The sequence below is a fragment of the Hyperolius riggenbachi genome, chromosome 8, assembly GCF_040937935.1.
Source record: "Hyperolius riggenbachi isolate aHypRig1 chromosome 8, aHypRig1.pri, whole genome shotgun sequence".
NCBI lineage: Eukaryota > Metazoa > Chordata > Amphibia > Anura > Hyperoliidae > Hyperolius > Hyperolius riggenbachi.
Window position 1 is genome coordinate 49,471,081 of NC_090653.1, and position 72,089 is coordinate 49,543,169.

The window sequence follows — 72,089 nt, forward strand, 5'->3', positions numbered from 1 at the left end:
CGTCTTCGTCTTCTTCTTCTTCATCGTCTTCGTCTTCTTCTTCTTCATCGTCTTCTTCTTCTTCTTCTTCATCGTCTTCTTCTTCTTCTTCTTCATCGTCTTCTTCTTCTTCTTCTTCATCGTCTTCTTCTTCTTCTTCTTCATCGTCTTCTTCTTCTTCTTCTTCATCGTCTTCTTCTTCTTCTATATCTTCTTTTTCAATATCGTCTTCTTCTTTTTCAATATCGTCTTCTTCTTTTTCAATATCGTCTTCTTCTTTTTCAATATCGTCTTCTTCTTTTTCACGTATTTCTCTTTTCAATTTTTTTTTTAAAGAAATGCAGCTATTTTTGAGCGTAACAAATAGCTGGTGGGCGCACGCATGTTGGAAGCGCCATTGTATGTGCTCCCTGGCAGTGGAAACACAAAGACAGCAGGAGGTAAATTCAGCAGCAGGAGGAGGAGGATGAGTGTGTGGCAGCAGGCAGTCAATGAGGTATATAAAAAACAGTAACTGCACGTACTCAACCACGCAGTAGACCTGTATACTGCACAGCAGGAATAACGGCACAACAAAACAATATACCTATAAGCAAAAATTATGTGCCATCACTCTGCAGGTAGGAAAATTAGAAAACCCTTTATTTGTGAATAATACGCAATAGGATAAACATAAAACCAATTAAAAGCACTGGAGCGCTCCACGTACAAACTGACAGGCACACCCCCACATACACACTTCCAACCACACAGGGGTACCGGTACCACAAAGGATGAGCTACCCTGCGGGAAGGGGGGAGCAATGCGGGGATGCAAGCCGTCTGTAGAGAGTCAACTTCCTGCTAGCAGAGACAATATGGCATAAATCAATGGCACTAACACAAGGCAAGTGTGTAGTCTCTTCACCCGCACCAGCGGGACTCACCACTCTTCCTCCCAGTGTAGACCAAAGAGTATACTGTGCGCACAGTGGAGGCTGTATATTTTCGCCGGGCCTCAATCCGCGAGGAGAGGCATCCGGCCACAGGTCCCCAAAGTTGCCAGCAAAATCCAATACTGTTTCTCAGCACGAGACACTCCGGAGGCTCCAGATTACAATTGCGGGTTAGAAACCCCGCCCACCTACGCGTTGCGTCCGCCTCCTACGGACTTCAACTGGATGTAGCTGGTCACATTGTGTCACTTCCTCCTTTATTTGCGTATCAACGCCGGTCCCTCCTCCTCCATCGCCTCCTCTTCCGACTGCAAGCCTCAGCATCACGGAAGCTGCACACAAAGACACAGCATGCACTATAGCGAGACAGGGACAGATCCTGCCCCACAACAGAGGCAAAAGGGGGGAACCAGATTCTTCCAACCACTAGATCAAAGTTCAGGATGTCCGGTACCAGATATTAATTATTTGGCCCATCAAAACAGATTGCTACTAGGCAAAATTTTCAAAGGTAAGGTGCAAAGTCCAGATCATTGTTCAGACCAGCAGGTTCAAGTGCATTTAGGGTGTAGATCCAGCGACTCTCCTTCTGTAACAGCATCCTCTCTCTGTCTCCTCCTCTTCCCTTATCGGGCAATTTGTAAATACCCCTAAATTTAAGGCCAAGAGGGTCACTCCTATGTACTGTCCCAAAATGCTCTGCTACAGTGCTCCTAAATTCCCCATTTTTCTGTTTACCACATCTGATATCACTTAGATGTTGTCCAATGCGTTTTTTTAACGCTTTCGTGGTCATGCCTACATAAATCTTTTTACACGGGCAAGTAAGTTGATATACCACCCACTCAGATCTGCAATTTATGAAGCTCCTGATTTCCCACTCTCTATCCCCTGTAGAATTAAAGAAGGTTTTTGTCACATCAACATGCGCACACACCGAGCATCCTCCACACCTAAACATACCGTTAGGGGCCCTACCTCCTAGCCAGGTGCGAGCAACTTTTGCAGTCACCTGAGAGTGAACCAGGGTGTCACGTAAATTTGGTGCCCGACGGGCCACCATCAAGGGTCTTTCACCCACTATTTTTGACACCTCTGGATCAGTTTGCAGGACCCCCCAATGCCTAGTGAGAATTTCCCGGATTTTTTGCCAATGACTGTTAAAGGGGCTAATAAATCGAATGACATCTGAGGTACCTCTCCTGTCCCCAACACCCTCCCCCAGAAGACTCTGGCGGGGGGTATGTGTGGCCCTATCAACACTGGAGCACAATGTGTCATGGCTGTATCCCCTATCACGAAAACGCTCATACAAGGCTCTGGCTTCTACCCCAAAATCTAGGTCCCGCGAACAATTGCAACGGATGCGCAAGAATTGACCGGTAGGTATACCATTTTTGAGGCTACGTGGATGATGGCTGGTGGCGTGGAGGAGGGTATTACCTGCTGTTGGCTTCCGGAAGGTCCTGGTAACCAGGCTTTCCCCCTCCATCCAAATCCACAGGTCCAAGAAGGAAATACCCGAGGGACTACATGTGTACGTAAGGTTGATGTTTCTCGCATTTTTGTTTAATGCATCAATAAACCATTCCAACCTTTCTTCACCTCCACTCCACACCACCAGCACATCATCCATATACCTGAGCCAAACCCGTACGTATTGTTCAAACATCTCCATGACATAAACATCCTGGCGCTCCCACAGGCCTAGATGTAAACAGGCATAGGCAGGCGCGCACGCCGCGCCCATCGACGTGCCGCGCACCTGTCTATAGTGGGAGCTGCCAAAAAGAAAACAATTGTGCTCCAATATAAATCGCATGGCCTGACAAATAAAGTCATTATGGGCAGAGAGATCTGGATAAGCGTCATGCAGAAAGAACTCCAGGGCAGCCAAACCCATCTCGTGGGGAATTGACGTGTAGAGGCTCTCCACGTCAATCCCCACTAAGATGTCATCCGCCTCAACCCTAACTCCCTCCAGATTTCTCAGAACATCCCGAGTGTCAAGAACAAATGAGGGCAGAGAGGACACTATACCCCGGATTTTGGCATCAATCCATTTTCCCAGACGTTCAGTGGGACCATTAATGGCGCTAACAATGAGACGCCCTGGTGGGTTATTCAAGTTCTTATGGACCTTGGGAATGAGGTACAAGAGGGGAACGGAGTAGGTAGTTACTCTCAAATATTCCTTTTCCTCAGAACTCAAAATCCCTCCTTCCCCTGCATCGTCCACCAACTGGTTAACACCCATCACGATCCTATCAAATGGATTGGATCTCAATTTTGTATAGGTGTTTACGTCCGATAATTGTCTGTCAGCTTCAGCAAAATACGCATCCTTTGTCCACAAGACCACATTTCCCCCCTTTTTGTCACTGGGTCGAATCACAATGTCCTCCGTCTCCCTTAACTCAGCCAAAGCTCTTCTCTCACCCCGGGACAGATTATCACGGCCTCTATGATTCCAATTGAGTGTTTTTAGGTCTTCTGATACCAATTTAAGAAAAATCCCTAGGGCTTTATTATTACTTGGGGATGGCATATAATGGGATTTCTTTCTAAGGGACGTAAAGGAGATCTCTCCAAAGTCCTCAGATACAAGTCTTTCCTCCTTGGTTTGATACGTTTCATCCTTTAATGCCTCCAGGTCCCTAAGTAATTTACGGTCTTGAATAGTAAAAGTGGAACTCAAAGAGGAATGTTTACCCTCACCGGATAAATCACTATGTACTTCTCTATCAGTCACAGCTACATCACTTTGGCCATACTTGAGTTTCAGCATGATCCTCCGGGCAAATAGATGGAGGTCTTTTTGGGTATCAAATTCATCACCACTAAATGCCGGTGAGAAGGACAGCCCTTTACCCAGGAGGGAAATGTGGTCAGGACCCAAAGGAAAATCCGACAAATTGATAACATTCAATGAGGGTTCATTTACCTGTAAGGGCAGAGGGGTAGGGTCTTGTGTGGCCGAGAAAAAAGCATTCCCATTATCATCTATGACTCCAGGAGCACACATGACAGGGTTTATTGATTCTTCCCAGGCAGTCAATGAGGCAGGCAGCTCGCCGTGACATAATAGCCCTGGTACCTAGCGGTGATACCAGGGCTGTAAATAAACACAACAGGAGGTCCCAGACAGCGGTCGTGCAGCCCACATTGTGTCCAATACACAACTGGGACAACACAGTTTTCAACCCGGGCACCTCAGAAAAATTAAACCTTTTTTTTTTTTTTTATGGTTTTTTGGTTTTTGGTTTTACAACCAATATAGCTATTGTTTGACGTAATAGCTGGTGGCAGAGTGGCAGCAGAAGAAGGTAATTCTGTGTACCCTGGCAGTGGGAAACACAGACAGACAGCAGCAGCAGGAGGAGGAATGGAGGAGTAGGCGAGCAGCTATTGTTTGACGTAATAGCTGGTGGCAGAGTGGCAGCAGAAGGTAAATCATCTGTGTACCCTGGCAGTGGGAAACACAGACAGACAGCAGCAGCAGGAGGAGGAATGGAGGAGTAGGCGAGCAGCTATTGTTTGACGTAATAGCTGGTGGCAGAGTGGCAGCAGAAGGTAAATCATCTGTGTACCCTGGCAGTGGGAAACACAGACAGACAGCAGCAGCAGGAGGAGGAATGGAGGAGTAGGCGAGCAGCTATTGTTTGACGTAATAGCTGGTGGCAGAGTGGCAGCAGAAGGTAAATCATCTGTGTACCCTGGCAGTGGGAAACACAGACAGACAGCAGCAGCAGCAGGAGGAGGTATGGAGGAGCAGTGTGAGTGTGGCAGCAGGTAGGCAGCGTGACATAATAGCCCTGGTACCTAGCGGTGATACCAGGGCTGTAAATAAACACAACAGGAGGTCCCAGACAGCGGTCGTGCAGCCCACATTGTGTCCAATACACAACTGGAACAACACAGTTTTCAACCCGGGCACCTCAGAAAAATTAAACCTTTTTTTTTTTTAATGGTTTGTTTGGTTTTGGTTTTGCAACCAATATAGCTATTGTTTGACGTAATAGCTGGTGGCAGAGTGGCAGCAGAAGAAGGTAATTCTGTGTACCCTGGCAGTGGGAAACACAGACAGACAGCAGAAGGGCAGTACACAGCAGCCCACTGTAGGTGTAAAATGTGTGGCTGCAGGCGACGTAATAGTCAAAGTGAACCAGGCTGGCTTAGTGAGCAGGAGCCAGGAGGTGGTAAAGGGTGGTAAGGCACATTAACGATGGTTCCGGCAGCCAGTTCATGTCCCCCTCTCGCCGACAACAGGGGCCAGGAACTCGCCTTCCACCCACGCCTGGTTCATCTTGAGAAACGTCAGTCTGTCCACAGACTTGTGAGACAGACGTGAGCGTTTCTCGGTGACCACGCCACCAGCTGCACTGAAGCAGCGCTCGGACAGCACGCTGGAAGGGGGGCAGGACAGCACTTCCAGGGCGTACTGCGCCAGCTCGCTCCAGATCTCCATGCGCTTGACCCAATACTCCATGGGATCAACAGGGGCATCGCTGTCAAGCCCGCTGTACGACCCCATGTAGTCAGCCACCATGCGGGTCAGGCGCTGGCTGTGACCGGAGGAGGATGCTGCTGCATGCATCTCCTCTCTAGTCACTGCTGCCGGAGCCTCTACAGTCCTGTAGAGCTCGTGGCTGAGAGACAGCAGGTCTGTGGGGCGCTTGCTGCTGCTGGATGCAGGCACCTGCTGCTGCCTCTGTGCTGGCTGCTGGACAGTGGGGGTGGAAGGCTGGGGGAAGGCTTCCTCCAAGCGCTCAACAAGGGCCTGCTGCAAGCTCCTTATTTGTTGCGCTGGGTCTCCTCCTGCAGGCGGCAGGAACTGGCTCAACTTCCCCTTGAGGCGTGGGTCCAACATCATGCTGATCCAGATGTCCTCCCTCTGCTTCATCTGGATCACCCTGGGGTCCCTGCGCAGGCACGTCAGCATGTGCGCTGCCATTGGGAAGAGGCGGGCCACGTCTGCTGGCACATCAACGCCAGTGCTGTCCTCATCCTCCTCCTCTGCCGCCTCATCCTCTCTCCACCCCCGCACCAACTCAGCTGCGCTGTGCTGATCCCCCTCATCAGCAGCCAGGTCAGGGACCTCCACCAAGTCCTCCTCCTCCTCCCCCTCAGAGGTGGACTGCGCAGCTGGTTGCCGCTCCTGCTGGTCCAAGGCTGCCGCTCCCTGTTCCAGCAAAGCATCGAGGGCCCTGTTCAGCAGAGAAACCAGGGGCACCCACTCGCAGACCATAGCATGGTCCCTGCTCACCATGTTTGTGGCCTGCAGGAAGGGAGCCAGCACTAAGCACACCTGCTGCATGTGCCTCCAGTCATCATCGGGGACGATGGATGGGATGTTGCTGGTCTTGTCCCTTCTCTGAGCTGCGGAAACAGTGGCCAGGGCAAGGTACTGTTTGACAGCGTGCCTCTGTTCAACCAGACGCTCCAACATCGCCAGGGTGGAGTTCCAGCGAGTCGGAACGTCAAGGATCAGCCGATGGCGTGGCAGATCCAGCTCCTTTTGCACGTCTTCCAGGCTCGCACAGGCTGCAGCCGAGCGCCGGAAGTGACGCACAACATTCCTTGCCGTTTCCAGCAGTTCGCCCATCCCCTGGTAGGTGCGCAGGAACTTCTGCACCACCAGGTTCAGCACGTGGGCAAGACAGGGGATGTGGGTCAGGTTTCCCCTGTCTATTGCGGCAACCAGATTGGCCCCATTGTCGGCCACCACCTCTCCGACTGAGGCCTCTGGGGGTCAGCCAAATCCTCTCCTGCTCCTGGAGTTTGGCCAACACATGGGTTGCCGTCAGCTTGGTCTTCCCAAGGCTGACCAAGTGCAGCAGCGCTTGGCAGTGGCGGGCCTTCACGCTGCTGCTGAGGCGGGGGGTTTGGCCAGGTGTGCCGGAGGATGGCAGAGGATCGGAGGAACCTGCTGCAGTTCCCCTGACCCTGCGGGGTGGCACCACCCACTGTGTTGCTGCTGCTGCTGTGCCCGCTGCTGCTCTCCCATCCTCACCCCCTTCCACCAAGCTGACCCAGTGGACAGTGAAGGACAGGTAGCGGCCTGTCCCGAAGCGGCTGCTCCAGGAGTCCATGGTGACGTGGACCCTTTCACCAACCGCGTGCTCCAGCCCTCGCTCCACATTGGCCATCACAAAGCGGTGCAGTGCAGGAATGGCCTTGCGGGCAAAGAAGTGTCTGCTGGGGAGCTGCCAGTCTGGGGCTGCGCAAGCAAGCAGCGCACGAATGTCGCTCCCCTCCTGCACGAGCGTGTACGGCAGGAGTTGGGAGCACATGGCCCGTGCCAGCAAGCCGTTCAGCTGCCGCACGCGACGGCTGCTGGGAGGCAGAGCCCTAACCACCCCCTGGAAGGACTCGCTCAAAAGGCTCTGGCGTGGCCTTTTGCTGACACGGGAATCAGCAGACACAGCAGAGGAGGCCACTGAGGACTGGCTGCCAGAACAGGCCTCAGTGTCGGCGGCAGGAGTTGCAGAGGGGGGAGGAGCAGTGCGTTTCCGCACTCCTGCTGGTGCTGCTGGAGGAGCAGGAGGGCGGGTGGCTGCTGTTGCTGCTGCTGCTGCTGAAGGCTGTGCAGTGATGGGTGTGGTGCCACTGCCAGCAGCAGATGCCTTCAGCCTCTGGAACTCCTCATGCTGGTGGAAATGTTTAGCCGCAAGGTGGTTGATGAGCGAGCTGGTGCTGAACTTTAAGGGGTCTGCACCTCTGCTCAACTTCCGCTGACAGTGGTTGCAAGTGGCGTACTTGCTGTACACAGTGGGCATGGTGAAAAACCGCCAGATTGGTGACAGAAACTTCCCCCTACGGCATGGAAGTGCTGCTGCCTGTCTCCCTGTGGTGGTTGGGGGGGGGGGCTTGGGTGCGGCTGGTGGTGGTACTGGCTGATGCTGCTGCTGCTGCTGCTGAGCCTGAGACACCAGCAGGCTGTGGGACGCTGCCAATGCTTGCAATGATGCGCCTCCTTGCAAGGCCCACAAGCGCATCCTCCTCCTCCTCCGAGCTGCTGAGGACGACATCCCCTGGAGGTGGTGGCACCCAGTCTCTGTCTGTCACCGGGTCATCATCATCCTCCCCCTCCTGAAACATGTCCTGCTGGGATGAGGACCCCCCAAACTCCTCTCCTGATGCATGGATGGGCTGCTTGACTGTCGCCACAGTCTTGCTGTCCAATCCCTCATCCCCCAAAGTGCCCATCAGCATCTCCTCCTCAAGATCGCCAACAACAGCAGACAATTTACTCATGATGCCTGGGGTCAAAAGACTGCTGAATGACAGGTCGGCGAGTGACGGTGAACTGGCCTCCTCCCCAGACCCTGCTGGGCGGCTGCTGCGAACAGGGGTGGTGGTGGTGGTGGTGGTGGTGAGGGTGGAGGCCTCGGATGCAGAGCTGATGGCGGGCTGCTCATCCTCCGTCATGAGTTGCACCACAGTGTCTGCATCCTTTTCCTCAATGGGACGTTTCCGACCCGGCTGGAGGAAAATGGGAGCAGGTGCTACACGCTGCTGCTGCTGTGTCTCTGCAGCGTGAGTTGCAGATGCTCCTGCTGGGCGGCGCCCAAGGCGTCCACGGCCAGTGGCTATGGGAGGAATGTTAGCCACTGACGCTGCTGCTGCTGCGGAACTGTGCATGGTGGCGCGCCCGCGGCCGCGGCTTGCCACAATGCTGCTCCCTCTCCTCCTGATTCCCTTGCTGCCCTTCCCCTTGCCCAAACCGCGCTGGCTGCCACTTCCAGACATCTTCAATGTTTTGGGCGTATAGACAAAAGTTTTTTAAAAGGGCGGGTGAAAAGTGGGGTACTTTAATGGAGTGGGTTGGTTGGTGAGGTGACTGAGTGAGTGTCCCCTAGTACAGTAAGTAAGTAGTAACAGTCAGGAAGTACAACTAGCAGTTACAATAATCAGTAGTAATCACAAGTAAATTTAGTGTGTGTACACTCAGACAGTGAGTGCACGCACGCAGGAGCTAGTAGCCTATGAACACAGTGACTGAGTGTCCTAGACTCCTAGTACAGTAAGAGTAAGTAGTAACAGTAAGTAGAACTAACTAATTACAATAATCAATCAGCGATCAGAAGGAAATGGAGTGTGGGTGTGTGTACACTCAGACAGTGAGTGCACGCACGCAGGAGCTAGTAGCCTATGAACACAGTGACTGAGTGTCCTAGACTCCTAGTACAGTAAGAGTAAGTAGTAACAGTAAGTAGAACTAACTAATTACAATAATCAATCAGCGATCAGAAGGAAATGGAGTGTGGGTGTGTGTACACTCAGACAGTGAGTGCACGCACGCAGGAGCTAGTAGCCTATGGACAGTGACTGAGTGTCCTAGACTCCTAGTACAGTAAGAGTAAGTAGTAACAGTAAGTACAACTAACTAATTACGATAATCAATCAGCGATCAGAAGGAAATAGAGTGTGTGTTGTGTGTGTACACTCAGACAGTGAGTGCAGTGCGCACACGCAGGAGCTAGTAGCCTATATGAACAGTGACAGTGAGTGTCCCTACGGGTACAGTAAGAGTAAGTAGTAAGTAAGTACAACTAACTAACAATAATCTATCAGTAATCAGAAGGAAATAGAGTGTGTGTACAGTGTACACACAGACAGTGAGTGAGTGCACACACGCAGGAGCTAGCTAGTAGCCTATAAACAGTGACAGTCAGTGAGTGTCCTACTCCTAGTACAGTATAACTACAATACTATTAGTAAAGGACAGCAGAAATACTGGTATAGATGAGAGAAATAAACAGAGGACAGCTGCCCACAGAGGCAAGGCCCCCCTGAGGCCTAAACCTGTAAGCTTGCAGCAGCTGCCTGTCTCTAATGTAACACACAAGCTACTAACTAAAATACAATGTCTAAATAACTAACAACAATATAGGTGTGTATAGGAGGTGTATGTGAGCAAAAACGCTAGGTAAATGACCACAATAGAGCTCTTGCTAAGCCAAAGCACAAAGGAGCAACTCTCTCTCTGTACAAGTCTCAGGCAAGCACGGAGAAACGGAACATGGCGGCCACTATTTATAGGGTAGGGGCTGGCCAGGGTCCCCCTCTGTGATTGGCTGCCGTCAGAGGGCCTGGGAGCCCTCTGATTGGCTCTAAGGACATCAATCTGGGCTATGACGCTATTCGAGCTCGGTACCGAGCTCGAATAGCGCCGGGTTGCTCGAATAGCTCGAATAGTGAATGGGCTATTCGAGTGTACTCGGATAGCCCATTCGAATAGCTCCAGCTATTCGGAGCTCGAATACCGAGCTCGAATAGCTGAAAAAGAGCTTGAATATTCGAGCTACTCGAATATTCGAGCTCTGCTGAGCACCACTGCGCTAGGTGTTTCTTAGTTACCTGCGTGCGTGCAGACTACTAGTGTCTACTACTATACTACTAGTCTACTAGTACCCGTTCACTTATATTTTTTTTTCACTTTTACTGTGTGATTTTATTATCGTCCGTAGTGTGTGTGATAAATAAGAGTTACAACACATACAGGCCACCACCAGCATCCGTTGTTGTGAGTGACCTGTGACTGTCTGTCGCCTGCCCGAGCCTATTGATTGATTGCGTCTGACCGTGTGTGAGCGATTGTAATTGTCACCGACTGTCTGCCACACGACTTATTTGTAGCGTAGTACGCTAGGTGTTTCTTAGTTACCTGCGTGCGTGCGTGCATACTTCTAGTGTCTACTACTACTACTAGTGTACTAGTACCCGTTCACTTATATTTTTTTTTTCACTTTTACTGTGTTATTTTATTATCATTCGTAGTGTGTGTAATAAATAAGAGTTACAACACATACAGGTCACCACCAGCATCCGTTGTGAGTGACCTGTGACTGTCTGTCGCCTGCCCGAGCCTATTGATTAATTGCGTCTGACCGTGTGTGAGCGATTGTAATTGTCACCGACTGTCTGCCGCACGACTTACTTGTAGCGTAGTATGCTAGGTGTTTCTTAGCTACTTGCGTGCGTACTACTACTGCCTACTACTACTACTAGTCACCACCAAGTCACCACCAACACAGACTTTATTAAAGTTTACACCCTTTCCCGCCCTCTTCCACTGATTTTTTTTACTGTATTTGTATAGTGCACAATGACTGGCAGAGGTAGAGGTAGAGGGCGAGGCACCACCAGGAGAGGAAGCGCCATTGCAGGAGCCACTGCCAGCAGCAGCAGGTCTGGGACTGGTCCACCGCCAGCCACTGACCAGAGGGAGGAGGGAGCAGAGGCGCAACAGCAGCGTGTTGCGCCCATCTTTGAGACGGGTCGTCGCCCACGGCCCATTGAGGAGAGTAAGGTGCAGGCTGTGGTGGAAATGATGGCGGGGCAGGAAGCCACCTTTTCCAGCCAGGCCTCCAGCACCAGCGAGACTAGTGCCACCAGCACCAGCACTCCTGTCCGCAGCAGGCCTCCACCAGCGCTTGAGGCCATGGTCACGGTGACCCCATCGACCAGCCTACCCTTAATGAGCACGCTCTTCTCCCCTGAGACTGTGACCATGTACAGGGATGTTTTGGAGAAGTATGAGTTGGAGATGATGGGCCATCCAAGGAGGAGGAGGAGGAGTTTGAGGTGCAGAAGTTTGTTGTTGGCGCTGAGGAGGAGGGGCGTGATGCAGGGGATGTTGGGGTAGAGGAGTTGGTTGAGTCGGGCTCACAGGATTTGTTTGGGGTTGATGATGATGACTTGATAGATCCTTCCTATGTGCCACCAATACCACCAGCACAGTTGGTTGAAGGCAGCTCGTCATCGGAGGAGGAGGCATCTCTGGCGCAGAGGCGCGGCAGCAGCAAGGCAGCCAGCACAGGGCGTGGAAGGCAGGAGCCACAGCCTGCTGCTTCAGTCGCTACCACCACCCGCAGCAAACCTCTAACTTCAACCAAAAAGGCACAATCCTCCAAGGGCACCCAAAAACCCCAGCCCTCAAGCTCAAAGAGCAGGTTGAAGTCCCCAGTCTGGCGGTACTTCACCAAGTGCCCAGTGGACCCAACCTGTGCAATTTGCAACAGTTGCAATCTCAGTCTCAGCAGAGGTCGCGATATCCACAAATTGAGTACCTCGTGCCTGCAGACCCACTTACAGAGCAGACATTTTGAGGACTTTAATGAGTTGGAGAAGCTTATGCAAAGTGGTGCAGGCAGTGGTCAGAGCCAGACAGCCACTGCACAGATTTTAGCAGCAGCAGCTGACCCTCCTGCCCATCCAGCAGCAGCAGCAGCAGCCCCTCCTGCCCATCCAGCAGCAGCAGCAGGAGCACAGCAGCAACTCACTCCCACCCCCCCCCCACCCTCCCGGGCAGCCAGTCCTCAGTGGCCTCATCAGCTCCGTCCACAGTGGCCTCCTCATCCTCCCGTGCAGGCAAACGCCGCCAGACCCTGCTCAGCGAAGCATTCCCCGGTGTGACCAAGGTGCTGCCTCCCGCCCACAGGCGCATCCGGTTGCTGAACGGGTTGCTTGCCCGGGCCATGTGCTCCCAGCTCCTGCCATATTCCTTTGTGCAGGAGGGGAGTGACATCAGAGCGCTGCTGCAGGTTGGGATCCCGGAGTGGCAAGTCCCCAGCCGCCACTATTTCTCCCGCAGGGCAATCCCAGCACTGCACCGCTCTGCCATGGAGAACATGGGCCGCGCGCTAGATCACGCTGTCAGTGCGCGGATCCACATAACCATGGATTCCTGGAGCAGCCGGTTTGGGACAGAGGGCTATCTGTCCTTTACGGCCCACTGGGTCAGCCTGGTGGAAAGTCCGAGCGAGGAAGCAGCAGGTCCATCCTCGGGCGCAGCAGCACCAGTCGCCCACTACGTTGTGCCACCGCGCAGGGTCAGGGGAGAAGCAGCAGCTCCCACCGCCAAGCGATCCCGTCTCTCCAGCAGCGTGAAGGCCCGTCACTGCCAAGCGCTGCTGGAGATGAAAAGCCTGGGGAAGAACTCCTTGACGGCATCCAACGTGTTCCGGTACCTCAGGGAGCAGGAGAGTACGTGGCTGACCCCCAGAGGCCTCACTGTGGGATTGGCGGTGTTCGACAATGCCGCCAACCTGCAGTCTGCCATCAGCAGTGGAGACTTGCTTCACGTCCCTTGCTTGGCCCATGTCCTGAACCTGGTGGTGCAAAAGTTCATGCGCACCTACCTGGGGATGGAGGAGCTGTTAGAAGCGGCGCGGAAAATTGTGCGCACTTTCCGCCGCTCAGCAGCTGCTGCAGCAAAACTGGCAGACATCCAGCAGCAGGAGGGCCTGCCACGACACCGCCTCATCATAGATGTGCCAACTCGCTGGAACTCCACCCTGGCGATGTTGGAGCAGCTGGTTGAGCAGAGGAGGGCTGTCAACCGGTACATCTATGATGCCACTGTCGCCGGCAGCAGAAGCAGCACCACACTCCAGCTCCTCACCAACGGGCAATGGGGGCAGATGCAGCAGGTCTGCTTGGTGTTGGCTCCCTTCCTGCAGGGAACCAACCTGGTGAGTGAACGGGCATACCTCTGCCAGTGGGTGCCCTTTGTTTGTCTGCTGGACAGGGCACTTGGCGATTTGGTGGATTTGGGAGAGGAGGCCCTGAAGCAGCTGGAACAGCAGCCGCCTGTGCAGTCCACTGCTCCGCAGGTATTTGAGTCCCTGGAGGAGGAGGAGGAGTTGGAGGTGCTGGACGTTGCTGCTGGGGGGGAACATCGGAGCGCAGCAGCAGTGGTGCGAGGGTGGAGAGAGGAGGAAAAGACGCTGACCCTGATGTCTCTGTTAGACGGTCCACCTTGTTCCCCATGGCAGCGCACATGCTGCGCTGCCTGCGCACAGACCCCAGGGTTAAGCGGATGCAAGCGAGGGAGGACGCCTGCATCAGCATGATCCTGGACCCACGGCTGAGGGGGAGGTGGGATCAGTTTCTGCCTGCCAGAGACCGTGAGCAGCGAGCAAGGGAGTTGCAGGAGATCCTTGTTCGGCGACTGGAGGAAGCCTTCCCCCCGCCTTCCACTCCCTCTGTCCCTGTCCAGCAGCCAGCAGCACAGCAGCAGGTGCCTGCGGCCAGCAGCAGCGTCAGGCGCCCAGGAGACCTGCTGTCATTGTTCTACATGAAGGTACAGCAGCCGAGAGAGGAGGTGCGAGCAGCAACCACCTTCGGTGAGAGTCACAGCCAGCGCATGATCCGGATGGTGGCCGACTACATGGGGTCCTTCAGTGGGCTTGACACCGGCAGCGAAGAGCCTGTGGACCCCATGGAGTACTGGGTGGAGCGCTTGCACATCTGGAGGGAGCTTGCGCAGTATCCTGGAGGTATTGTCTTGCCCCCCTTCCAGTGTGCTGTCTGAGAGGTGCTTCAGTGTGGCCGGTGGCGTGGTCACCGAGAAGCGCTCTCGTCTGTCCACGGAGGGCGTGGACAGACTGACATTTTTGAAGATAAACCAGGCCTGGATAGAAGGCACGTTGCTGGCACCTGTTGTCGGCGAAAGGAGGACATGAGGTGCCTACCTGGGAATTACAATACATTGCCTGCTGCCTGCCATATGTGACGACTCCTCCTCCTGCTGGCCTGCTGCATTGATTTACCTATGAATTTATGTATTTATTGTATTTCTACCGGACTCCTGCTGCTGCTGGCCTGCTGCATTGATTTACGGTTACCTATGAATTTATTTATGTATTTATTGTATTTCTACCGGACTCCTCCTGCTGCTGCTGGCCTGCTGCATTGATTTACCTATGAATTTATTTATGTATTTATTGTATTTCTACCGGACTCCTCCTGCTGCTGCTGGCCTGCTGCATTGATTTACCTATGAATTTATTTATGCATTTATTGTATTTCTACCGGACTCCTCCTGCTGCTGCTGGCCTGCTGCATTGATTTACCTATGAATCTATTTATGTATTTATTGTATTTCTACCGGACTCCTCCTGCTGCTGCTGGCCTGCTGCATTCATTTACCTATGAATTTATTTATGTGCAGTACACAAAGGACAGTCCGTGCACAGCTCCCTTGGAACACTTTTATTCTTCCAGTGATATTGATCAGCAGATGGATAGGCACATATACACAAACAGCTTCATGTTATTAGACACATGTGTAGATATATCTGACCTGTGCCGTGGACGGGTGCGGGAGGGTGACCAGGGGAAGATAGGACTGCGCGACAGCCGTTTCGCGCCGGTGTGGCGCCTGTTCACGTGCAAATGTCCTGGGCAAATGGCGGCGTGTACGGGCCTCCGTAATGCTACTCGGAAGCCCCGCCCACCTCGCACGCCATTGGCCCTCGGGTGCTGGATGGTGATTGTGCGGGGAACTAGAGGGGAGGAGACAGGCCTGTGACGTCTCCTGATTCAGTGTTTACTATGCCAATAAGGCACGCGTGTGCTTAAGTGACAGATCGCCGTAACTTGGCAAATTAATCAAACGTGCATGTTCGCCGTGACATCCTGTGATTGTGCTCTAAATCACACCATATTTTGTGCATATCTCTTTCATTGAACAAGTAAAACAAATAAGAACAGTGCATTCATTGTGCCTTTTTTCACAGTCTGCATAACGCTGGGTCAGGATAGCTGTCTGTGCTATGCCTCAATCTCCGCATTTCTGCTTTCTGACTCTAAAAACACTTTATTAGAATATATATCTAAAAAAAAAAACCCTCATATCCCTTCTTTAAAATCTCCATGAGGTTGGGAGGGAAGGTGGAGATAGGAGAGGCAAGTCTCAGGACATGAACCTTATACGACATATTACCCTTGCCCCATCCCCTTCACATATCCCCTTACTATTCCCATCCCCAATGAGCCGGATAATTCCAGCTTATACCCCTCCAATCATGTGGCTCCACAATGGAAGGTAGGGAGGGGGGGGGGAAGGAGAAAAAGGGGGCCACGAGGGGAAAATACCTTTAGTTGTGCCTGCCTAAAAAGGCAAGTACCCTTTTGTGCCCAACTATGTAAAGGAATCCTCTGGTGCCAACCAGGGGACATAGACACTGAGACCAGGAAGAGGGAGGGGGGGAGAGCCCGTACACGCCGCCATTTGCCCAGGACATTTGCACGTGAACAGGCGCCACACCGGCGCGAAACGGCTGTCGCGCAGTCCTATCTTCCCCTGGTCACCCTCCCGCACCCGTCCACGGCACAGGTCAGATGTATCTACACATGTGTCTAATAACATGAAGCTGTTTGTGTATATGTGCCTATCCATCTGCTGATCAATATCACTGGAAGAATAAAAATGTTCCAAGGGAGCTGTGCACGGACTGTCCTTTGTGTACAGCATATGAAATGTTGATCCCATTGTCTGTTTGCACGCTTCGGCACACAAAGAACCAGGTTGCAGCAAGGATTTAGAAGGGACAGGGTTGTTCACTGTCACAGGTGCAGCAGACCTACCCACCCCCCGCCTCAGAGTGCCGGGCAATCAGCATCTTTTGTGTACTGTATTGAAACTATAGCCCTGAGCACCAGTTGCATTGATGCATGCGGAAGGGGGAACACCGGATGTGGAATTACAGGAATCAGGGAGTGATAGTGATTCCTCCCTGGACTATCCACTTATCAGCCAAGGTGTATCGGAAGGTCGCGCTGGAGCAAGCACAATATTTGACCACAGCGTTAGTCCCGCACCAGCCAACCGGGAGGTAGTGACCAGGGTGCTGGAATTGAGGTTGGGAGGTCTTTGTGAGAAGGAGACCAAGTTGTTTTGGACTGCCACTACGCTCAATAAGTATAAGGAAGCAGGTTATATTGCCAGAGGCTTCAGATCTTATAGGGAGCCATCGGAATACCGGGAGGATAGGCAGTTTATGGAGAAGTGGGAGACGGCCCACCTGAACTACTGCAGGACCTTGCAGGAGATTGTAAGGGAGCGGACTGTAGTGGAACATAAGGTTTCAGGAGAGCTACAGGAGACCAGGGAGTTACTGCAGGAAACTACAACAGAGGAGAATTTCGACACAATCATTACCAAGATAGAGAAAAAGATTTTACCCATACAGAACGAACTGAAGGCAAGAAAATTGAAAAAATTCCATCGAGACCAAGACGACTTCAGGAAAGGGAAAATATTCCATTGGGGTCAGGGAGGCACTCCAAACAGGGGGGCTCCCCCCAAAAGGGGGAAAGGGTATTGGACAACGGACTCTGGGTCAGATACGGAGGACGAGAAAGGGGCGAAGCATCCCAAATCCAAACAGTTCAGAAAGAAAAAACAAAAAGGCAACCCAGACCCTAAACCAAAGCAACCAACCCCCAAATCATGTGCCTCGACCCCTTTAGGAAACGAGTCAGCCGAGGAGGCAGAGGGCGGAACAAGCCTGGAAAGGACAGTGACCTGGGACTCCCCGGTAGAGCTCAGCAACACCCGAGGGAGCAACAGCACGAAGAGGAGGAGAACCAGGGAATAGGGGGGAGGGGGGTGATGTAGGGGAATTGCAGGTGGTCAATTTAACCGGGGAAGCTATCCCAGAAGCATGTCTGACCCTTCTTAAAAAAGGTTTGGGCTTCTCACCAACCAGGGACTTTGACTTTGTGGACTTTTTTATAGACCTCTATAAAACAACCAGAAAAATGATGCTCAACCAGATATACAGCAATGGGGACGTGGGGCTCCGAGGACAGAGTGATGGAGGCCCCTCGATGACGGCAACCCCAGACTCCACATTGGGGTTCAGTCCCCTGGTGGAGTGGGACCAGGCCGAGATGGAGGCACTCCGGATACTGGAGGAGTTATGGGAGGAGGGTGGTGACTGCTCTATGGATGAGGGCAATTCCCCCAACCTCCACCTGAGCCTGGGCAATCCTGGGGCCTTCCGAGCGTGTAGATCTACGCGGGCGGTACAGATCCCCCCTGGTTCGCCAATAGATCAATTTTTCACTAGGTCGCAGACGAGATGAGGGCCCTCTGTTACGACAGGGTGCCGGACAATTTGAGTGGTACAGAGAGAAAGGCCATGAGATGGCTTCAGCAACGTCGAGACCTGGTGGTGAAACAGGCGGACAAGGGGGGTAATGTTGTGATTATGTCGAGAGAGGCCTACACAAGGGAGGCCTACAGGCAGCTGGAGAATGGCGAGCAATACGAACGCCTTGATCGTAATCCGACCATCAGATACCAGGCGACCCTCCGCACTTTGTTAAGGCGGGGGGTCGAGTTGGGGTACATGCCGCAGAGGTTGGCCACGGACCTAATGCCCGTGTCCCCCCGGTATCCAGTGTGGTACCACCTTCCCAAATTGCACAAATCGATGTCGAACCCCCCGGGCAGGCCTATAGTGTCGGGGTGTGGGTCCCTAACGGAGCGACTTTCTCGCTTCTTGGACCATTTGTTGCGCCCCCTTCTCGGGGGGGTCCCCAGCTACCTGGCAGACACGTTAGACGCAATCAATGTTGTCGAGAATGCGGAGTGGCGACCGGGGTACAGGCTCGCCACAATTGATGTGGAGAGCCTGTACAGCCGTATACCCCACGAGGAGGGTGTTAAGGCAGTACGTCGGTACCTCGACAGGACCAACAAAGACATGGGATACAAGGACTACCTGTGCGACTGCCTCAGGTATGTCTTGACGCATAATGCGTTCCTGTTTGATGGAAGGTGGTACCACCAGACTTCCGGGACGGCTATGGGGACCTCTGTGGCATGTACCTATGCCGGGCTCTTCTTGGGAGCCTGGGAGGAGGATTACGTATTAGGTTCCTCAAACCCGTTTCGTAGAAGGATTAAGGTGTGGTCGCGTTATGTGGACGATGTGCTGGTCGTATGGCAGGGAACAGCCGAGGAGTTTGGGGAGTTCATGGAACATCTCAATGTCAACAGGATAAACATGCGGTTCACGTCTGAAGTCAATGATGGTGGGGTATGTTTTCTGGACCTTGTAGTCAAATCAGATGGGACCAAGTTGATATGTGAGGGCTTCAGGAAACCCACAGCTGTGAACTCACTGCTACACAGGAGTAGTTACCACCCTGAACATGTTAAATCATCCCTGCCGTACGGCCAGTACCTGCGCCTTAGACGCAACAACACCAATCCAGAGACATACGAAACACAGGCGGGCGAGCTTACTACACGCCTGCGGGCAAGGAACTATCATGAGGCCGAATTGGAGGCAGCCAGAGAGAGGGCTGGGGGAAGGGAGAGGTCCACCCTTTTAGCCAGACAATCAAAACCAGACAAGGGTGGTTCCATCACCTGTACCTTCGACTACACCCCTATGACTAAGAAACTCTCACAGGTGATAAAAAAGAACTGGTCACTTATAACTAGATACCCTGCCCTACAAAAGATTTTTCCTGTCCCCCCACGTGTGGTGTACAGGAGGGCCCCCACTTTAGGGGACATCCTGACTCGGAGCGAGTATCGCTCCGTTGCACCAACAAATTGGTTGACCAAAGAACGCCCCAAAGGCAACCACAGATGTGGTAGATGCAAATAATGTCCACAGATGTTAGAGGGCACTAACCTTAGATTAGGAGGAACACAGTGGGAGGTGAGGGCTTTCATCACATGCCAGACCAAGTTCGTTTCCTATGTGATTTTTTGTCCCTGCCAATTCTTCTACATAGGCAAAACAACCAGGCCACTAAAAGAGAGGGTGGGAGAACACTTTAAGTCCATTAAGTCGAGGAAGGGGTGCCCACGCCTAATTGAACACATCAGGGAGTCCCACGGAGGTAGAGCCCAGTGTTTGAAATTTGCGGGACTCCTGCATGTTGCGAACTCGAGAAGAGGAGGCAACAGAATCAGAATCAGAATCCTTTTATTTCGCCAAGCACGACTGGGTCATGCCCGGAATTGGTTTTAGCAACAAAACAGGCAACAAAACAGGCACAGAAAAATTTGGCAATAGCATTGAATTGCAGCAGTAGAAAGACAGTGAGAAAAGGACAGTGCGAGATAAAGGCAGACATTGCCTTGGTAGCCGTAACAGTAACAGTGCAAAGAGAAACAAAAAGAGGAGTAACAATGAAGGACAGAAAGAACAGGGACCAGGAATTGACCCGACGTGAATCACGAGTGATTCTACGTACAGAGGCAATGGGGCCCGTTGGCCTCAATGATAGACTTGAGCTATCTTGTTTTCTTGACCCATAGCATTGAGATGTTCTTGCCCTCACCGGGCCAGTTGGGGATGGGGGGTGACCCCCCCCCCACCCCTGACTCTTTTTAGGAATAAGAAACTCGTTCCCTGGCCTTGTCCCTTATCCTGCATTCCCATTCATTCGCTCCCCTTCCCCCCCTCCCTTTTTTCCAACCTGGAGGGATCCCCCTCCCCCGGGTTTTCTTTCTTCCTTCTCTCTTTTTTCTCCTTCTCCCTTTTTTTGTCCCTTCCTTTTCCCCAGATATGGGACCAGTCTGTTCTGGTCCCACATTAAACTCTCCAAAAACATTGAGATATGGGTAGTCTTCTCCACTTTTTTGGTGTCTCTGGGTATGGGAGTTTTACATGGGTGTCCTCCCCCTCTTTTGTTTCCTTCCTCCTTCTCCTCTCTCCATGTGTCTCCACAAGAATGGTGAGTTCCGGTGGATACTACCGTGATCTGGGGGCACTCACTTTTCAATACGCCCCAGACCCAGGGAATAATCTATCTCAGAATGGGGCATACTTGGGTGGAGGCAATATTTATGGGGATAGATTGAGGCGGGGCAGGTGCTATTGGTTTGTGGGTGGTGATGTGGCCCAGGTGGCCACAGGGAAGGGGGGAGGCCATGCCCCCTCCATTGTCCTGGGGGGTTGGGTGGACACCCCACGGGGAGTGTGCGTACGCCCCGGTGGGGTTTCCCCCCCCCCTCAGGACATAGCCACCGCACAGGTGCACTGCCTCGCAATCCATTGCGTCCCCATAGTGCAGGAGGGTCCTAGCCCTGGAGGTATATCACGGGTCCCCCTGCAGCTCTCCCCCCCTCCCTCTTCCTGGTCTCAGTGGCTATGTCCCCTGGTTGGCACCAGAGGATTCCTTTACATAGTTGGGCACAAAAGGGTACTTGCCTTTTTAGGCAGGCACAACTAAAGGTATTTTCCCCTCGTGGCCCCCTTTTTCTCCTCCCCCCCCCCCTCCCTACCTTCCATTGTGGAGCCACATGATTGGAGGGGTATAAGCTGGAATTATCCGGCTCATTGGGGATGGGAATAGTAAGAGGATATGTGAAGGGGATGGGGCAAGGGTAATATGTCGTATAAGGTTCATGTCCTGAGACTTGCCTCTCCTATCTCCACCTTCCCTCCCAACCTCATGGAGGTTTTAAAGAAGGGATATTTTTTTTTTAGATATATATTCTAATAAAGTGTTTTTAGAGTCAGAAAGCAGAAATGCGGAGATTGAGGCATAGCACAGACAGCTATCCTGACCCAGCGTTATGCAGACTGTGAAATAAGGCACAATGAATGCACTGTTCTTATTTGTTTTACTTGTTCAATGAAAGAGATATGCACAAAATATGGTGTGATTTAGAGCACAATCACAGGATGTCACGGCGAACATGCACGTTTGATTAATTTGCCAAGTTACGGCGATCTGTCACTTAAGCACACGCGTGCCTTATTGGCATAGTAACCACTAAATCAGGAGACGTCACAGGCCTGTCTCCTCCCCTCTAGTTCCCCGCACAATCACCATCCAGCACCCGAGGGCCAATGGCGTGCGTGGTGGGCGGGGCTTCCGAGTAGCATTACGGAGGCCCGTACACGCCGCCATTTGCCCAGGACATTTGCACGTGAACAGGCGCCACACCGGCGCGAAACGGCTGTCGCGCAGTCCTATCTTCCCCTGGTCACCCTCCCGCACCCGTCCACGGCACAGGTCAGATGTATTTACACATGTGTCTAATAACATGAAGCTGTTTGTGTATATGTGCCTATCCATCTGCTGATCAATATCACTGGAAGAATAAAAGTGTTCCAAGGGAGCTGTGCACGGACTGTCCTTTGTGTACTGCATATGAAATGTTGATCCCATTGTCTGTTTGCACGCTTCAACACACAAAGAACCAGGTTGCAGCAAGGATTTAGAAGGGACAGGGTTGTTCACTATCACAGGGGCAGCAGACCTACCCACCCCCCGCCTCAGAGTGCCGGGCAATCAGCATCTTTTGTGTACTGAATTTATTTATGTATTTATTGTATTTCTACCGGACTACTCCTGCTGCTGCTGGCCTGCTGCATTGATTTACCTATGAATTTATTTATGTATTTATTGTATTTCTACCGGACTCCTCCTGCTGCTGCTGGCCTGCTGCATTGATTTACCTATGAATTTATTTATGTATTTATTGTATTTCTACCGGACTCCTCCTGCTGCTGCTGGCCTTCTGCATTGATTTACCTATGAATTTATTTATGTATTTATTGTATTTATAAAGCGGCAACATATTACACCGCGCTCATTTCATCCTGCTGCTGTCAGTGGTCCCACCGCCAGAGTCCACACTATGCATTGCCTGCTGTCAGTGCCACACGTCACTCCACCTCCTCCTCCTGCTGCTGTTGTATTTATCCTGCTGCTGTCAGTGGTCCCACCGCCAAAGTCCACACTATGCATTGCCTTCTGCCAGTGCCACACGCCACACCTCCTCCTCCTGCTGCTGTTGTATTTATCCTGCTGCTGTCAGTGGTCGCACCGCCAGAGTCCACACTATGCATTGCCTTCTGCCAGTGCCACACGCCACTCCTCCTCCTACTGCTGCTGTTGTATTTGTCCTGCTGCTGTCAGTGGTCCCACCACCAGGGTCCACACTATGCATTGCCTGCTGTCAGTGCCACACGTCACTCCACCTCCTCCTCCTGCTGCTGTTGTATTTATCCTGCTGCTGTCAGTGGTCCCACCGCCAGGGTCCACACTATGCATTGCCCCGCCCCTAGGAGGTCAGTGTGAGTGTGGCTGCTGAGGAGAGTGGACCTCTCATGCTGAGCTCCAGCGGATCCAGTTGCTGGAGTGAATCCTTGGAGTTCCTTGCCTGTGATCTGGGTCCCTGTCAAGGCTAAGCCGGTGAGGAGGGGAGAAGGACTTCATTGGAGGGGTTTGGGCTCCGCTGAGCTGAAAAGTTCTGGGGGAGCCTGGGCCAGAGAAGCATCCCTGTCCTCCACAATGGAGGCTCATGAAGCTGGTGGCAGTGGTTTTTCAGTTAATGAAACTGTGAGTAAAACGGTCGAATGGCATCAGAAGGTGAAAAAGTCCAAGGATACATTCAAAGACTTACAATTTGCGCTTAAAAAGCGCATAAATAAATATGGCCAATCATGGAAGCCAGCCTTTTTGAGGACAAATCCACAGTTGGTCAAGCTCAGTACACAAATTGATGAGCAGAGTGCTCTGCTTGCAAAGTTAGAGGAAGAAGGTGGTATGTTTGCAGAAGGATTAAAATGTCAGCAAAGATTTGAAAGAATGAAGCAAGTAAAATAAGTGGTTGAAGAAAAAGAGAAAGAAGATGAGAGTGGTTTGAGACAGATTGTTAAGCCGGGAGGAACTCCGGTATCTACAATGACTCAGCAAAATGCAACAGGTTCTATGGGAACTGATGCAATCTCTCATGTGACTGAAACGGACAGCAGTTTCGTGATATGACCTGTTCAAATTCCATTGCAGTATGTGTCAAACATGCAGAGTATTCCTAGCCCTTACCAGGCTTTTTCCGGGAATTTTCCAAATGCACAGTATATGCAAAGTCATGTGAATTTTTCTAACATGCTAAATTTCCCTTTTCCCCAACCCTCCCCCTTCTTTCCTTATGTATCTCAGAATATGAATCCTAATGTGAATTACCCTAATGTGGTTAATCCTTTCCCTGTTTGTTCTTCCCCGTTTATGTCATCCCCTGTCATGTCTTTAGATGATGGACAACGTTTTTTTTCAAACAGGAATAACCTGGTGGTGCAGCCTTCTCCAGAGGCTGAAGTGCGGAGGATTGCAGTAGCTGGAGAAGCTTCTGTGGCGCTGTCTCAACGCCAGCAGGGTTCAGAAGCTGGTAATGGTGTTTGCAGCGTAGGGGTAGCTCCTGAGGCGGCGGTTTCGTGCCTGCAGGGCTTGCCCTCTTCCAAAATGGCGGCGGAGGCGACGGGCAGTGGAGGAAAAGGAACCGGAAGTGATGTCAACGTCACTTACGGTTGTACGGCAGGGACAGAGGAGGCTGTTCACAGGAATCAGAGGGGTGAGAGTGGCGGAAGAGCGGCAAATTTTAAGCCAAGAGGTTTGGGCACGCATGGGAAACCTCAGATGGCTTGGAGGGAAGGAGTAAGGAAGGCGGTGGAGATGGAGGCGCTGGGCCAGGTAGGACAGCAGCCTTTGAGGCTGCAGTTAAAGTTTTTTTGAAGAAAAATGAGCAAAATGAAGGTGGTATGGAGGTATCAGTGGTCAGTAAGGGAGAACAAGGAAGGGGTGGTATAAGAAGCCTGGCTCAGGCAGGTAAAAGGAGGGGGGATGAAGAGGATCAGGTTGGAGAAGGGAAAAAGAGATTAGTAGGAGCAGTGAGAAAGGAAGGGATTGAGAAGGGGGAAGGAAGCATGGAAGGTAATAATATGTCTGTGATGAATAAGCTGCAAGTTGCACAAAATGTGCAGAATGTGGTTTTGAAACAAAAAAGTGAAGTTGGTATTTCTTATGCTCAAATGTTGGAAAAAAGAGGTGAAGTAGGTGGAGCTGTCACAAAAAATGAGGAGTATGGTATGTCGGCCAGAAATCGCAGAAACTTAGTACGCGTTCAGTTTAAGTTCATTTTAAGTTGCGGAGAACCCAGACCACTGTAAAGTATCCAATACCTGACCACGGCCTGCGCTTGTCCCCCAGTGGCTTTCGGGATTCCTCCACTGCATACACGCAGCACGCATGCATGTGATGTCACACGCATGCCCTTACTAGGAAACCAGGTGGGGCGTGCATGTATGGACATTTACATTAGGGAGGCACAGCATTGGGGGTTTTGTCACATTTGCCGATCGTCTGGAAATTTGCATGCCATTCCCGCCGCGCACCCGATCGAGCAAGTCGGCCCAACATCTTGCAGCATGTGCGAGATCGAGAAAGCGACCAATTTTTATCCTGAAGCCGGTCTGGCATGCACTTGGCAGCTCCGATTTTCATCCAATTCCATTATAATAATCAAATAGGACGGTTAATTGGCCACCAAGTTGCCTGATGTATAGCCAACTTTACTTTGATAATGTGACGACTGTCCTGACTCCTTACTGTGTCTGCCCCCTCCCCTCCCTTCCCTGTCTTGCCGCTGCAGCCTCTATTTGGGATGTCCAGGCTCCCTCTCTGTATGCACTCACACATAGCTGTGATTTACAGCTGTAATTGGGAGTGTCCTAGGCATGTGCAGAAAGAGGAGAGGCCAGTCCCAGTAAGGGGACCGGAGGTGTCAGGAGAGCCCATGCATCATCTAGGTTAGTAAATCCTTTAAACTTTTTTCCCCTATGATACAATGTATACAGACTATATCACGTTTCACCTTCAGGATGCTGAATGGCTATACACTTTTTTTTCCCCCCTTAAAGCGGAATATAACCCTGCATTTCAACTTTGCTCTAAAACATTATTTACAGCATATTATATGCAATCAGCATTTTTTTTTACTAGACCAGTATTGGAAGGGTTACACACAGAGCTTTAAAGTTCTGGAGAGAAAAGCTGCAGCAGCCGAAGTTTAGATAGATAAATTTAAGTAAACACAATGTAACAAGTGAGGAATGTGACTCTCTCTCTCTCTCTCTCTCTCTCTGTGTCTGGGAGCTCCTGCACAGTGAGTGTGTGTCACATTCCACACTTGTTACATTGTGTTTACTTAAATGTATCTATCTAAACTTCGGACGCAGCAGCATTTCTCTCCATGGAACTTTAAAACTCTGTGTGTAACCCTTCCAATGCTGGTCTAGTAAAAAAAATGCTGCTTGCATATAATATGCTGTAAATAATGTTTTAGAGCAAAGTTGAAATGCAGGGTTATATTCCGCTTTAACAGCCTAAGCCAGAAACACTGGTTTAAAGGACATCTACTCATTAATGTTCCAGAGCCATGTAACTTGCAGATAACTGTGTCAGGTTGTTTTGCTCTGATGAAGGTCATAGCAGCCTGAAACAGTCTTCTGCAAGTTGGGATGAATGGCTCTAACATTAATTAACTACATGTGTGCTATAAAGCAGCTCTTCTGGATGTGCACCTGACTTTTCAGGAAGGTAAAGGAATAATTTGCATATTCACTAGTGATAGATGTTACTTCTTGATCTTCATGTGAAGGGATGGATAACTTGCACATACCTTCTGTTTTAAGAGGTCAAAAGTGTCCTTTATTTTTTTTTCTAAGGCGATAACGATATGTTTGTTGGGCTTGGCATATAATTAAAGTTCTTTATAGCCTAGAAGGCACCACAAAGTAATATTTTTTCACTGTATATTGCTGTATAAACAACGGAACTGTCTCTGCACAACACAAGGCAATGCATGGAACTGACCCTGTAGACAAGACTGGAATTATTATGTGGCAATGAATATGCAGCACGCTTGTATGACGGATCTACCAATATATTACACTGATTGTAAATCTTTTCTTCCTGCAAATCAATAAACACCTGCAATATTAAAGAGTATGGTCTGTGTTTTTCTGTATTATGGATTATTGAAACTCTTCGCCACTAAGGGTCCTTTTACACTTAATGCGTTAGTGTGCGTTAGTACGCATTGAAGCACGTTTTTTCCATAGCAGTGCATTGTAAAAAAGCTTTCAGGTAAAACACGTGTAGTGGGAACTGTGCCAGAGTGAAACATGGGCATTACCGTATTTTCCGCCATATAAAACGCTTAAGAATAAGATGCACCTAGGTTTAGAAGACAGAAACTTAGGGGAATAATTATATATACTAAACCTGGTGCGCCCAATTTCCAGGAGAGTCTTGTACATGTTCTCCCCCAAATGGTGTCCTCCTGTGTCCCCATGTCTCCACCATTGTGTCTCCCATGTCTGCCCAATGTGTCCTCTGTGTCCCTCACGCATGCCCTGTGTGTCCCTCATGCATGCCCCATGCGTCCTCTGTATCCCTCTGTTTCATGCATGCCCCATGTGCCCGCCTGTGTGTCCCCAATGCCTGCTCTCTCCCCCATGACATGGAGACATTGGTCTCTGCCTATGTCCCTCATGAGTGTGTGACAAATTAAGAGTAAAATACCGCTCCGCTCCCAGTAAAGGACAGTGCAGGAACCTGGAACTGGATTCCAAATACCCCCTGACTACATATACTGGGTACATATACCCCTGGCTATATATACTGGGGCACATATACCCCTGGCTACATAAATACTGGGCACATATACCCTCTGATTACATTTACTGGGCACATATACCCCCTGACTACATATACTGGGCACATGTACCACCTGACTACATATACTGGGCACATATACCCCTGGCTATATATACTGGGCACATATACCCCCTGATTACATTTACTGGGCACATATACCCCCTGACTACATATACTGGGCACATATACCCCCTGACTACACATACTGGGCACATATACCCCTGGCTATATATACTGGGGCACATATACCCCTTGACTACATATAATGGGCACATATACCCCTGGCTATATATACTGGGGCACATATACCCCTGCCTACATATATACTGGGCACATATACCCCTGATTACATATACTGGGCACATATACCCCCTGACTACATATACTGGGCACATATACCCCTTGACTACATATAATGGGCACATATACCCCCTGGCTATATATACTGGGGCACATATACCCCTGCCTACATATATACTGGGCACATATACCCCCTGACTACATATATACTGGGCACATATACCCCCTGACTACATATAATGGGCACATATACCACCTGACTACATATAATGGGCACATATACCCCCTGACTACATATACTGGGCACATATACCCCCTGACTACATATACTGGGCACATATACCCCTGGCTATATAAACTGGGGCACATATACCCCTGACTACATATATACTGGGCACATATACCCCTGCCTACATATACTGGGACATATACCCCTGGCTACATATACTGGGCACATATACCCCTGGCTATATATACTGGGCACATATACCTCTGGCTACATATACTGGGACATATACCCCTGGCTACATATACTGGGGACACATATACCCCCTGACTACATATACTGGGGACACATACCCCTGGCTACATATACTGGGCACATATACCCCTGGCTACATATACTGGACACCTATACCTCTGGCTACATATACTGGGGACTACTAAACCCCTGACTACATATACTGGGCACATATACCCCTGGCTACATATACTAGGCAACTATTACTTCTGGCTACATATACTGGGGACTACTATACTCATGGCTACTTATACTGGGGACACCTATAGACCTGGCTACCTATGCTGGGAGTACCTATTTTTGTGGAACCGCTGTTATGTATTTTGGGGAACAGCTGCCAGATTATGTGTATGTTAGGGTAACGGCTGCTGCCAGATTACGTGTATTTTAGGGAACTGCTGCCAGATTGGGTATGTTACAGGAATGGCTGCTGCCAGATTATATGTCCTTTGGGTGTTACATGTATTTTGGGTGATCCGCTGCCAGGTTTCGTGTATTTTGGGGAACTGCCTCCAAATTATGTGTATGTTGGGGGAACTGCTGCTGCTACATTGTCTATTTTGGGGGAACCACTTCCATATTATCTGTATTTTGAAGGAATTTCTACCAGATTATGTGTCTTTTTGGTGAAATGCTGTCAGATTACATCTATTTTTGGGGGATACACTACGGCAGAGCTCAAACTTCCTCGGCAGACCTTCTACATCACTGCTAAGGTATGTATATTTGGCCCCACCCATGACCACGCCCGCATTATGCTTGACCACGACCACATTATGCGTGACCACGCCCATTTTTTGGCGCAGGGGTTTTCCTAATGAGTCCACTCACTTTTCCCAGGACTAGACCCCTGGTGCAGTATATCTACGCCCTGCAGGACTTCATCTGAAGTCCCAGGGACGTAGATCTTTGTCTCACCTGCATCAATGATGGAATAAAAGTAACACACACACGTTGCTTCCTGTTAGTGTACTAACAGCATAGGAAGTAAACTGTGAGGTCATCTTATGGCAAATAGGAAAATTACACTTACATACATGTTTTGAATAAAAGTATATATATATTATGACTATAACCAAAAAGTGGGTGGAGCTAAATACAAATTTCACTGGGAAAATGCAAACTGCAGCCATTCTTACACTGTTCTCAAACTTTGCCCAGTTAGTTTTCTTTTTAATTAAAATTAACAGTTGGGATAACGTTTTGATGTTGGTGTGCTGTGCCTCTTTTTGTGTTGCGTGTTTCTTCCAAACAACTCAACTTTGGTTTAATCTGTCCACAGAATATTTTGCCAGTAATGCTGTGGAGCATTCAGGTGCTCTTTTACAAACGTTATACATGCAGCAATGTTTTTTTTTTTTTTTAACAGCAGCGGCTTCCTCTGTGTTGTCCTCCCATGAACTCCAATCCTGTTTAGTGTTTTACGTATCGTTTTTTGGCTAAAATGGATGTTAGCAAATGCCAGAGACTTTTGTAAGTCTTTAGCTGACAATCTAGGATTCTTCTTCACCTCATTGAGCATTCTGCGCTTTGCTTTTGCAGTCATCTTTACAGGACGGCCACTCCTAGGGAGAGTAGCAGCAGTGCTTAACTTTCTCCACTCATAGACAATTTGTCTTACCATGGACTGATGAACTGCAAGGCTTTTACACAGTGGCATACCTAGGGCATTTGACACCCGGTGCTGGGTATTAAATGACACCCCCCCTCACCCCCCCAAAAAAAGGAGTGAGTGCGGCATGGCGGGTAATGCCAGGTTTAGGTGCCCCCAGTAAAGGTACCATAGTATAGCCACAATGGGCAGTGTCCCCCCCCCCCAAATACACATGATGCAGCAGTGGTTTGTCAAAATATATTAGGTAGCCTGATAACCACCCTTTAGCACAGGTAGCCAGATCGAGATGAAATCCCCCCTTCCCCATTTATATTATAAAGTATAGTTATTTAGTATAGGTAACCGTCATAATACTTAAATGCAGTATATATAGCAAGATCTCCCTTTAGTATAGCCATTGTATATAGCCAAATTCCCTTCAGTGTATATTGCCAGTGTATATAGTCAGACCCCCACCCCTATTTAGCCAATGTATATAGTCAGATCCTCACATATATAGCCAGATCCCCACGTATATAGCCAATGTATATAGTCAGATCCTCGTATATAGCTAGACCTCCAGTGTATACAGTTAGAACCTCCTGTATATAGCCAATGTATTTCTGACAGAGTGCACACACACACACACACACCACACACACCATACACACACCACAGAAAGAAAAAGAGGACAGGAAGAAAAGACAGACACAGAAGTGAGAGAGACAGGAGTAAGAGAGAGCAGGCAGAGACAGGATGGAGAGATAAGAGAGAGCAAAGAGAGAGAGAGAAGAGAGACAGGTGGGAGAGAGAGACAGGAGGGAGAGAGGCAGAGAGAAAGACAGGAGGGAGAGACGGGAAGAGATAGACACAGAAGAGAGACTGACACAGCGGAAGGGAGAGACAGAGCAGAGAGAGAAAGGAGGGAGAGACAGACAGGGGGGAGAGAAAGCAGAGAGGCAGGAGGGAGACAGAGTAGAGAGAGAGACAGGAGGGAAAGAGAGAGCCCAGAGAGAGAGACAGTGCAGAGAGAGACACAGTAGGGAGAGACAGAGGAGAAAGAGACACAGGGAGGAGAGACAGAGGAGGGAGAGATATGGGGAAGAGACAAACAGAAGAGAGAAAGAGACAGGAGGGAGAGACCGAGCAGAGAAAGAGACAGGAGAGAGAGATAGGGTAGAGGGAGAAACAGTAGGGAGAGACAGAGCAGAGAGAGAGACAGGGCAGAGGGAGAAACAATACGGAGAGACAGAGCAGAGAGAGAGACAGGAGGGAGAGAGAGCAGAGAGAGCGACAGGAGTAAGCTGTAGAGGAGGGAGAGAGACAGGGGAAGAGACAGACAGAAGAGAGAGACAGGGATGAGAGACAGAGGAGGGAAAGAGATGGGGAAGAGACAGGAAAAAGAGAGAGGTAGGGGAAGAGACAGACAGAAGAGAGTGAGTAGAGACAGTAGGGAGACAGAGGAGAGAGAGAGAGAGAGAGAGAAAGAGAGAGAGAGAGAGAGAGAGAGAGAGAGAGATGGGGAGGAGAGACAAAGCAGAGAGAGACGGAAGGAAAAGAGGAGACAGAAGAGGGAGAGAGATGGGGGAAGTGAGACACTGGCAGCCGGCAGGGACAGACATCCAGTACTTTACTACTGCCCACAGCGGAAGGTTTTGTGGCTCATACCCATCTGTGCCGGTGGTGTTCGCTGATGGTGTGCCTGGGTCATGGCTCAGCTTGTCGGGAGATGAGTGGCGGCATCTGGCTGTCATAGCCGCAGAGGTGGAGGAGCTGCAGCATGGGTGGGCCCGCCTCTTGGTTTCCCTTGAGCCTGGAAGGGGGAGCAGAGCATCGGAAGAGCAGCGTGGGTGAGACCCAGGAAGCCTCCGGATCCTCCTCTCCCTTGGCCTTGACAGTATCTGCCGTCTGGTTGTCCCAGGTTGCAGGGGTGCAGACTCGGCAGTGGCGGCAGCACAGCAGTGGGGGGGATCCTGCAGCTATACGATCTTTCTGTCCCACTCCCAGATCCTAGCAGAGATCCCACGTGTGTCCCACGCGGCTTATGGCCTTTTGCAGAACTCACAGGAGGGGGGTCGTCAGAGCCAGCTGCAGCCAAACAATGAAGAGGACGGAGAAGCAGGTATTGCTGGCTTGATCTGTAATTGGCTCGGCTGGCCTGTTTGACACCCCCCTCCAAACCTGTAACCCGGTGCGCCCCGCCCCCTTGCGCCCGATGGACGGTAAGCCACTGCTTTTACAAGATACTTTTATAACCCTTTTCAGCTTTATGCAAGTCAAAAATTCTTAATCGTAGTTCATCTGAGAGCTCTTTTGTGTAAGGCATCATTGACATAAGGCAATGCTTCTTAGGAAAAGCAAACCCAACACTGGTGTGTGGTTTTTATAGGGCAGGGCAGCTGTAACCAACACCTCCAATCTCATCTCATTGATTGGACTCCAGCTGGCTAACACCTCACTCCAATTAGCTCTTGGAGATGTCATTAGTCTAGGGGTTTCACAAACTTTTTCCACCTGCACTGTGAATGTTTACATGGTGTGTTCAATAAAAAACTTAGATGAAGATAATTGGTGGTGAAAAGAGCAAGATATAGATCATTTCATTGTGATACGTAGTGATTAAGTTATTGGTGAATGAAAGGGAGGAGCACTGAATGGTAAAATTTGCTTTGATCTTTAAAGTGGACCTGAGATTCACTTACCTGGGGCTTCTCCAAGCCCCCTGCAGCCTTCCTGTCCATCGACAGTACTCAAAGTACCTCCAGTCCCCTGCCGCGGCTCAGTTTCTTCACGCCGACTTACAAGTCGATGTTCACTGCGCCTGCACAGCCTTGGCCAAGTTAATCCTCATTCACACTCCCATAGCCAGGAATGTCCTGCGCAGGCGCAGTATGAGAGAATCTCTACTGCGCCTGCACAGGACACTCCCAACAATGGGAGCACGAACGAGGATGCTTGGCCAGGGCTGTGCAGGTGCAGTGGACAGCGACCACTGAAATAGAAAGAGAGCTGCGGTGGGGGACTGGAGGATCGTTCCAGTACAGCGCGAGCAAAGGACAGCTGAAGGGGGCTGAGAGAAGCCCAAGGAAGTAAATCTCCTTTTTTTTACATATCTTCATGTTTGCTTTAAACTGGTCTTAAAGGGATACTGTAGGGTGGTCGGGGGAAAATGAGCTGAACTTACCTGGGGCTTCTAATGGTCCCCCGCAGACATCCTGTGTTGGCGCAGCCACTCACCGATGCTCCGGCCCCGCCTCCAGTTCACTTCTGGAATTTCTGACTTTAAAGTCAGAAAACCACTGCGCCTGCACGCCCGTGTCCTCGCTCCCGCTGATGTCACCAGGAGTGTACTGCGCAGACACAGACCATACTGGGCCTGCGCTGTGCGCTCTTGATGACATCAGCGGGATCGAGGACACGGCAACGCAGACGCAGTGGTTTTCAGACTTTAAAGTCTGAAATTCCAGAAGTGAACCGGAGGCGGGGCCGGAGCATCGGTGAGTGGCTGCGCCAACACAGGATATCTGCGGGGGACCATTAGAAGCCCCGGGTAAGTTCAACTCATTTTCCCCCGACCCCCCCCCCCCCCCCCCTACAGTATTCCTTTAAACTCCGACATAACATTTACTAAAAATGTATTTTCCTACTTTTTATTACTCATACAGTTATCATATTTGCATTTGTGCATATGTAATATTGCCTGTTTACAAGTTACATGTTTCCAAAGTGTAGTTTATTGTACCCTGAAAGCTGGCATTGCATTTTATTCAAACTGCTTTTTATTATATACTAGCTGGTCGCCCGGCGTTGCCCAGGTATGTAATTGGCTAGTGTTAGCTCTGTCCACGTTTTCTAATCCTAACACACAATTACTCAATGATGACCTAGTTTGTGAGCTTTGCGGTCTTTGGCATCAATAATTGGCATTAAAATGAAGTAAATCCAATTGGCTGTGGCTCCACTCCTTTGAAAATCAATAGGTGAATTTTGATTAGCTTTTGTAGGCTCCACCCACTTTTTTGAATATTAATCCCAGTCACTCCAGTGACCAACTGTGCAAAGTTTAAGAACCCTACCATTGACAGACAGTGTAAGAATGGCTGCTGTTTACATTCTGGCAGTAAAATTTGTATTTTTCTCCACCCACTGATGTCCTAATGTTTCCCGGTATGTATTTGGCTGCTGATGGCTGTGGCCACTTTTTCTAACCCTAACACACAATTGTCAATAGTCAATGACCAAGTTTGTTAGATTTGTGGTCTTTGGCATAAATAATTTTCATTGAAATGAAACACATCTGATTCGCTGTTTGTGGCCCCACCCCTTTTCTAAATATTTAACCCCAGTCACCCAATGATCAACTGTACCAGGTTTGAGGCTTGTGCCATTAACAGTGCAAAAATGGCAGCAATTAAATATTTGCCTTGAAAATCAATAGGTGAATTGTGATTGTTTTTTTTAGGCTCCACCCACTTTTCTGAATATTAATCCCAGTCACCCAGTGACCAACTATGCAAAGTTTTAGAACCCTACAATTAATAGTGTAAGAATGGCTGCAGTTTACGTTTTCTTAGTGAAATTTGTGTTTGTCTCCGCCCACAGAAGACTCGGCATTGCCCAGGTATGTATTTGGCTGGTGCTGGCTCTGCCCACTTTTTCTAACCCTAACACAAAATTACTTAATGACCAAGTTTGTGAGCTTTGCGGTCTTTGGCATCAATAATTTGCTTTGAAATAAAATAAATCTGATTGGCTGTGGCTCCACCCCTTTTCTGAATTTGAACCCCAATCACCCAATGGCCAACTGTACCAGGTACAGGTGATTAACAGTGCAAGAATGGCATCAATTACATTTTCCCCTTAAAGATTAATAAGTGGATTTGATTGGCTTTTGTAGGCTCCACCCACTTTTCTGAATATTAATCTCAGTCACCCAGTGACCAACTGTGCAAAGTTTGAGAACCCTACCATTAATAGTGTAAGAATTGCTGAAGTTTACATTTTCTCAGTGAAATTTGTATTTGTCTCCGCCTACTGATGACCCAGCATTGCCCGATTATGTATTTGGCTGGCGTTGGCTGCGCCCACTTTTCCTAACCCTAACACACAATTACTCAATGACCAAGTTTGTGAGCTTTGCGGTCTTTGGCATCAATAACCTGCATTAACATGAAACAAATCAGATTGGTTGTTTGGGGCTCCACCCCCTTATATAAATTTAAACCCCAGTCACGCAATGATCAACTGTACCAGGTTTGAGGCTTGTGCCATTAAGTGCAATGAAATATTCCCCTGAAAAATCAATAGGTAATTTTTGATTGTTTTTTGTAGGCACCACCCACTTTTCTGAATATTAACTTCAGTCACCCAGTAACCAACTGTGCAAAGTTTGAGAACCCTACCATTAACAGTGTAAGAATGGCTGCAGTCTACATTTTCCAGTGAAATTTGTATTTGTCTCTTTTTGGTTATGGAAATAAAAAGTATCCTATACAGGGGCGTCGCTAGCCCTATTTTGGGGTGGCACGTGCCCCCAATCTGTCCTGGAGTGCCACGGATCTCAGCGGCTCCCTCCAGCCGCCGCCGCCGCGTCACTCAGACCTCAGGATCAGGCGGCGAGCCGGCGACCAATCGTGCGGGCGCTAGGACCCAGCGCCCGCACTGATATGCGGAAGTGACATCACTTCCGCATATAGAGCGGGTGCGTCCGGCGCCCGCTCGTACTACTGGTCGGGTCGCTGCTGATCCTGACGTCTGACTACACTGCCAGGTGAGGGGGGAGCGGCGGCGGCTAGAGGGGGGCCTCCCTGTCACTCACTCACTACCTAAAGGGGCTCCCTGGCACTCTCTCACTGCCTGAAGGGGCTCCCTGTCACTCACTCACTCACTACCTAAAGGGGCTCCCTGTCACTCACTCACTCACTACCTAAAGGGGCTCCCTGGCACTCACTCACTGCCTGAAGGGGCTCCCTGGCACTCACTCACTACCTAAAGGGGCTCCCTGTCACTCACTCACTACCTAAAGGGGCTCCCTGGCACTCACTCACTACCTAAAGGGGCTCCCTGTCACTCACTCACTGCCTAAAGGGCCTCCCTGTCACTCACTCACTACCTAAAGGGCCTCCCTGTCACTCACTCACTACCTAAAGGGGCTCCCTGTCACTCACTCACTACCTAAAGGGGCTCCCTGGCACTCACTCACTACCTAAAGGGGCTCCCTGGCACTCACTCACTACCTAAAGGGGCTCCCAGTCACTCACTCACTGCCTAAAGGGGCTCCCTGGCACTCACTCACTGCCTGAAGGGGCTCCCTGTCACTCACTCACTACCTAAAGGGGCTCCCTGTCACTCACTCACTGCCTAAAGGGGCTCCCTGTCACTCACTCACTACCTAAAGGGGCTCCCTGACACTCACTCACTACCTAAAGGGGCTCCCTGGCACTCACTGCCTAAAGGGGCTCCCTGGCACTCACTGCCTAAAGGGGCTCCCTGGCACTCACTGCCTAAAGGGGCTCCCTGGCACTCACTGCCTAAAGGGGCTCCCTGGCACTCACTGCCTAAAGGGGCTCCCTGGCACTCACTGCCTAAAGGGGCTCCCTGGCACTCACTGCCTAAAGGGGCTCCCTGGCACTCACTGCCTAAAGGGGCTCCCTGGCACTCACTGCCTAAAGGGGCTCCCTGGCACTCACTCACTACCTAAAGGGGCTCCCTGGCACTCACTCACTACCTAAAGGGCCTCCCTGGCACTCACTCACTACCTAAAGGGGCTCCCTGGCACTCACTCACTACCTAAAGGGGCTCCCTGGCACTCACTCACTGCCTGAAGGGGCTCCCTGGGACTCACTCACTACCTAAAGGGGCTCCCTGTCACTCACTCACTGCCTAAAGGGGCTCCCTGGCACTCACTCACTACCTAAAGGGGGTCCCTGGCACTCACTCACTACCTAAAGGGGGTCCCTGGCACTCACTCACTACCTAAAGGGGCTCCCTGGCACTCACTCACTACCTAAAGGGGCTTCCTGGCACTCACTCACTACCTAAAGGGTGTAATGATCGGTGTAACACAGAGAAGGTCTGATTACCGGTGAACTGCAGTATCACGAGAATACAGAATATACCCGATTATTGGTGATCTGCAGTATCACCGATAATCAGATATATCTACTAACCTCTGGACACCGGAGATACCAAGTGAGAGTTAGATGCAACAGTATACTTTGAGTACTGCACAGAAGTATGTTTCTTCCGATGGCCTAGACTCTCCCGGGGGAGGAGCTAGGCTGAGAGTAGGAAGGGCAGAGCGTGAGTGACACCAGTGAGAGCGTGTCACTAACAGGTCTGGGAACTGCCTCTAACAGTAAGGCCAGTTCTCGAGCTCGGGCAAGCCAGGTCGTTAACACACAGACAGATAAGGTACAGATTCAGGAGACAGATACGGAATCCAATAAAAAGGCAGGGTTTGGCAACGGAGTCCAGGAACGAGCAGAGTTTTGGCAACAGGATATCAGAAATAGCAAGGTACAGAATCAGAGTTCAGAGGAATAGTCAGGCAGGCAGAAGGTCATAACAAATAATACAGTTCAGTATTCCTAATGCTAAGGTGTGAGTTCCTCGATCATCAACACCTTTGGAAACTATGCTAGAACACAGATACAGACAAGGTCTGAGTGCTACCACGTAGTGATCGCAACGGCAGACACCAGAGAAATGACCAGCATCCAGTATATATACTACAGCGCTCACCAGCGCCACCCCTAAGTGCTGGACCAATGGAAGGCGGTGAAAATGTCAGCTGACCCACTTGGTCAGCTGACTCTTCTCTGGCTGTCATATAAGCTCTGCCTCTCAGCGCGCGCGCGCGCGTCCTTCTGAACCTGTGTGGACTAGCAGTCCCAGCTACACCAGATATGTCTTGCAATGTAACCACTGACTCAGGCGCGGGGGCCGCCGCTCCGCTCTCCAAGCAAGCGGCGGTATCCCCGCGTCCAACCACCATGTCAGCAGCTTTGCCATGCGTGCAATCCGCTGCATCCAACGCGGACTCCACCGCTCTGCCCATGCGGCAGTTTCTTCGCGTTGTGCCGCCATGTTAGACACAGAAACAGCGGCCGCACTCTGAGCCCTTGCGGCGGTTTTTCTGCGTTTCCTCACAAAGGGGCTCCCTGTCACTCACTACCTAACTGGAGGCGCCTGTCACTCGCGCGCGCTGCATATACCTCCCCACCTGGTGCCCACAGGTTCCCCCGATCTCCAAGGACCCTAGAAACACCCCTGATCCTATACTTTATTCCAGGTAATGTACTATGTGTGTGCCAAACTTCATTCAAACGCACAGCATGCATGCAATGTAACGCAGCGTGGGCAGTGTGAACAGCCCACTTGTTTTACATTGCTGTGCGTTGGGGGAGCATTACAGGCTGCACTAACGTGCGCCTGTAACGTCCCTGTGTGCAAGAAGCCTTAAAGGAGTCATCAGGGAGATTTACATAAAATAAGCGCTACTTACTGGGGGCTTCCTCCAGCCCCAAGCTCCCAGGATGTCCCTCGCCGCAGCTCTGCCCGCAGCCATTCGCCACAGGTCCGTCCCGGTCCCTGGACCTGGAGGTCGCTCTGTACTGCGCCTGTGTGAGCGGCGCTGTCAATCACCGCCATGTGCGCTTGCACAGTCTGCTCCGGCCCACGTGGTGGTGATTGACAGTGCCGCTCACGCAGGTGCAGTACAGAGCGACCTGGAGGTTGCTCTGACGTCATCGCCGGGGACCGGGATGGACCTGTGGCGAACGGCTGCGGGCAGAGCTGCGGCGACGGACATCCTGGGAGCTTGGGGCTGGATGAAGCCCCCGGTAAGTAGCACTTATTTTATGTAAATCTCCCTGAGGACTCCTTTAAGTTGAATTACTGGGAAAAAAAAAACTGTTTCACAATATTCTAATTTTCCGAGTTTCACCTGTTTAGTGGACGATTGCGGAGATATACTTGAAACAAAAAGAAAAAGAAGAAGAAAAAGAAAAACCGAGAGCCCAATATAGTGCAGTAAGTCTAACAATTGTTGGCGAAATAATTAACAGATGTGGATATACTCACAAACATGGGTTACCACATAGGCAACCACTTGAAATGCAGGTGGGGAGTATTAGAACCTGACCCCACTCAGGTTTAAGAAGTCGCTCTCTGTAGATAGAAAGAAGGGGACAGTCCCCTCCACCCAAGGTGGACTATATACTGTGCAAATTTGGACAGAGGCGCCAGGCAGGTTAAAATGATCTAAAAACCACTAAAAAGGAGGAGTACAGGTGGACTTACCTCCTGAAATGATGGACAATCGAGATTGTTCAAATCGCAAATAACAATTTATTTTGGCACTCCGCAACGCGTTTCGCAGGTATAACCCGCTTCATCAGGCAAGGAGTGCAAACTAAAAATCAAGCATACAAACCATAAACAATATACAATAAACAAAACACGACCCTAAGAGCTTGCCATCATAATACAAAAAGCAAAAATGACATATGTCTGTCACAGAAGGGGCGATCTGCTGTGACAGGAGACGTGTAAATACCAAGGGCCTGATTTACCAAAGGACGATAAGCCCCTTTGCATGTCTAATTGTTTGTTTGCTCCTCCAAACAACCGCGAGAGCTATCGCGGGCACCCGGACGCAATGCGCCGCCCCGGACACGCAAAGCCCATAGACCCGTATTGGGCCCCGCGCATCCAAGAAGATGCACCCCGCGCAAACGCAGTGCGCGCAAATGTATGCGCGTGCAAAAAACGCGCCAAGCGTTAGCAAATCAGGCCCCATGTGTAATGAGGAATGCGACCAAAGTAGTACAAGAATCTATCATGAAACAGCACATAAATAACTTTTCATTCAATTGTCAGGATAAGTTATTATATATATCAGCGTAAGTTATTATATAGTGACAATACCCGTGTGTCCATAGTGGTGTAATAACTATCTACATACCAGCAAAAGTATCATCTATAAAAGTGAAGTATAGCTCTTTGAATAAATAGGGAATTCCATCTTACCTCAAAAAGGTCCAATAGTGGCAATGCGCCTCTGTAACTCGCGCTGCTGCTGTCTGCTGTTTATAAAGGTGTCTAAATGCCTAAATTAAAGGTAGGATGTCAGGTGAGTACAGCGTGACATCACATCCCCCACACTGGGCTTATACGGGAAGTGATGCTGGGAAGCATGGGCGAGGTGGCGTCGGCCATGTTGATTGTGGGCAATTTTGCCAGTAGCTGTAAATATGTATAAAATGTGGTGTTTTTGCCACACTATGCATCTCAACAATATTTCCATGCCTATGCGACCATATAGTGGCACTGATAGCATTACTGGCTATCATTAGATTGTGATCTCTATTTGTTGTTCCTGTATTCATATAGTCTATGTAGTATATATATGAATGCTGCCATCTAGTGGTCAGAATATGGAATAGCAGGTAAAAGTAGTTCTACTCCTATGCAAATGCATAAAACTGAATTAAATCCAATAACAGAGATAAAACAACAGTGTAAATATGGTTAAGAAGAAGTAACATCAATAAAATATATTAAAAAAAAAAATAAATCATAAAAATATGCTTATCTAATATAATAATTTTAAGAAATGTATAAAAAATAAAAGAGAGGACTATCATAATAAAACATTGTTTGCTATTAGCAAGCGACTGTTTGGAGCAGTGTTGCCAACCGTCCGTGAAAGTACGGGCAGTCCGTACTTATGACCTTAAATTTGCCCTGTCCGTACCTGCCCGTACTTTAGGATATGCGTCCGTCCAAAAAGTAAATACTGCCGCGATCTTGTGTGCGCATGTGCGCACCGCGGCTATAGGCAGCCTGGTCCCGAACGGCAGCTCTGTAAGAAGCCTCAGGCTTCTAATGCCTCCTTCCCCCGCCCTCCTGACTCATGCCCTCCAATCCATAATCCTGCTTCTCTGTTCTCACGCTGGTGCCTCTCTCCAGCCAATGAGAGAGAGGCAGCCAGCAAGCAAGCCCGCTTACAACCCTGTCCCATTCAGGAAGCATCACAGCAGTAGTTGTACGGTAGAGCAGGGCCGAGGCAAAGTAAACTTTTTCACCATAAAGGGGCAATCTGCTCTCCCGTTTGCAACTGCTTTCCTCCAGCGCCAGCCTCCTCCTCCCCGTTCCTCTCTCTCCCCCGTGTCTAATAAGCGTGGCTGAAGGGCTGTTGCTAGGCAACAGCAGGAAGACAGGTTCTGCTGCACCTGAATGGAAGTATCCCCGTCTTCCTGCAACATTGCCTAGACGAACTAGGAGGAGCATCCTTAACTTAGGGCAGCTGCTTATTACAGTGGCGAATTCAGCCACTGCCAATTACCACCCCGTGCCCATTTGTCCCGAGTCCCCATGTCCTCTTCATTAGAAATGACTTGCGTGGCACTGGCTGCTGCAGCTTTACTGTTGCTAGGAAATAGCAGAACTGTCTTCCTGCCATGTGACCAACCACATGGGACTTCCTGGAAGCGTGATGGTGATGCAGCAGCACTGGATGTGACCCTACCTGCAGCAAAATGAGGGTATATGGAAGGTGAGTGAGTGTGTGTTTGTAGTGTGCATATTGTGTTTGTACTGCAGTGTTTGTACTGCAGTGTGTGTGTGTGTGTTTGTACTGCAGTGTTTGTACTGCAGTGTGTGTGTGTGTGTATACAGTGTGTGTGTGTGTGTGTGTGTGTGTGTGTGTGTGTGTGTGTGTGTGTGTGTGTGTGTGTGTGTATACAGTGTGAGTTTGTAGTGTGTGTGTGTGCTGTGTGTGTGTGTGTGTGTGCTGTGTGTGTCAGGGAAACTGTGTGAACTACCCCCCATCAGCCATCACATGGCTGTCTCAGCAAGAGCCTTTTATTTAACTAACTGTCCCTACCTCAGATATACATTTTGTAGGGGGGTGAATTACTTGGCATTATATTACTTAGGAGACATATAGTTACCTTAATGTGATGTGTGTGTGTGTGTGTGTGTGTGTGTGGGGGGGGGGGGGGGGGTTACATTAAAGTTTACCTGTCACAGGAAGATTTATACTTATTGGGGGCTTCTTCCAGCTCCCTGTAGTCCGTCAGCTCCCTTGGTTTTGTCCGCTTCCCTCCGTTTTGGTTAAGTCCATGACTTGGCTCAGTTGGGATTTCTGCCTCCCCAATCGTCCTATTTATGGGAGCATTCTGCGAAGTTACAAGCCTCAACTCACTGTGCAGTCACAGAATGCTCCTAGCGTGATTGCGGAGGCATACACATGCGACTACCAGGGCTGACAGCAGCAAAACAGAGGGTACTTGATGGACACTGAGGGAGCTGATGGACTGTAGAGGGTTGGAAGAAGCCTCAGGTAAGTTTAAATCCTTTTATCCCTCACCCCATCTCAGGTTTCCTTTAAAAGCACTGCATGTTCAATTCTCAAGAAGTTCCCTAAAAAGCCAGCTGCTGACTCCGCCCCTGACTCCGCCCCCTGTCCGTCCAAAACTTGGGGTGTCCAGATTTTTTGACCATTTTGTCCAGGAAAAATTAGAAATTGGGTTGGCAACCCTGCTTTGGAGTAATAATAAATAATTAATCATTAAAATGCTTTTTCTAAAACCTCATTCAGACCATTGGGTATCAGGCACTTTAGAATTTGTATCCAATAAATTTCCTTTTGGCGCAGTATCTCGAAAGCATTTGTGTGGGATGGGGAAACTGATTCGATGAAAGTGATTTTAAATAAGAGAGGATTATTGTTGTGATGGATACCAAAATGTCGAGAAACGCTGTGTAAATTGTAATTATTTATGATGTTTCTCTTGTGCTGGCCAATCCTGCTGCGAGCCTCCTGGGTCGTACGACCAACGTATTGAGGCCCACATGGGCATGAAATAAGATAAATAATGAAACGAGAGTCGCAATTGATATGTTGCGTGATAGGATATTCAATGTTTGTAGTGTGGGACTGAAAGGTCTTAGTGTTCACCACGAACTGGCAGGCTGTACATCTCGCTTTGTGGCAGGCATGTGATCCTGGTGGTAGGCGGGGGCCGGTGGATTGGGAGAATGTCCTCAGTTTGCTGGGAGCTAATAAGTTACGCAAATTAGGTGCACGTTTAAATGTGAGTGTTGGTTTGTTGGGTAATAATGGTTTAAGATAGGGATCTTGTGTTAATATGTCCCATCTAGACTGCAACGTGGTTCTAATAATATTGTGTTGTGAACTGAAGCGTGTGATAAACCTGGGAAATGGATCGTTAACGTTAGTAATATTGGAGTTAGGGGCAGTCTGGGATGTAGTGGTGGGGGTGTGAATTGCTTTGTATTTGGCGTCTTTGATTAATTTGTTTGGGTATTTTCGTTCGGAAATTTTTTTTGGCAATATTGTCGACTGTGTATGGTAGTCATTTATGTCAGTACAGTTCTGGTAAATCCTTTTATATTGGCTGTACGGGGTGTTGGTAGTCCAAGGTCGATGATGGTGACTGTTGAAATGAATGTAATTGTTGGCATCGACTTTTTTGAAATGGGTTTTGGTTTTTATATTGAGTAATTCGATGAACAATACCAGGTCCAGATATTCTATGGTGGTGGGATGATATTGGAAAGTGAAAAGTAGACCAGCCGGATTGTTGTTGAGGTATTGCACGAATAGAGGAATATTGTTGGGGTCGCCTTGCCATATGAAAATCAGATCATCAATATATCTACGATAAAACTTAATGTTCTCTGTAAAGGGATGCTGGGAATGGAATTTTAAATGCTCTAGGTAACCCATGGTGAGGTTCGCAAAGGACGGAGCAAATGAACTCCCCATGGCTGTACCTGTACGTTGGTGGTAATATTTATCCTGAAAACTGAACGTGTTATGTTTAAGTATGAATTCTGCACAGTGAATAATGAAGTTAATCTGTGGATGAGGCATGAGCGGATTGTTGTTTAAGAAGAAAGACAAAGCTGTAAGTCCAAAGTCGTGTGGTATATTGGTGTAAAGCGAGGTGACATCGCAGGTTAACCAGTAATAATCAGATTTCCAATGTATATTTTTAATCAGATGAATGAGGTGTTGGGAGTCTTTTAAAAAAGATGGGAGGGACTGGACATGTGGTTGTAAGTGTTTATCTACAAATACAGATAAATTGTTGGTGGTGGAGTCTGTGCCCGATATAATTGGTCTACCCGGTGGTCTGATGATTGACTTGTGTATTTACAGTTCCACTCTACTAGTTTCTTAAAGGAGCCCCTCCCACTACCCTCCTCAATCAGCAACCATTGGTCCATACCTCTATTAGTGAAACCACACCACTTGAAGAAGACCTAGGGGCCTCTCAGTTCAGCACATATGACACACCCATACCGTTGCCAACAGAACTTCCCCAGACACTACTCAATGTAGGAGATCCTACCAGCAATATTGAGGGGTCAGACAATCTCGACACTACCCTTACCGCCACTGCTTTTTTAGACCTCCCCTCCACACTCACACAGAGCACCCTAGTCCTTCCGTTACCCAGCCCCACTATAAACCGGGTCTTCCTCAAACCAAAACACAACATGAAGAGGCCCCTCCCAGACCTCGAAAAAGAGGCTGTCGGGGCAAAGGAAAAAAGAAAAAAAGAAACCTCGAACACGATACTACCACTACCAATCCTCAAATGAAAAGTATCTTTAATTTATCAGATTATGCATTAAATTCATATGAAACCCGACTTTTAAACAAAGGTTTATCTTTTTGTCCCACTAATTCATCCAAATTATCCGAACTTTATACCGACCTTAATACATACATACGTAAATTGACACTGAAGAGACACTTTGCACTTAAAAAATACCAGAAATCACTCAACGATCCGGACCCTAATTTTATTATTACTAACAACGAAAATATACCCATCTGTTCTGTTAACCCCACTGAAGTAACTATGGAGAAGTATATTACTACACAACTTAAGGGCTGCTCAAGGTTCTACCTGACTGCATCAAAAGGTAATTTTATACAGACATTTCATTCTCTAGTGCTTGAGGATCTACAGAAAATTGACCTCAATTCATTCCCGGCTCAATCCAACCTTACTAACAAAGAACAGTCTGCACTCCATACCCTCAGACGTACTCATGATATAATAATCAGACCAGCGGACAAGGGAGGGGGGGGTTGTCCTTCTGAACAAAGTAGACTACCTCGAAGAAGCTTCGCGTCTACTTGATGACCCCCTACATTACACCGTACTTGATCATGATCCCACTGAAGAGTATAACTCAAAATTAAAAACCTTTATCAATGAGCATTATCTTAAGGGGATTCTCACAAAAAACGAAAGGGCATTCATCATTAATCAACACCCAAAAACCCCCTTCTTTTATTATTTACCTAAAATACACAAGTCAATCATCAGACCACCGGGTAGACCAATCATATCGGGCACAGACTCCACCACCAGCAATTTATCTGTATTTGTAGATAAACACTTACAACCACATGTCCAGTCCCTCCCATCTTTTTTAAAAGACTCCCAACACCTCATTCATCTGATTAAAAATATCCATTGGAAATCTGATTATTACTGGTTAACCTGCGATGTCACCTCGCTTTACACCAATATACCACACGACTTTGGACTTACAGCTTTGTCTTTCTTCTTAAACAACAATCCGCTCATGCCTCATCCACAGATTAACTTCATTATTCACTGTGCAGAATTCATACTTAAACATAACACGTTCAGTTTTCAGGATAAATATTACCACCAACGTACAGGTACAGCCATGGGGAGTTAATTTGCTCCGTCCTTTGCGAACCTCACCATGGGTTACCTAGAGCATTTAAAATTCCATTCCCAGCATCCCTTTACAGAGAACATTAAGTTTTATCGTAGATATATTGATGATCTGATTTTCATATGGCAAGGCGACCCCAACAATATTCCTCTATTCGTGCAATACCTCAACAACAATGCGGCTGGTCTACTTTTCACTTTCCAATGTCATCCCACCACCATAGAATATCTGGACCTGGTATTGTTCATCGAATTACTCAATATAAAAACCAAAACCCATTTCAAAAAAGTCGATGCCAACAATTACATTCATTTCAACAGTCACCATCATCGACCTTGGACTACCAACACCCCATACAGCCAATATAAAAGGATTTACCGGAACTGTACTGACATAAATGACTACCATACACAGTCGACAATATTGACAAAAAAAATTTCCGAACGAAAATACCCAAACAAATTAATCAAAGACGCCAAATACAAAGCAATTCACACCCCCATCACTACATCCCAGACTGCCCCTAACTCCAATATTACTAACGTTAACGATCCATTTCCCAGGCTTATCACACGCTTCAGTTCACAACACAATATTATTAGAACCACGTTGCAGTCTAGATGGGACATATTAACACAAGATCCCTATCTTAAACCATTATTACCCAACAAACCAACACTCACATTTAAACGTGCACCTAATTTGCGTAACTTATTAGCTCCCAGCAAACTGAGGACATTCTCCCAATCCACCGGCCCCCGCCTACCACCAGGATCACATGCCTGCCACAAAGCGAGATGTACAGCCTGCCAGTTCGTGGTGAACACTAAGACCTTTCAGTCCCACACTACAAACATTGAATATCCTATCACGCAACATATCGATTGCGACTCTCGTTTCATTATTTATCTTATTTCATGCCCATGTGGGCCTCAATACGTTGGTCGTAGGACCCAGGAGGCTCGCAGCAGGATTGGCCAGCACAAGAGAAAAATCATAAATAATTACAATTTACACAGCGTTTCTCGACATTTTGGTATCCATCACAACAATAATCCTCTCTTATTTAAAATCACTTTCATCGAATCAGTTTCCCCATCCCACACAAATGCTTTCGAGATACTGCGCCAAAAGGAAATTTATTGGATACAAATTCTAAAGTGCCTGATACCCAATGGTCTGAATGAGGTTTTAGAAAAAGCATTTTAATGATTAATTATTTATTATTACTCCAGTCGCCTGCTAATAGCAAACAATGTTTTATTATGATAGTCCTCTCTTTTATTTTTTATACATTTCTTAAAATTATTATATTAGATAAGCATATTTTTATGATTTTTTTTTTTAATATATTTTATTGATGTTACTTCTTCTTAACCATATTAACACTGTTGTTTTATCTCTGTTATTGGATTTAATTCAGTTTTATGCATTTGCATAGGAGTAGAACTACTTTTACCTGCTATTCCATATTCTGACCACTAGATGGCAGCATTCATATATATACTACATAGACTATATGAATACAGGAACAACAAATAGAGATCACAATCTAATGATAGCCAGTAACGCTATCAGTGCCACTATATGGTCGCATAGGCATGGAAATATTGTTGAGATGCATAGTGTGGCAAAAACACCACATTTTATACATATTTACAGCTACTGGCAAAATTGCCCACAATCAACATGGCCGACGCCACCTCGCCCATGCTTCCCAGCATCACTTCCCGTATAAGCCCAGTGTGGGGGATGTGATGTCACGCTGTACTCACCTGACATCCTACCTTTAATTTAGGCATTTAGACACCTTTATAAACAGCAGACAGCAGCAGCGCGAGTTACAGAGGCGCATTGCCACTATTGGACCTTTTTGAGGTAAGATGGAATTCCCTATTTATTCAAAGAGCTATACTTCACTTTTATAGATGATACTTTTGCGGCTATGTAGATAGTTATTAAACCACTATGGACACACGGGTATTGTCACTATATAATAACTTACGCTGATATATATAATAACTTATCCTGACAATTGAATGAAAAGTTATTTATGTGCTGTTTCATGATAGATTCTTGTACTACTTTGGTCGCATTCCTCATTACACATGGGGCCTGATTTGCTAACGCTTGGCGCGTTTTTTGCACGCGCATACATTTGCGTGCGCTGCGTTTGCGCGGGGTGCATCTTCTTGGATGCGCGGGGCCCAATACGGGTCTATGGGCTTTGCGTGTCCGGGGCGGCGCATTGCGTCCGGGTGCCCGCGATAGCTCTCGCGGTTGTTTGGAGGAGCAAACAAACAATTAGACATGCAAAGGGGCTTATCGTCCTTTGGTAAATCAGGCCCTTGGTATTTACACGTCTCCTGTCACAGCAGATCGCCCCTTCTGTGACAGACATATGTCATTTTTGCTTTTTGTATTATGATGGCAAGCTCTTAGGGTCGTGTTTTGTTTATTGTATATTGTTTATGGTTTGTATGCTTGATTTTTAGCTTGCACTCCTTGCCTGATGAAGCGGGTTATACCTGCGAAACGCGTTGCGGAGTGCCAAAATAAATTGTTATTTGCGATTTGAACAATCTCGATTGTCCATCATTTCAGGAGGTAAGTCCACCTGTACTCCTCCTTTTTAGTGGTTTTTAGATCATTTTAACCTGCCTGGCGCCTCTGTCCAAAGTTGCACAGATTGCGGAGATATGGCTTTGGAAGTCATAACTGTAAAAATGTTCCCTTCAAGATGTGAGGGGATGATCAACTAAAGCAGGAAGCAGGACTCTTAATCCCGGCTCTTAAGCAGGTTTGTCAAAAGTGGAAGATTGCCCTGCGGCCAGTTAATCTTCCAAAAATCCATCTATAAGAACCATCAAGGGTCCTGGGAAGATAGCTGCTAAGCTGGGATGCCTAAACGAAGGACATTTTTGCTTGTATTTCTACAAATTGCTTGTATTTCTACAAAAACTGGACTCAGATTATTACTTTAACTTTAAAGGATACCAGAGCCCAAATGAAAATGAGAAACGGGGAGAGGGCATGTATGGTAAGCTGTCCTGATGCGCACTGCTCCCCCCGTTCTCCTTTCTGCTCCCTCCGGTACCTGTAATTGCCCTACGGCCCGTCTTCCGGTCAGCTTGGTCACGCATCAGTGCACCTGTGCTGGCCGGGCTGCCCACGTGCTAAAGCATGCAACCACGTCTGGGAGCGCTCTGCTCATACGTGTGACTTCACAATGATTCTTTTTGCAATCATTTTCGTGAAAATAATGTTAAAAATGTTACATTCGACTTGCCATGCAAAAATGCCATGGAAAATAATTTTTTAATAAGTTTGTGAATTTTCGCATTTTTCGTGAATTTTCACGCAAAAAATAAACTAACTCTCTCATTTCCATGGTAAAAACAACATTTTTTTTTACATTTTCGCTATACATATACAGTGGTTTGCAAAAGTATTCGGCCCCCTTGAAGTTTTCCACATTTTGTCACATTACTGCCACAAACATGAATCAATGTTATTGGAATTCCATGTGAAAGACCAATACAAAGTGGTGTACACATGAGAAGTGGAACGAAAATCATACATGATTCCAAACATTTTTTACAAATTAATAACTACAAAGTGGGGTGTGCGTAATTATTCAGCCCCCTGAGTCAATACTTTGTAGAACCACCTTTTGCTTTTGTAATTACAGCTGCCAGTCTTTTAGGGTATATCTCTACCAGCTTTGCACATCTAGAGACTGAAATCCTTGCCCATTCTTCTTTGCAAAACAGCTCTAGCTCAGTCAGATTAGATGGACAGGATTTGTGAACAGCAGTTTTCAGATCTTGCCGCAGATTCTCAATTGGATTTAGATCTGGGCTTTGACTGGGCCATTCTAACACATGGATATGTTTTCTTTTAAACCATTCCATTGTTGCCCTGGTTTCATGTTTAGGGTCGTTGTCCTGCTGGAAGGTGAACCTCCGCCCCAGTCTCAAGTCTTTTGCAGACTCCAAGAGGTTTTCTTCCAAGCTCTGTATTTGGCTCCATCCATCTTCCCATCAACTCTGACCAGCTTCCCTGTCCCTGCTGAAGAGAAGCACCCCCAGAGTATGATGCTGCCACCACCATATTTGAAAGTGGGGATGGTGTGTTCAGAGTGATGTGCAGTGTTAGTTTTCCGCCACACACATCGCGTTTTGCATTTTGGCCAAAAAGTTCCATTTTGGTCTCATCTGACCAGGGCACCTTCTTCCACATGTTTGCTGTGTCCCCCACAGGGCTTGTGGAAAACTGCAAACAGGACTTTTTATGCTTTTCTGTTAACAATGGCTTTCTTCTTGCCACTCTTCCATAAAGGCCAACTTTGTGCAGTGCACAACTAATAGTTGTCCTATGGACAGATTCCTCCACCTGAGCTGTAGATCTCTGCAGCTCATCCAGAGTCACCATGGCCCTCTTGACTGCATTTCTGATGAGCGCTCTCCTTGTTCGGCCTGTGAGTTTAGGTGGACGGCCTTGTCTTGGTAGGTTTACAGTTGTGGCATACTCCTTCCATTTCTGAATGATCGCTTGACCAGTGCTCCATGGGATGTTCAAGGCTTTGGAAATCTTTTTGTAGCCTAAGCCTGCTTTAAATTTCTCAATAACGTTATCCCTGACCTATCTGGTGTGTTCTTTGGACTTCATGGTGTTGTTGCTCCCAAGATTCTCTTAGACAACCTCTGAGGCCGTCACAGAGCAGCTGTATTTGTATTGACATTAGATTACACACAGGTGCACTCTATTTAGTCATTAGCACTCATCAGGCAATGTCTATGGGCAACTGACTGCACTCAGACCACAGGGGGCTGAATAATTACGCATACCCCGCTTTACAGTTATTTATTTGTGAAAAATGTTTGGAATCATGTATGATTTTCATTCCACTTCTCACGTGTACACCACTTTGTATTGGTCTTTCACGTGGAATTCCAATAAAATTGATTCATGTTTGTGGCAGTAATGTGACAAAATGTGGAAAACTTCAAGGGGGCCGAATACTTTTGCAAACCACTGTGTATATATAAATATTTATATATATATATATATATACACATATACACATTTCTTTGAACAAAATATACTGAATAAAATGTATTGAATAAAAATATATTGTATTTATTCAATATATTCAATATATATATTCAATATATTGGATAAAACAATATTGACCAAAATGTGTATATATATATATATATATATATATATATAGATAGATAGATAGATAGATAGATAGATAGATAGATAGATAGATAGATAGATAGATATATTCTGTATATGTACACACATTTTTTTTTGAACAAAAACAGTGTTTATTCTCTGCAGACATGTACGGATTGGCACAGGGGACTTTTGGCCCTTGCAGCCAATCCCATCTGCTAGCAGCAGCAGCGTGATCGTGGGAATTGGCCCGCAGGATCTCCCACAGACTACCCAAACTGCAGGGACATGACTAGCGCATCCCTGCGGCTCTAGCAGCTGCGGACATGAAGCTCACGTCCGCGCGGCATAAATGGTTAAATTACAAATAACACTTGTTTGGTATTTCACTATTAAGTTATTTTAACTAAAAAAAAAGAGGAAGCTGTTATTGTAAGGGAAACATAAAGTCATATCTTCAAGGAACAGTTGACTTGAGCAAGGGATGGTTGGTTATGACATACCATTTCACAGTACTAGTGGTTTTCTAACTGCAAAACAGCACGTACTCAGCTAATGGGGAAGTTACCAACTAAAACCAAGTAAATGTGTAACATTTACAGTATAACAACAGCTATAACTTTAATATCAACATGGTAAGATAATAAATATTGACAAAACAAAATGGCTGCCTGTGGTAAGATAATATTAATATTGACAAAACAAAATGGCTGCCTGTGGTAAGATAATATTAAAAGTTCTGATGTCAACAACACAACATGGCGATTTGGAAATAGAAAAACTTCACATCTGCAACATTACTAACATTATTTTTTGTTTTGCTTTTGATAAAATATAAAACTAAAATATGGAAAGTGTGCAATATTTCAAGTGAAGAACAAGTGATATTTGTTTACAGCTCCAAACGAACACGTATTGTTAGTAATAGTGATGGGAATAACGGCTTGTAATGTACGGTTCACTGTAATTACGAGGTGCAATTGGGGATTACAACATCCAAGTTGGAACTTGCAATTGGACCCGAATACGAGTTGCGACTTTGAGTGCATTCAGAATTACACCCGTAATTTCACGTCGTAATTACGCCTTCGGGTACAAAATGAAGTGGATTGTTTTGAACATTGTTACCAATAAGAATGTCCCTAGTAACCAATAGGAATGAGCTGAGCGCCAACCCCACCCCTAGCTATATAAGGCAGGTACCATTTTAGATTAACTTCTTGCTGTTATACAGTACTGTGTGGAGAAGTTCTATTGCAGAGAGCAGTGCTATAAATTAGCAATTTGCAATAGTTTGGGGCTAATTTGAGACTCATTGATAGAGTTGTGATTCAGTTAGAGAGTTAGCTTACAAATTGTTTGCTTTTTTGATTCAGTTAGAGAGTTAGAAGTAGTGATGATCTCCGGATTAAAACCAGTTGAAATCCGAATAGGTTTCATTTGCATTTTATCCTCCTAATTAGTGCACCTGAGCGGCTTGGTGAGGGCGGTTAAACTTACCCAGCAGCCGTCTTCATTAATCCATCCCACGGCGCGTCCCATGCTGCATTCCAAGCCACGTCACGTGACTACTACGCTTCCTCCTTCAACCCGGAAGGAGGAAGTGTTTGTAGTCACGTGACCGCAGCTTGGAACGAAACGTGGGATGCGCCGTGGGATGGATTAATGAAGACGGCTGCTGGGTAAGTTTAAACCCCCTCACCAAGCCGCTCAGGTGCATTAATTAGGAGGATGAAATCCAAATGAAACCCATTTGAATTTATTTCAACTGGTTTTAATGCGGTAGTAGTAGTAGTAGTAGTAGTAGCAGCAGCAGCAGCAGCAGCAGCAGCAGCAGCAGCAGCAGCAGCAGTAGTAGTTAGAGTCCAGGGATAAGGATTGGGAAGGTTAGGCCCATAAATATTTGGACAGAGACAACTTGATTTCTAATTTTGGCTCTGTACATTACCACAATGAATTTTAAATGAAACTACTCAGACGCAGACGCAAGTGCGGACTTTTAGCTTTAATTCGGTGGGGTGTACAAAATGCTTGCAAAAAAATGTAAGGCAACTAAAGCATTTTTTAAACACAATTCCTCCATTTCAGGGGCTAAAAAGAAATTGGACAATTGCCACGCCCCTTGAGAAAGCCAGAAGCCGGCGAAACGTCAGGGAAACCTAACGCCTTCCTGCATAGGACGCCACGCCACGCCGTCCCGACCCCCACTCTGGCTTGACACATTGGCCACATGTAGGGCTTTCCTTCGCCGCATACTGCACATATGTTGCCCGGTCACGGAGATCGGGACATACACCAGCTGGATTCGGCGAATCCCCATCAGCCTTGGAAAGCATTCAATTGTTCATCTATGCACCCACCACGTGAGATGTTAGTCGGCTCTATGGGATGATGAGACAGGATGATAGCAGCAATCTGGGAGATGGTGAGATGCAACACTTGGTCGCATGCACAGTGACTAGTACCTAACGTCATGCAAAAATATATCTAAGTGTTGCTAACCATTGACTAGAGATTTGGTGATACATTGTATGTTTGCATGCCACATCAGGAGCTATTGATGGTGTCTGCTACACTGAACGCTATGCTGATGCACTGCTTGCTTGCTTAGCTTGGCTTCTGCTGCTGCTACATTGAACTGCTACACAAATGGTATCAACCAATAGCTAGGCCCTGCCATCTGCCATCTAGGTTGCCTCTGAGGTTGTTGCCTGTCTAAACCCCACAGGGTAGAACATTGTGCTGTCTCTTCACTTGCATCTCGTTGGTTCCCGAAACAGGAGACTATATGGGCTCATGATGGACAATTTAGTTATTACATCAACATCGTGACTGTAGTTAGATGCCAGCGCTTGCATGCGGGTCTGTGTGATATCTAGAGTGGATGAGTCATAACGGGGTGGCCATCCCATGTGTTTTTTAGTATTTGTTGGTTTAATAAATACATTTTGATATGCTTTTATATATGATTTAGATTAGGTTTATATTTAAGGAACTTAAATTTGGGGGTGTATGCCCTGCAGCTAAATATTTCCACTGCCACTATTGTGGTTGTTATAATGGGACAATTGACTCAAAGGCAATTTTATGGGCAGGTGTGGACAAGTCAATTGTCATCAGTTATCAATTAGGCCCCGTTCACACTTGCGGTTCGAGTCCGCAAGTGTCCGGGGGTCCGGGTCCGGGGGCCGCAAAGAGACCGTATGGGTCTCTGCGGTGGCCACAAGTTGCCACCAGTTGCGGATCCGGAATGTATCAGTTCCGGCTACAATATAGTAGCCGGAACTAGATACATTGCAGTGCCAGAAAGGCACCGCAAGCATGAGGGATACCAGCGTGTAGTCCGGGCCCCCCAAGTGGCATAGGACCGGTGCTGGAAGCATCCGGTCCTATTGCCAGTGTGATGAGAAACATCCGTTTCTCATTGCACAGCATGGCCGCATGTTCGGGTCAGGATCCGGCCCAGGTGCGTGGGCCGGATGACCGGACCCGAAAAATAGCGCATGTTGGAAAAGTGTCCGGAGTCCGGATCCGATCCGGCTCCGTTCTGTATGCAACGGACGCATGTGTACGTCCACATAGACTTTGCATTGCTATGCGGAACGTACGTTCCGTTTGTACAGTATACGGTCCGGATCCGATCAGGCGAATCCGGACAGCGAAGGCTAATGAGGACCAGGCCTTAGGCAGATACAAGGTCTGGAGTTGAGTTGAGGTGTGGTACTTACTTGAAGGAGATTTTGTTGTGAACTGACAAAGTGCAGTGAAAGAAGCTCTCCATGCCGGTGAAAGAAGCCATCCTTAAGCTGAAAAAAACAGAAAAAAACATACGAGAAATCACTACAGCATTGCAAAAAGACCTGGATGTTTATGGAAAACAACAGTGGTGGATGATCCTAGAATCATTTCCATGGTGAAGAGAAACCCCTTCACAACAGCCAACCAAATGAACAACACTCTCCAGGGAGAACACAAATAGGAGACACTGGAAGCCCAATATAGTATAGTATGTAATGGTATGTGGATATGAAAACGCAAGTATATAATAATACTCACAAACCAGTGTTACCCTCCAGGAAACCACTGAATAGGCAGGTGGGGAGATTAGACCTGTCCCCACTGAAGATTAAGAAGTTGCTCTCTGTAGATTGGAAGAAGGGGGCAACACCCCTAAATCAAAAGCCAAAAGGATAAAATTAGCTAAAAAGTTTAAAATATGAGGAGGTCAAGGTGGACTTACCTCCTCCAAACAGGCACAAAATACTGTTGATATTGTGCAACAAAAATATTTATTTACATACTCCAGAAAGTGCAACGCGTTTCGCAGGTATATACCACTTCCTCAGTATATGAAAGGAGCATATAACTGTATGACAGAGAAGGCTACCTCAGTACACATGCACGGTAGCAAATAATAATAGTATATTCCATATTAAAGTGGTATGAAACCCAGCATTTCTTCTTTGCTCTAAAAGATTATTTACAGCATATACTACCACAATTATTTTTTTGTAGAACAGCATTCAAAGGGTTAAAACACAGGACTCACTTTTTCGCCTGCAGGGAGATCTGCACCCAAACTGGTGATAAGCTTATCTTGTGTTTACATTTTTCACTTGCTACAATTAAGTAAACATTATCTGTCTGTGCACTGCAGAGACCTCTTCTATATGTCCAGAACACAGACAGCTGCTAAGAATCATTATTTGGTACATTTTACAATTACAATAGAAATACACCAGTTATGAATAAAATGTAATGGCAGCTTTCAGAGCAAATAAACTGAACTTTGGGAACTTATATTTTCTAAATAAACAATAATTCTTGTGAACAAAAACAAATATGATAACTGTATAGGTGTGAGAGATCGCGGAAAAGCCGCCGCATGTGTTACTGAGGAGGCGGCTGATTCCGCGTCCAGTGCGGCGGTTTGCACGCGGAAGCATGTGTCTGGTAGCAGGGCAGAACGCGGAAAAGCCGCTGCATGCAACAACAGTAAGGCGGCTGGTTACGCGTCCAGCGCGGCGGTTTGGTGGCTGAGTCTGTTGGTGCACATAGTCTTAGGAATACACGCGCGCGCTGAGAGGCAGAATTCTTATACTAAGCGGGAAGAGTCAGCTGACCACGGCAATCAGCTGACTCCAGAGCAGGATACTTTTGTTTCAGCAATTAGGGGTGGTGCTGGAGAGCACTACGCCATATATAGTTTCTGCTGGTCACTTGCAAGTTGTCTGCCATTGCGATCTCTCTACGTGGAAGCACCCAGACCTAGTCAGATCCTTCAGTGTGTTTGAACCAGGTGGACCTGGGAATTCACACTTAGCCAGATTATTTGAATTGTTATTCTGTTTATGCTTAAGCTAGTTCCAGGGTGTAGAGACCAAGGACCTCACACCCAGCTTAGGGAACTGTGTTATCATCTGTGTTATACCTCAAGCTAGTTCCAGGGTGTAGAGACCAAGGACCTCACACCCAGTTTAAGGAACTGTACTAACATCTGTGTTATATTTCAGACTAGTTCCAGGGTGCTGAGACCAAGGACCTCGCACCCTGAATAGGCATTGTTTGATATATGTTATGACTTATAGCTTTTCTGACTACTCCTCTGTCTTCTGATTCGGTACCTCGCATATCTGATATTCCGTTGCCAGACCCTGCTTGCCTTGGATACCGAATCAGCCTTCTGTCTTTGTACTTTATCTGTCAGTGTGTTGCCGACCAGGCGAGGCCGACCTTGAGAGCTATCTCTCCTGTTAAGAGATAGTCTCCAGACCAGATAGTGACATCCACCGTCAGGTGTCACTCACTCTCTGGCCTTCCCTATCCTCAGCCTGACTCCTCCCCTTGAGGAGCCTCAGGCTGCTGGAAGGTTCCTGTGCTCTCAGAGCAGTGTCTCTTTACTGTAAGTTATCACCTGTTCAGCAGGTGCGTTACTCAAAGTATTACTGTTACACCAAACACTCACATACCTTTAGGTGTCCAGAGGTTAGCAATATATCTGTATTATCGGTGATTCTGCAGATCATCAATAATCAGGTATATATCTGCATTCTTGGTGATACTGCAGATCACCAATAATCAGATTCTCTCTGCGTGCCGACACTAGTGTTGGGCGAACAGTGTTCGCCACTGTTCGGGTTCTGCAGAACATCACCCTGTTCGGGTGATGTTCGAGTTCGGCCGAACACCTGGTGGTGTTTGGCCAAACTGTTCGGGTTCGCCCGAACGGCTCAATGCCTGGCCGAACAGGGCCCTGTTCGGCCGAATACGGCCCCCCTATGGGGTCGCAGGCATAAGGGGGGAGCATGCCCCGATCGCGGGGGGGGGGGGTCGGAAATTCCCCCCACCCCCTCCGCTAGCGCTCCCCCCTCTGCCCGCTTCCCCATACAAAAGTTTAAGGAAAGTAAAATAGTACCGGTGGTAGTGGCTGGCAGTGGCACTGTGAAGTGAGTGAGGAGGAGGAGTCCGGAGAGTGACGCGTTGAGGGAGGCCGGGCAGCGGGCGGTTCAGCGGTAGTACCCTTGTGGTACTTCCGCCCTTTCTCTGACCTCAAGTCCTCTGCGTGATGACGCATACGAGGGTACGCGTGACGCGTACCCTCGTATGCAGAGGACGTGAGGTCAGAGAAAGGGCAGAAGTACCACAAGGGTACTACCGCTGAACCGCCCGCTGCCCGGCCTCCCTCAACGCGTCACTCTCCGGACTCCTCCTCCTCACTCACTTCACAGTGCCACTGCCAGCCACTACCACCGGTACTATTTTACTTTCCTTAAACTTTTGTATGGGGAAGTGGGCAGAGGGGGGAGCGCTAGCGGAGGGGGTGGGGGGAATTGCCGACCCCCCCCCCCCCGCGATCGGGGCATGCTCCCCCCTTATGCCTGCAACCCCATAGGGCCCCCAAAAGCAGGATGTTCGGGGAGTTCGGGGTTCGGCCCGAACATGCCGAACATCGCGGCCATGTTCGGCGAACGTTCCCGAACCCGAACATCCAGGTGTTCGCCCAACACTAGCTGACACCAATCGTTACAATAGGCTATTAAAGTAGGAAAACACATTTTTATTAAATACTAGCTGATGACCCGACATTGCCCGGGTATGTATTTGGCTGCTGTTGGCTCTGCCCACTTTTTCTAACTCTAACACACAAACAGTCACTGACCAAGCTTGTGAGCTTTGGGGTCCTTGGCATCAATTGGCATCAATAACTTGTATTTTCCCATTGAAATGAAACAAATCTGAATGGCTGTTTGTGGCTCCACCCCCTTTTCTGAATTTGAACCCCAGTCACCAAATGACTGACTGTACCAGGTTTGAGGCTTGTACCATTAACAGTGCAAGAATGACAGCAATTTAAAGCTAATGGGAACTGACTTAAAAAAATTAAAAAGTCAGATACTCACCTAAGGAGAGGGAAGGCATCAATAATCAGGTATATATCTGCATTCTTGGTGATACTGCAGATCACCAATAATCAGATTCTCTCTGCGTGCTGACACCAATCGTTACAGAACGGCAGACCAAACCCAAATGGACGCACTTCACAGCCGTCTTAATGCACTCACCACCTTAGTGAAAACTTTCATCCGAGTGCTAGACAGTCACCAGACTCAAATCAACGCTTTGTCTGGGACTGTGCAAGTTTATCAGACGGCTGTGGACGCAGTGCGATCTCCTCCTAGCACAGACATACGCATGTCTGTACCTGAAAGGTTTTCTGGCCACAGATCTGACTTTCAGAACTTTAAAAACCGAGTGTTATCATACTTTGAGTTGAGACCTAATGCTTCAGGAACTGAAGCACGAAGAATTACATTTATCAAGACACTATTGTCAGGGGATTCCCAGACGTGGGCATATAATCTCCAGCCAGGTGATAGTGCTTTGGCCTCGGTTGAGGCATTTTTTAAAGCTATGGCTATAATTTATGATGACCCAGACCCAGCCTCTCCCGCTGAGCGGAAGCTCAAGACTTTACGGCAGGGCAAGGGTCCGGTGGAAAATTATGCAGCTGAGTTCAGGAAGTGGGCAGTTTCAGCTAGATGGGACTCATTCGCACTTCTGGACTGTTTTTTATCAGGGTTGTCAGACGCGGTCTCTGATCTGATGTTGGGTCACCCCGAGCCGAAGTCTATTGATGAGGCCATTTCATCAGCCATCAGAATTGATCGTCGCCTACGTTATCAGAGACAGACTCGGGGTAGGAACGATGTAAGATATGTTTCTTACACCGCGCCTCAACCCGATTCATTTCCATCTGATACATCACCACCCGACTCACCTCCACCAGAACCAATGCAGATTGGGCGGTCGAGGTTGTCCCAGGTGGAGCAGAAGCGCAGAGAGACAAAACAGCTCTGTCTATACTGTGCAGAGGAGGGTCATAAAGTTCAGAGTTGTCCCAAACGGTTGTGTCCTTTAGGGCCTGTACACACTGAAAAACGCAGGCAAAAACGCAAGCGCATGCGTTTTTAAAGTGCCTGTAGTTTTAAAAACGCATGCGCTTTTGCCTGCGTTTTTTGTGCGTTTGCGTTTTTCTTGTAATTGCTGATTGGCTAAAGAATCCTTTGTTTTTTTTCCAGTTTACATTTCAACAGGAATCAGGACATTGCAGAGTCTTCTGGGATACTGACTTCTGAAAAACGCAGGCAAAAACGCAAGCGCATGCGTTTTTCATGCGTTTTTCATGCGCTGCGCTTAAAAAAGCGCAGCAGGCACTGCGTTTGCGTTTTTTTAAAAACGCATCGCACCAGTGTGTACAAGTCATCACGATTTTCATTCTTTTTCAAAAGACCTTGCGTTTTTAAAAACGCATGCGTTTTTAAAAACGCAACGCAAGCGCAGCAGTGTGTACAGGCCCTTAGATGATAAACGTCTCCTTCTCCCTTGCACTATATCCTGGCAGGATAAGACAGAGACTACTGAAGCCTTCATAGATTCTGGCTCAGCAGCTAATTTTATGGATTATGAATTTGCTAAGAAATTGGGGATTCCGATCTCCCCACTAAAACAACAGATTCGGGTCACTGCGGTGGATGATTCCCCTCTGCAAAGTAATCACCCTCTTTCCCAGACCCCAGACTTGGGGGTCACAATAGATGTGTTGCATAAAGAAAGTTTATCGTTTTTTGTGTTACAAATGGCAACCTCCACAATCATTCTTGGCATGCCATGGTTACAAATTCACTCACCTCAGATCAATTGGGCTATGGGTCAGCTAACAAGCTGGTCTGCCCATTGCTATCATCATTGTCCAGCGAAAGTAACCTTTGGTAAAACCAAGATTCACATGGAGGGATTGCAAGATCAATCTATATATATAATAGAGTAAATGCCTCAACCTTCAAGCATGAAGAAGAAGTAGCGCCCTGCCCCCAGGGCCGGTCCAAGCAAGAAGAAGGGGCTGGTCCAAGCAAGAAGAAGAAGTAGTGTCATATCAAACCAAGGGCAAAGAGGGATAATTTGCATATTCAGTAGCAGTGCATTGTGGGTAACCACAAATGTTCACTTATAGCTGAATTATTGCAGATTTGCTTCTGTTTTAAGAAGGAAAATTACACCAAGCTTTGCTTTTTTAAGTAGGAGGGCTTTTTGGTCTCTTTTATACTCCTATACATTCTTAGTAGTTTGGGTCACCCTGAGCTGCTTGGTTAGGCCCGGTTCACATTAGCGGTGGCTATCCGGAATAGCCGTGCCGGAGCCGCACCGCATGCTGGCCGGACGAAACGGACGCACGGCATAGCAATGTAAGTCTATGCCAGGGTTCACATGTGTCCGTTTCGTCCGGACCGGAGCCGGACCGGATCCGGACTCCGGTGTCCGTTCCAACATGCGCTATTTTTTGGTCCGGCTCCTCCGGCAGCCGTATCCGGGGCGGAGCCGGACTGCATTATCCGGCCAATGGAAACCAATGAGAACCGGAGAGCGCACAACACACTGGCAAAAAATCCGGATGTTCTACCCCACTTCCTATGCGGATTTTTGCGGCGATATTGGCTGGGGACACATGGGCAAGCATTTTGGAGTGGAGCAGCACAGCTGGATCCGGATCCGGAGATGTTGGCAGCATGTCGGAGGTGGAGGTGAGTGCTAAACAGCAGAGGGCCTGATTCCACAGGTCCCCCTTCTGCTGACCTCCCAGACCCCAACATTTTTTTTTGTTTTTATACAGGTTGTTACTATCCGGATGCGGACCGCAACCGTGTTCATACCGCACGGAAACCGTATGCAACCGGACCGGATCCGGACAGGAACCGTACGGTTCAGGTCCGATCCGGCTCCGGTGCGGTCCGGACATCCGGTGCGGTTTTTGCAAAACCGCAAGTGTGAACCGGCCCTAACTCTGTTGTACTGGTCCAAGCCCTATCTCATACAGCCATATCAATCCCTGCTATGTACTGATGAGGACCAAACATCTGAAATAGGCTGTCACATGTGGGTTTGATGTGACTGTGTAAAGCTTAAAGCTATAGACATACTTGACTTACCAAGGTTGAAAAGGAATAATTTGCATATTTAGTAGTGGTGGATTGTGGGTAATCACAAATGTTCACTTATAGCTGAATTATTGCAGATTTTCCTCTGTTTTAAGAAGGCAAATTACACCAAGCTTTGATTTTTTTTAGTAGAAGGTCTTTTTTAGTCCCTTTTATCCACCTATACATTCCGAGTGGAATAGGTGGATAAAGATCTCCTGTGGTCCACAAAATCTCTGGATTTTACTAAACTTACAGTCAACCCCTTTCTAAAAGAATCACTACAACTATGGAACATTCTAAGATATAAGTATAAACTGATCTCCTCCCCTTCTAAACTATCTCCTATAAGGTTCAACCCAGATTTCTCCCCAGGATCAGAACACAAATACTTACAGTGGTTTGCAAAAGTATTCAGCCCCCTTGAAGTTTTCCACATTTTGTCACATTACTGCCACAAACATGAATCAATTTTATTGGAATTCCACGTGAAAGACCAATACAAAGTGGTGTACATGTGAGAAGTGGAACGAAAATCATACATGATTCCAAACATTTTTTACAAATAAATAACTGCAAAGTGGGGTGTGCGTAATTATTCAGCCCCCTTTGGTCTGAGTGCAGTCAGTTGCCCATAGACATTGCCTGATGAGTGCTAATGACTAAATAGCGTGCACCTCTGTGTAATCTAATGTCAGCACAAATACAGCTGCTCTGTGATGGCCTCAGAGGTTGTCTAGGAGAATCTTGGGAGCAACAACACCATGAAGTCCAAAGAACACACCAGACAGGTCAGGGATAAAGTTATTGAGAAATTTAAAGCAGGCTTGGGCTACAAAAAGATTTCCAAAGCCTTAAACATCCCACAGAGCACTGGTCAAGCGATCATTCAGAAATGGAAGGAGTATGGCACAACTGTAAACCTACCAAGACAAGGCTGTCCACCTAAACTCACAGGCCGAACAAGGAGAGCGCTGATCAGAAATGCAGTCAAGAGGCCCATGGTGACTCTAGACGAGCTGCAGAGATCTACAGCTCAGGTGGGGGAATGTGTCCATAGGACAACTATTAGTTGTGCACTGCACAAAGTTGGCCCTTATGGAAGAGTGGCAAGAAGAAAGCCATTGTTAACAGAAAAGCGTAAGAAGTCACGTTTGCAGTTTGCCACAAGCCATGTGGGGAACAGTGCAAACATGTGTAAGAAGGTGCTCTGGTCAGATGCGACCAAAATGGAACTTTTTGGCCAAAATGCAAAACGCTATGTGTGGCGGAAAACTAACACTGCACATCACTGAACACACCATCCCCACTGTCAAATATGGTGGTGGCAACATCATGCTCGGGGGGTGCTTCTCTTCAGCAGGGACAGGGAAGCTGGTCAGAGTTGATGGGAAGATGGATGGAGCCAAATACAGCGCAATCTTGGACGAAAACCTCTTGGAGTCTGCAAAAGACTTGAGACTGGGGCGGAAGTTCATCTTCCAGCAGGACAACACAAAGCCAGGGCAACAATGGAATGGTTTAAAACAAAACCTATCCATGTGTTAGAATGGCCCAGTCAAAGTCCAGATCTAAATCCAATCGACAATCTGTGGTAAGATCTGAAAACTGCTGTTCACAAATTCTGTCCATGTAATCTGACTGAGCTGAAGCTTTTTCGCAAAAAAGAATGGGTGAGGATTTCAGTCTCTAGATGTGAAAAGCTGGTAGAGACATACCCTAAAAGACTGGTGTGAAGGATTGCAGAATGGCCCGCCGCATGCTCGCACGGCGTGGCGGCTAGTTCCGCGTCCAGCCTGGCGGTTTACGTGCGGCGACATGTGTCTGATGTGATACAGCCTTCCTGTGCACATAGGCTGAGGAATACACACGCGCGCGCGGAGAGACAGAAGCTTTATGGGAAACAGAGACGGATCAGCTGACTCCCTTGGTCAGCTGATCCCAGGATGTTTGCGGATTGGCTGGAGGGGCTGGGGCGGCGCTGATCAGCGCTACACTATATAACCACTCGCCTCTCAGTCTCTTGTTGTCTGCCGTTGCAAATGCTTTACGTGTTAGCACACAGACCTCAGTCAGATCCTACAGTGTGTTAGAACCAGGAGGACCTGGGAATTCACACTGAGCTAGATTACTCTCGCATACTATGTCAATGCTATGTTATGCTATAGACTAGTTCCAGGGTGTTGTGACTACGGACCTCACACCTAAGCCTAGGAAACTGTATCAATGCTATGTTATGCTATAGACTAGTTCCAGGGTGTTGTGACTACGGACCTCACACCCAAGCCTAGGAAACTGTGTCAATGCTATGTTATGTTCTAGACTAATTCCAGGGTGTTGTGACTACGGACCTCACACCCAAGCCTAGGAAACTGTGTCAATGCTATGTTATGCTATAGACTAGTTCCAGGGTGTTGTGACTACGGACCTCACACCCAAGCCTAGGAAACTGTGTCAATGCTATGTTATGCTATAGACTAGTTCCAGGGTGTTGTGACTACGGACCTCACACCCAAGCCTAGGAAACTATGTCAATGCTATGTTATGCTATAGACTAGTTCCAGGGTGTTGTGACTACGGACCTCACACCCAAGCCTAGGATACTGTGTCAATGCTATGTTATGCTACAGGCTAGTTCCAGGGTGTGGTGACTACGGACTGCACACCCAAGACTAGCATCGTGTACTTGTAATTCATTAGCCCGGTTCCAGGGTGTAGAGAGCTAGGATCTCACACCCAGTTAGGGCAAGACTGTTCTCTTTAGCAGCAGGGCTTCCTGCAACCTAGCCTAGGTCCCTCTCCTAGGGAGCTTTGGCTACAGGGATTCACCCACAGTCTGGGGTAAATTCCCTTCACTACTAGCTCCAGCCCCTCTGGTGGTTCTTACTCAAAGTGGTACTATTACATCATACTCTCATATCTCAGGTGTCCAGAGAGGTTAGACATACCTGGATTATTGGTGATGCTGCAGATCATCCATAATCTGGTGTATATCTGTATTACTGGTGATTCTGCAGATCGCCAATAATCGGATTCTCTCTGCGTGTTGACACCAATCGTTACAACTGGCAGCTGTAATTGCAACAAAAGGTGGTTCTACAAAGTATTGACTCAGGGGACTGAATAATTATGCATACCCCACTTAGCAGTTATTTATTTGTAAACATTTTTTGGAATCCTGTATGATTTTCGTTCCACTTTTCACATGTACACCATTTTGTATTGGTCTTTCCCATGGAATTCCAATAAAATTGATTCATGTTTGTGGCAGTAATGTGACAAAATGTGGTTTTCAGATCTTAATAGGAAAGGCTGTTTAATCTCCTTCCAGGAATTAAGATCTAATTATAACATTCCTTTAAAAGAATATTGTAAATATTCCCAGATTTCTCATTTCTATGCCAAATCTTGGCCAAGACACTCTCCATTTGTTCCCACACAATTGAACCCCAGCTTCTGAATAAAGGAGAAATCCCTAAAACTATATTGGTAATCTATAAAGCCCTGATTACCTCCAAAAATGAAGCTAAACTCTCATAACCAACAAGCTTGGTAATCTGATTTACAGTTAACAATCCCCGAGAACACATGGCAAACCCTATGGACGAACACAGCTCACTGCTCTAATAATGTATCACTCACCAAGACCTCCCTCAAAACTTTATATAGAGCTTACTTAACCCCTTCTCGTCTCACTAAAATCTCTAATAAGCACTCCAATCTCTGTTTCAGAGCTTGTGGAAAGGATGGAAGTTTCTTCCACATATGGTGGGAATGCCCCCAAGTGACAAATATTTGGGATAAACTCTTTAGACTTACCCACGAATTTTGGGGACAAACTGTTGATCTCTCTCCTCTACAGGCCTGATTGAGTGTCAAGGATGATAATCTCTCAAAAAGAGAGAACTCTGTTCTCAAAATGTACTACTGCTGGTAGAATTCAAATCGCTCAATCCTGGTTAAACAAAGAACCAAAGATATCAGCTGGGATAAAATTGTGCAAAGGATACAATTGTGCAAAGGATAAATAATATCTGTATTAATGAGTATCTAATGAGCATCACTAAAGACGACTCTGCCACATTCTTCGAGATTTGGAATCCTTGGTTGAAATCTAAATATGGTTCTCACATTTCCCTGCTTTCTTAAAATCCTAGGACAAGGTCTTTAGACCTAAGTTTAATACACTAATCTCATCCTCATTTTTAGATTACTCTTGGTTGTCTTCTTTATAATTACATGATCATATCTGTCATATCTGTTATATATTTTTCTTATAATAATATACACAACACCCGGAACATCACTTTGTTGGATATTGAGTTTTAGAAAGGAGGCGCCAGATGAGCATAAAACAAAAAATGGTTTAAGAAGGGAGGTAGTGGTTGACTTACCTCCCTAATGTAGACCCAACAGTCAAGGGTCCACTCAAAACAAGTTATTTAATCTAATAACTTCACAAAATATTTGCAACGCGTTTCACAGGCTATAACACGCTTCATCATGCAATAAAAGGAGAACCACAGTCTCAGTAGGTGTAAGCACCTTCTTCTTCTTCTTTTTTCAAGCACTTGATTGAAGTGCTCCTTGTCCCCACTGCTTCTTACTGGTCTACAGTCAGGGCCGGATTTCTGGGAATGTCACAGAGGCCACGGCCTAGGGCGATAAAAATCAGCAGGGCGCAGGACTTGGAGAGATAAGAGGTCACATGTCAAAGTAAATCACCTCTCCTGCTTTGCTTTGGTCTGCCTGAATTCCAGAGATCCCTGCATCTCTCTCACTTGTGCAAAGTGTGTGTTATGCCAGTCACTCAGCATCTGCTGTCGCCTGTATGATGACAGGGGACAAACAATCTGCTGTGAGAAGAAAAATATATGGGCTCAAGTAGCAGAACTCTTGAGTTCCGATTAGTTTTTTTCATGCAGTACGCATTCACGGGCAGGAATTAGCAGCTCTCCCCTCTCCCTGACTGATGGTTTATTACTAGTAGGTCAGTGCTGTTAAAGACCTCAGATCTGTTAATTTTATGGCTTTTTTTTTTCTCCTAGAGAATGACAACAACATTCTTTGTGTGAGTTTAACTCTTTCCTGGCTTTTTTTTGCCAGCAAAGTACTGTGTTAGGCCTCGTTCACATCTGCTGCGCTGAAAAACGTGTTAAAGCGCATGGTAAAAAACGCATGCGCTTGTGCGCGCTTTAGTCCGCGTTTCTGTGCGTTGCGCTGCGCTTCTTTAAAGCACGTTTTGTTTATTGTAGCAGCAGCAGTTGTCAATAAAACTTTGTTTTTGTATGTAAAATTGTAAATGTATTTTTTTCTCCAATTAGGGGTAAAAAACGCATGCGCTTCTATGCGCTTGTACGCGCTTCTATGCGCTAAAAAAGCGGACCCATTCACTTGCATTGCTGTGCGCTTTACAGCTCAACGCACAGAAATGCCTGCAACACTACGTTTCTGTAACGCTGCTCAGCGCAGCGCATAGATGTGAACCAGCTACATTTAGTTACATGGGAAAGTAAATACCTTGCTGAACGCACAGGGCAGTGCGCTGTGGAAAGCGCACAGAAACGGCCCTGATGTGAACGAGGCCTAAGCCATCAATGAAAGTAGGATGTTTTGAAACAGAATGACAACTGTGTTACATTTATTTATATTTACAAAACAATCAATGCATCTCCTGCTGACTGTATATATAAAGCTGTGTGCCTAACATCTTGTATACAATAACAAAGTCTGAAGACGGCTCATTAACCAAAGGCTCACTGTTTTCTTTTGGTTAGCCAATAAAAAGTGTTATTCTGATACAAAACTTCCTGCTGACTGATTTTAAGATCTATCTTAAGTGCTAAATTATCACTGTGTAAAGTACACCTGAGCTTATACTGGGTACACACAATGCAATTTTCTGACAGATTTACTTGCAGATCGACTATTTCCAACATGTCCGATCTGCTTTCGAATCAATTTTCTGAATGATTTTTCATAGAAGTGAACAGCAAATTGATCGAAAAATTGAAATCAGTTCAAACATGATGGAAATAATCGACCTGACAGTAAATCTGTCAGAAAATTGCATCATGTGTATATAGCATTACACTACATATATGCCAGTGTGTGTAGTGTCGGATCCTTCTACTTACCTGTCTTCTGTTTTGGATGGGCTTCTCTGCATTGTGCTGCACTGTCCCCTATTTGTGGCTCTGACGGCAGCAAGTAGCACATAGGACAAAGAAGCAGCGCTGTCCACTGGGGCTCCCTGTAATTTTGCACTCCTGTATGCATGTGCACAGGAGCCGAGGGAGTGTTATGGGTATGTGTCCAAGCGTGGAGCGCAGCGTCATGACGTTACAGGTCTCCGCCTCCAATGCCGCCCACTGTGCTTCCTGATTAGCGGAAGCACAGTGGGCGGCATTGGAGGCGGAGACCTGCAACGTCATGACGCTGCGCTCCACGCTTGGAACGCGGAAATCAGGTGAGTAATTGTCCATGCGCCTCCGGCCGCCCCGCACTTGTCGCCGCTATTCTGGAGGGGGAAGAGAGAGGCAGAAGGAGGGGTCCCAGGTGAGGGAGGGGGGGATATTTCCCCCTTTCCCACCGCTGCCTCCACAGCCCCTCCATCTAGCCCTGCTTCTCCCTCCTGCTGTGCTGCTGTGGGGGGTCGTGGCGACAAACCCCTGGGTGTCTGACACCCGGTGCGCCACGCCCCCCTGCGCCCTATTATAGAGACGCCACTGGAATCAGATAAAATAAATCCTATAACTCTATGATACTCCATCCCAAGCCTCGGCACAGGTTTTAAAGTGTTTTGAAATAATTTTTGTTGTTGATTTTATACATACAAGAACCACATTTACAGCAACAGGCCACTAGCATACCATACATATAGTCCTACAGTGCATGACAACTATACAGTTACAAAGTACAAGTCCCCCGACTGCAACGGCATGTATCGGTAGAATTATCTGCATCCCTTCCAGGTTTGGCTGCATCCCTTCCAGGGCGCCCCCATACATTAATCACAGACACTCAATAGTTAATCTTCCAGATCAAGTTTGTAAAAGGTAACCCAACGCCCCCAGACTTTTTTTTTTAATTTCTTGGGACATTTCCTTTTAGTATGTACTTTCTTGAGTAAAATCAAAAAATTAATTAAGTAAGAAATTATATTACCTGTCTATTCTAATTAACATAACTAATGTTACTTAATGACAATATGTTTGTTTAGGCTGAAGTTCCCCTTTAAGGTGGACTATTCCCACATCAGCCCAAACCTTAGGTTCAGGTACCAAAGTATGGTTAAATCATAGTGGCGTGTAGGGGGAGATTTCACCTGCTTGCCTGTGCTTCCTATTAACCCACTCCCAAACAATCAACTCTATCATGTTAGGTGTGGCTCACGGTATACCCTTGCTACCCCTAAAGGGAAGGCTGGAGAGAGCTGTATAGGTTGTCAGAGCGATCCTTGGGGTTTTGGGGAACCATAGGAAGGACAATATAATTTTATTGATTTCTCTGAAGTATTGAGCTGGAATTGTGTGTGGGCAATTTCTGAAATAATACAAGAACTTAGGTAGCATGTTCATCTTTATTGTATCAGCCCTGCCAATGGTGGAAAGCGGTAGAGTCTGCCAGGCCTGATAATTTGGTTTCAACTTTTGGAGGAGTGGGTCCAGGTTTAGTTTGCCAAAATCAGCAGGGTTTCTGGTTACTTTGAATCCGAGGTATGTAAATTCCTGTACCTACTGAAGGGGCAAGCAGGTGGGTTGAATGAGGGGCTGGGGGTCAAGGGGGAGTTTAATAGATGTATCCATATTCATTCTAAACCCTGAATGCCTGCCATAATTTTGTATGGTTTGTAAAGCAGCCGTGAGTGAGGTGTCAGGATATGCTAGATAAAGTAGGATATCATCTGTGTCAAGAGATGTTTTTTCTGTACGGGAGCCAATTTGAAGCCTGCGCACCTGTGTGCTTGCCCTTAGTAACATGCCTAGGGGTTCTATTGTCACTGCAAACAATGCATGTGAGCATGTGGGCATCCCTGGCGAGTTCCTCTGAATAGAGGGAAAGAGGGGGAAACATGTAAACCTATGCTCACCTGGCCCTCGGCGTTGTGTACAGGGTCCTCATTGATCATCCATAGCTGTGACCAATGATGTAATATATACCTGAATTACAGATTTTAGCTTTATTTGAAAATTAAGACCTATCCATTGTTTATAATAAAGGTAATCAGTAGTTCATACTACCTTACTTATTATTTTCTAAAGTATTTTTAAAAGCAGCAGAGAGTAGATAAGACATGTAGAAAGACCATATTCAGTTATAGAAGTAGTGCGAAAGAGCCTGCTGGTAAAAAGCCTGGTTATTCTAAGTGAAGGCACTCTATGGTGCATTAAATAAACAATGCTTAATAAAGTGTAAAAGTAATGCACTTACAGCAATTTAGTACTTAAGCACATGTGACAAATCTGTGTGGAATGGAAACCCAGCTCAAAACGCGATGTTCCCCCCTTTCCTCAGCCCTGTGACCAGCAGCACGGGTGTGCAGATGGAAGCCATTTCCGGGTTTCGGCGGAGTGGTCAGGTCCTAGCTTCTATGTGCCACCAGCATTATTACACGTTTTGCCATTGCTACGCCTTCATCAGATCCAACAGAAGTATAAGTAAACACTATGGGCTTGAATCACAAAAGGGTGCTAACTTAGCTAGCATGCCTAAAAGCTCCTTACTACTTAGCACGTCTAAAGCCCTTTAGGATGTGCAAAGTTTCTTAAGTTAAGTTAGCAAAGTTTAGCGCTACGTGGTGCGCACGAAACGTTGCACCGGGTGTGCCTAAAACGGTGCGTTTCGGGGGCACTCGGTGAAAAGTTTTAAGAGCACCCAGTGCAATGTTTCACACGCATCCGGTGCGACGTTTCGCGCGCACCGTGCAGCTCTAAACTTTGCGCGTGATCAGTAAAAGCTTTGGGCGTCCTAACTGCTTAGCACCGTAGTTAGCATGCCCACATTTTTTAGGCATGCTAACCGAGTTAGCACCCTTTTGTGAATCGAGCTCTATGTAGCTAGTGTACTAATAGTATATGAAAAGAGTAAGAGGTAATTGTGTACATACTGAGGTTGGCATAAATTATGTATAACTCTTCAAAACTTACTGCAAGGTTAGCTTGGCACTTTATTGCTATTACTGCTTACTCAAGCTGCAATCCAATATTCTTAATCCCCAGAATTAGAATCAGATTCATTTTGCCAAGTGCAAGTTGTATCTAGAATTGTTTTTTGCCAATATAGTGCCAGTGATGGTACATAAGAAACAAGTTAGGTTCAGTAGAGTATAGGGTAGGCATAGACACAGTGAAAAAGTAACACTACATAAACAAACAAAATAACAGGACCAGTGGGGAAAAGACTCAGAGCCAAAAGGCAGCCTTTGTATCCTTAACCACTTAAGGACCAGGGGATTTGGCGCAGATCTGTGCTGCGTGGGCTCTCCAGCCCACAGCACAGATCAGGAATCAGCCAGGGCGATCATATTTCCCTCCTTTTTTCCCCACCAGGGGGATGTCCTGCGTAGGGGGTCTGATCTCCGCCGACTACTTGTGCCTTGCGGGGGGGCTCTTCAAAGCCCCCCTTCGCAGCGATTCCCAGCCTCCCCGTCCTTCTCTCCCTCTCCCGCAGGCTATGGGTGGCGCAGGACGGAGATCCGTCCTGCGCCGCCTCTAATAGGCTCAGCCTATCAGAATGCGGCGATCCCCGGCCAATCAGAGGCCGGGGATCGCCGATCTCCTTTATTGCGCAGCAGCGCTGTATGATGTAAACAGCAGGGATTTCTTCCCCGCGTGTTTACATTTCACCTGCGAGCCACGCTCGGAGGCTCGCAGGCAGTTCACGGAGACACCCTCCGTGAACTGACATGGAAAGGCCGCCCGAACGAGTGGCCGTTTCCATGTAAAACCACTTAACACCTAGGTCCGCCGATCGGCTGACCGTGGTCGTTAAGTGGTTAAAGTCCACAGGGGGAAAACAACATTTAGGGGGTAAAACAACAGTTGGGGGGGGGAGGGGGGAGGTCAGGGGCCAGCGTCCAGGGCTCACCCAGCCTGTCGACCATGGCGTCCATTAGACTTCTTAGTGTAAATCGGGTGGAGCATAGTAGGCCTTTGTGCATAGTAGCCTTTAGACAGAGGGTGGGGGTCGCAAGGTTGCAGCTGGTGGTTCCGTCAGACATCTGGTGTCCCGCTGAGTCTGGCACCTCGTGTCTCAGTTGTCGCTATTTCTGTGGATCCTGGTTGGCAGTTGGGGTTGGTGGAATTCGCGATGACCTATGGCTAGAGGGCTGATGCCTGATTTCCCAGCTGGCATTGGGGACTGAGAATGGAGGCTGAGTTGCTGAGGCTGCTGCAAGTATTAAAAAAAAAATAGGAAAAGTTGCCAGGGATTTTTTTACAGCCATATTGTTGCTGTATAGAGATCCCTGGCCAAAGTATTGCGGCTCAGGAGGGGTTTCTAAGGAGTCCGTACGCAGTGCGTGCAAACCCCCCTGGAAATCCCATAGCGAAATTCATTGCTCTTTCTTTTGATATATGTAAATTTACACCATCGTTAGGTTTGCTACATTATCTGTCATTTACCGCATTTAAATGTATACTTTTTTCCTATGAAACTTTAAAATCAATTTTTTCAAAAACTATAAGGTCTTTTTGAATTTTTTTCCTCTTGTACCCAGCGTCCCTATTCACATACCCTGTAAATTTGGTTTTTCTAGCATGTAAGGGGGCTTTGCTATTCATCGTTAAAGTCAGTGGCTGTTCGCCTGCCATATAAGACTATGGAGCCGGCTGCAAACAGCCGGTTCACAAATTTTTGAGGAAATGTGTACTCACTATTCGCAAACGGAAAATTCTATGTTTGCTATATCTCTATTCACCGCAAAGGTGAGCTGGTGAGCGTCCTATGTCTGCCATGAACCGTTCACCAGGCTAATGTATCTGCCATCACTATTCAGGACCCTGGAATAAACCAAAATTTCAATCAAAAAATTTAGCCAGTAGTGTAGCTAAGGAGCTTTGGGCCCCAGTG